Source organism: Acomys minous (assembly GCF_964271855.1).
Source record: "Acomys minous genome assembly, chromosome: 16".
Taxonomy (NCBI): Eukaryota; Metazoa; Chordata; class Mammalia; order Rodentia; family Muridae; genus Acomys; species Acomys minous.
The window spans coordinates 13075880-13136827 of NC_140498.1; the positions used below are offsets into that span (position 1 = coordinate 13075880).

General features: G+C 43.2%; 3 protein-coding genes and 1 pseudogene across 4 annotated transcripts; 2 read left to right on the forward strand and 2 right to left on the reverse strand.

Moving 5' to 3' along the window:
• Positions 1 to 7348: 7348 nt before the first annotated feature.
• Positions 7349 to 8296, reverse strand: LOC311586342 (olfactory receptor 2A12-like; the record flags this gene model as incomplete). Its single annotated transcript, XM_084762304.1, has 1 exon — positions 7349 to 8296. The coding sequence occupies one exon, from the start codon at positions 8294 to 8296 to the stop codon at positions 7349 to 7351; it is 948 nt and encodes a 315-aa protein (XP_084618430.1).
• A 16298-nt stretch (positions 8297 to 24594) lies between these two features.
• On the reverse strand, positions 24595 to 25551 carry LOC311586068 (olfactory receptor 2T29-like; the record flags this gene model as incomplete). Its single annotated transcript, XM_084761880.1, has 1 exon — positions 24595 to 25551. The coding sequence occupies one exon, from the start codon at positions 25549 to 25551 to the stop codon at positions 24595 to 24597; it is 957 nt and encodes a 318-aa protein (XP_084618006.1).
• A 16478-nt stretch (positions 25552 to 42029) lies between these two features.
• LOC311586067 (olfactory receptor 2T29-like) lies at positions 42030 to 42987 on the forward strand (annotated as a pseudogene). The gene has a single exon. The product of its transcript is annotated as an olfactory receptor 2T29-like (transcript).
• Positions 42988 to 57201: 14214 nt separating this feature from the next.
• LOC311586064 (olfactory receptor 2T29-like) lies at positions 57202 to 58164 on the forward strand (the record flags this gene model as incomplete). The annotated part of the gene is made up of 1 exon (XM_084761877.1): positions 57202 to 58164. One exon carries the CDS (start codon positions 57202 to 57204, stop codon positions 58162 to 58164), a length of 963 nt encoding a protein of 320 aa, XP_084618003.1.
• Between the last annotated feature and the right edge of the window lie 2784 nt (positions 58165 to 60948).

The window sequence follows — 60948 nt, forward strand, 5'->3', positions numbered from 1 at the left end:
ATTCCTGATCATGATTAAACCTCTGGTTCTCAAAGACTGGGCTATGCCCCACCTATAATCTTAACTACAAATGGCTATATACTGCCTGTTCCAGAAAGTGCAACCATGTCTTTGCTTCAAAAGGTCATTATGGTCACCTGTTGTTATGGTCACCTATTGTTATGACCACCTGTTGTTATGACCACCTGTTGTTATGGTCACCTATTGTTATGACTACCTGTTGTTATGGTCACCTGTTGTTATGACTACCTGTTGTTATAACTACCTTACATGCACCTTACAATCATGTTTTTGTTTTAAAAAGCTGTAATTGCCATCCTACAACCCTACCTTTGTTTCAAAATATTATTACATTCTTGTTTTGACCATCTTGCTATATTCTGTTCTTGTAACCATGTCTATTTTGCCTGACAAATCCCCATTTGGAAACCTCCTAATCCTGTGCTATAAAAACCTTGTCTTCCTCATATCCAATGCTGACCTCTTGAATCTTGCCTAGAGGGTGGGATGGAGTGGGAGTATGGACAGCCCGAGTACATGGATAAAAGATTTTGCTTTAATTAATTGCTTGCTTTAGTTAATTTGTCCATGATTATTTGAGTATGTGGTCTCTTTTCTCCCATCTTTGAGATTAACAACAGGGTCTTTCTACATAGACCTGGCTGTCCAGGAACTCACTATGTAGACCAGGCCAGGCTCAAGTTCACAGAAACCCACCTATCTGCCTCTGCCTTTGGAATGCTAGGATTAAAGGCTTACACCACCACTCCCAGCTGAAATTCAAGATTTCTAAAGACATCATTCTCTGAAAACAACTGATGTTTAATCCAGTTGTGCTATCTTTGGCATCCAATTTCTCCAAACAGTTTACTTCAGGAACCCATGAGTTCTGATAGTTTCCTGATAAAAGACTACATTTCCCAGCTTCCCCTGTGGATTAAAGAAGTCATTGCCCCCTTTTAAGACACAGCACCCACCTTTCCCTGTAGGCATTTTTGGCCAATCCTCGCCTGTGGTGACACCTTGAGTAAATTGATCCCACCTATGGTCAGACCAAGGCTCTCTTTCTGCCTCCCTTCTGTCTCTCTCTACAGCTGCATTTAATCATCTCACAAGTTCAGCCCATATTTGCTCCCGTCACTCAGCATAGTATGGATCTGTATGTAGAAATGCCAATGCTCCATTAAAGTAAGCATCCATTCACACTAAGATAGATGTTTTCAACTCTGACCTCATGTTCAAGACAAACCTCGTTATAGGCACCATCATCACTTTGAACTGTCTTGTGAGTCATATTCTGTTTTGTATGTATCAAAATTCATACTCAAGAGTGAGTTCTGGTTGCCTTCATCCACTACTTGAACAAAAACTCACACAAATGCTACTTTTTTTTTTTGAGACAGGATTTTGTTGTTGCTGTCGTTCAGTTTTTTAAGGCAGGGTTTCTCTGTGCAGCCTTGGCTGTCCTAGACTCACTTTGTAGACCAGGCTGGCCTCGAACTCACAGCAATCTGCCTGCCTCTGCCTCCTGAGTGCTGGGATTAAAGGCATGAGCCACCACACCCGGCTTAAGACAGGATTTTATTATGTCACCCTGGCTGTCCTAGAACTTACTATGCAGACTAAACTAGGTTCAAACTCACAGAAATCTGCCTGCCTCTGCCTTCTTAGTGCTGTGATAAAAGGTTCACACCACCCAGAGTGAGGACATTCTTAAAGAAATACTGTCTTTCTCACTCTGGCTATCTGGGCTTTTAAAACAAGACACCCAGGCAGTTAAAATCCCCTCCCCCACCCACCCACCCACACAACCAGGAACCTCAGATCTAGAGAAGAAAAAGGCTGAAGCCTTTCTGGCACCAGCCAGAGAGGGACCTCCCAACCTCCCCCCCCCAAAAAGGATTCCACACAGCACTGAGGGCTCCTCTGTTTGCCTTTCAGAAAAGACTAGAACAGAAACAGTGATAGGTGGGACCACGTGGTGACCAGGATTGCCTACTTATGCTTTCTATTTAAAATTTTACCCTCCATGGGTCAGAGAGATGGCTCTGTAGGTAAAGGCATTTGCTGTCAAATTTGATTATTTGAAATTGATTCTTGGTACCTTCATGATGGAAGGAAAGAACTGACTCCAATAAGTTGTGCTCTGACCTCAATGTTGTGACATAAGTGCACACACACACACACACACACACACACACACACACACACACACACACACCTTCCTATCAGGACATTGAAGACTGACTTGGAGGGGGATCTCTGGATCTTTTTCTCCCTCTTTCCAACACAGTCATGTTGAATAAATCTCCTTTTTTTCTGCTTTTTGTTATTAATGTGGCTCTTTTAATTATCTTATTAAGGCTGAGCCTGGCTTGTTAAGGCAGCCAGAATGCAGTAACAAAATTACTTCTGTTAGAATATCAATAAAGGGAAATAGAAGAGAGAATATAATCTTTTTTGGGTGGAGACCTACCATAGCAGTGAAATGGGTCAATCACCTGACCAAAGGACCAGCCCCAGGAAGGAGAGAGAACTCCCAGGAAGGCAGACCCATCCAATGCTAGGTTAAGGAGATGGGTGGAATAATTATTCCTCCAAAGAGAATCTGCTCTTTTCCTTCTCACCCACCTACTAGCATAGTCTCTGCAAGCTGCTCTGTGTTTCAGAAGATTCCTCGCCTCTATCAAGTCATAAAGGTTTAACTTTTCCTTTTTTCTGTATCTTTCTTTCAGATGCTGACCAGAACTAACATATCTCTTTTTCTGATGTTTTGGGCTTCCTTATTCTCTCTCCAAAGCCTCTCTAGAATCTCAGGCTTTCCTACCCATGCCACAGTTCCTGAAATAATGACTCTGAGATTTTATTATTTATGAATAAATGTCTAGGCCATAAGCTTTAGCTCATTCTCTGACTAGCTCATAACATATTTCACCTGTTTATTCTATTCTATGTGTGTCACATGGCTGGTTACCTCTCCTCAGTGTCATGTGTCCATCCCTCCTCTGACTATCCCAGAGTCCATCTCTCTCTGCCAGAACTCCCACCTCCTATTTCCTGCCTCAGCTAATAGGCCATCAGCTTCTTATTGACAGGTGATGCTTCCACACAGTAGACAGGGGATTCTCTCTAGGCCTGCCCTTGCATGGCCTGCTGCCATGTAGTGGACTTTCATGGTCCCTTAACTCAAGTGGCATGACTTTTTCCATCTTCTACTCCCTCCTCTGGGTGGCTGCTGAAATTTACAGCTCTCCTGCCCTGGGGTGGTTTTTTTTTTTTTTACACTCTAATAAGTTTCTCCCTTAGCTTCTATTTGAATCCATTCTTCAGTTCTCTGATTAGTGAGGCTAAGATCCCAGCAGGGGAAAACCAGTTTCTGGCAACACTTTTAGTTTGTAACACAAAGCTGAGGGATCAAAGTTTTTTTATTTCCAAGTATTTGGTAACTTATTAAACTTTATTTGACTGAATCTGCATCAAAGAGTGGATGATGACCTTATATTTTTGCATACACACACTTATGCACACACACACACACACACACACACACACACACACACACAGTCACCATTCATCTACCTTCTTTGAAGTTAGAGAGAAACAAGTTATTAGGCACTCTAATTTAGTCAATAAATTTATACCAAATAAGTTGGTTTAATTGTTCATCTGTGTCAACCAGTTAAAGTTAGACCAACTATTTAAAGAGCTGGTATCCTCTAAGAGATAGCCCCAGCCTGGGGAGATGGCTCTCCCTCCCTCCCTCCCTCCCTCCCTTCTCTCTCTCTCTCTCTCTCTCTCTCTCTCTCTCTCTCTCTCTCTTAAAAATAATTGAGATAAGTCTTTAAAAAACTTTCTTCCTTGTGTATTCCCATTAAGATTTCTGAGACAACCATACAGTCATTACTCAAGTGGAAACTTTCTCCTAATTAATCCTCTGGGGACTGAGCTTGCTCTGTGCCCCTCCCATCACCACTCCCCCCTTTCTATTCTGGGCCTTGTTTTCCATTACAGATCTATCTGTTAAACTGATGGCTCAGTGGCTAAGAGCACTGCCTGCTCTTCCAAGAGATCCTGAGTTCAATTCCAAGCACCCACATGGTACCCCACAACCATCTATATTGGGGTCTGATGCCCTCTTCTGGAATGAAGGTGTACATGCCGGCAGAGCAGTCATATACATAAATTAATAAATAAATCAAAAACTGTCATTTTAGAGCTGGATGTGCTGGCACACGCCTTTAATCCCAGCACGTGGAAGGCAGAGGCAGATGGATCGCTGTGAGTTCGAGGCCAGCCTGGTCTACAAAGGAAGTCCAGGACAGCCAAGATAATCTGTTTCAAAAAAAAAAAAGTAATTTGAATCTATGTTTCATCACTAGTTAAATCCAAATTTTTTTTTGACGTAGTACACTATTTGGTCTAAACAAAAGTGAGAATAAATTAATTTTTCAAAAGTGAGAAATAATTAATTATTTAATTAATAAATAAATTAATTAAAGAAGTACAAAATTCAGCAGCTTCTCAAGTGTCTTAACAGTCAGTATAAGAATTTGAATTGATTTAGGGGGTGGACAGACAATTCCGTGGTTAAGAGCACCGGGTGCTTTTGCAGAGGACCTGGGTTCAATTATCAGCACCCACACCATGGCTCACCATCATCTGTAACTCCAGTCCTGGGAGGCTTGCTGCCTTCTTCTTGCCTCTGCGGGCACCAGGCATACACACGTGGTACACAGACACACATGCAGGTAAAACACCTGTACACAAAACATAAAAATAAAGTTTTTCAGGAAAGGGGTTTGAATTGGGGATATGACTTGTTTCCTATGCGTGGAAAAGAATCTGTGCTCCTGGGACTTTTATTTAGTAGCAGCTAAGGGCTTAACTCGGTTGGAATGGAAGTCAAACAGGTGGGCGCTAGGAGAACTCCAGAAAAAAAGCTGCTGAACTCAAGCTGTGCCTTGCTCTAAACTGCCTCACATTGTATGAGACAGTGGCCTTTCATTGTCCTAGGTGACTCCATTTTAAGTGTAGCTTTCAGTTTCCGTTTTGAGGGAGAAAGATGGCTACCAGCCTCTGAGTGAGCCCAGAGACTTCACCACCCATCAGGCCTGCTGAACTGCCTACCAACCCACCTGTTTGCCCATGTGGTCCTGGCCCATGGCTCCCTGCTCCCGGCATGCTGTCTGCAGTCACCAGGCGTGGTGTTTGGCCTCAGGCTGAACTCTGTAGCTGCTCCCTCAAACCTGACTCCAAGTAGCTCCAGCAGCTCAGTCTGGTTCATTATCTTATCGAGACACACGCTCGGCCCACTTCTGAAGTCCCTTGAACTCTCAGCCTCATGTACCTGTGTTCCTTTTAAAACCCACAGAGATGCATGTAGATATAGATATACTTACTGTGTGCTATGGGCTGTGTGATGTGAGAGCTGATATTAGTAATTAATGTTAGAATTTTAAAAAGGATGAACATAAATATACACAGGGTGTGTGTGTGTGTGTGTGTGTGTGTGTGTGTGTGTGTGTGTGTGTGTGTTCTTTTGAGACAGGGTCTTACAACAGAGCCCTGGTTGCCTAGAATTCCCTATATAGACTAGGCTAGCCTTGAACTCACATAGGTCCACCTGCACCTGTCCCCCAGTTCTAGAAAGTGCTTCTGCCTCCCTCCACTATTGCCTTCTGTCCTCATTCTTCTGTTGTTGCACATCAGCAAGATCCTTGAATATTTTAGCCCTTGCTCTCTTCACAAAAAGCCGAAATCCGTCAGGATGGGCGGCTTTATCAGTTAACTACTGTGCAGACATACAGTAGTCTCGCTGGAGATACCAAGGTCCTTAGGCTTTATATTTAACTACCATGTGATAAGATCTATTGTAAATGCACTTTACAGCCCGTCAAAGGTAATATTTCCTAGTGTGGAAGCCTCAACTGACAACAGCAATTAAGTAACAGAGTAGAAAGGGAACATGGCTGCTTGAAAACGATGACAACATGTGTTTACCTTTAAGATGAGATGCTCACCTACGTGTGTATCAGCTTTTCCGATTTTCCAGGTAGAAGCCTTTGCCCAAAGAATGGCTGAACCCCCATTAAATGTACCCTTTGTCTCTAAAATTGCAATATTACAATAACCAGTATATGGACTTTTGAAATGTGATTTTGTTAATTTAAGTGTGTGTGTGTGTGTGTGTGTGTGTGTGTGTGTGTGTGTGTGTAAAGTAACTACTGTTATTTGTTTTGACCTATAAACTATATGAAATAAAATTAAAGAAATGAAGATGTGTACATGTGCTTGTCTGGCTGTGGGTGGGCACATGTGGGTGAAATGCCAGGAGAGGCCAGAAGAAGGCATTAGTTCCCAGGAAGCAAGAGTTACAGAACTTTCTGAGCCTCCTGGTGTGGGTGCTGGGAAGCAAACTTGTATGTTTGTAAGAGCAGTATGTCTTTCTATTTTAAATTTAAGGAAAGCACACACTTTCCTAAAATAATTAAAAACAGACAGACATTTTACTAAGTGAATATATATATATATACGTATATGTGTATATATATATATATATATATATATATATATATATATATAAAATGATATATATATATATCGTTATTTGGATGTGTGTGACACACACACACACACACACACACACACACACACACACACTATTTTCTTTTAACCCTGAGAATGGAAGACTGTGTTTCTTTAAATATACTCCTTTATGTTTGGGATGAAGCTCAGTGCTTTGTTCCTCAGACACAATATCTTGGGTTCGATTTTTCAGCACCACAGGACAATTCTCATTAATAACCTTAACAAGATTTCATCTTATAACATGGAGTCACACGCGTGTTGCATGGTTTTCATTGCCTCTAATTCTGGACGAGCCGAGCTTCATCTTGAGTTCCTTAACAAAGTAAAGCTGATTAGGAACCAGGAACCCAGCACTTGTCACAGTACGAGGTCTTATGAGTGGGTAGAAGACTGAGGCAACAGAGTGAGTCAGCGTCTCACAAAACCAAAACGAGAGAGAAAGAACAGTAAGACAGAGAATGAAGCCAGTGACAAAATTGTTGACATGAAGTTCAAGTGTTTGTTTATATTCCTAGATCTACTGTCTATATTTGAATGAGATGACAGGTGACATGTTGATTTTTAATTAGTACATATCAACATTTACCCATTAAAAAAAGATAAACATATCTGTGAGGGGAGTTTGTCAAAATAACATTATCTTCACCAGTAGCTCTGCTAAGTTGAAACTGCTACTAGTGAGGTTTTAGTCTCCCAGGATTTGGGCATTGGCCTGTTTAGAATTTGGGCAAATGAACACAATGCTCAGCTCCTGAAGGCTCTAGAATGTGGTTCCTGTGCCTTTTTTGTGTCTCTCTATCACTCTCTTCATGGCTCCTTGCACTTCCTTGTTCCGCAGGCTGTAGATGAATGGGTTCAGTGCAGGGCCGATGACCGCATAGAAGACCGAGATCAGTTTGTCTCCCTCAGCTGAGTAAAGGGACTTGGGCCTCAAGTACCTGATTAGCCCTGTTCCATAGTAGATGGTCACCACAGCCAAGTGTGAAGCACACGTTGAGAAGGCCTTTTTTCTGCCCTCGACTGAGTCTATTCTTATCACAGCCACCAGGATGCGAAGGTAGGAGAGACCAATGAGGAGGAAGGGAACTAGCACCGTGCCGGCCCCTCCGATGGCCATCACGGCCTCCAGGAGAGACGTGTCCGCACAGAACATGTGCAGAAGGACGGGCAGCTCACAGAAAAGATAATCGACAACGTAAGGGCCACAGAGTGGGAGGATTGTAAGGTACAGGGGTATAACTGAGGCACAAAAGCCTGTGACCCAGACCGCCACTGCCAGTGCTGTGCACACTGCCCAGCTCATGATGAGAAGGTACCTCAGCGGATAGCAGATGGCCACGTAGCGATCTATGGCCATCACCGCGAGCAGAAAGCACTCGGTCGACTCCAAGAATAGGGTGAGGTAGGTCTGAGCCAGGCAGAATGGGTAAGAGATGACCTTCCTGCTTGCAAGAAAATTGAAGAGCATCTTTGGAGCCACGACTGTGCTGAAGAGCCCATTGAGGAAAGCCAGGTGGCAGAGGAAGAAATACATGGGTGTCTGCAGAGAGGAGTCTAGAGCCACTAATGTGACGACAGCTGTGTTCCCAAAACAGTTGGCTAGGTAGACCAGAGAGAAGAAGAGGAAGAGGGGGATCTCAGTCTCGGGGTGATCAGAAAACCCGACAAGGACTAGCTCAGCGATGGTGCTGGAATTCTGGGGTCTCATGCCTGCTGCTGAGACATACCTATCCAAATGAAAAGAAATCAAAGAACCCCTTGTGAAAACTCTTAGGTTGGATCAATCTCCTCCACATTGCTTTAATGCTGATAGTAACACACATCCTGATTTCAAATGATGTTCTCTCCTTTCCAGACAAAGACTTAACTCATCGCACTCCTAACTATGAGTGATTATTTTTGGCAGACTATGCTAAATCTCATAGTTTCACAGAGATAATTTTACCATCGCTACATCATATCATACAGACGACAGGGCGTTCCCCTCCCCTGTGTTTTGTTAGCTGTGTGTTTTAGTTATCTGTCTCTTAGAAGCAAGCTGTAGTGCCAGTAAGATAAAATGACTTGTCTGATGTCACAACGAAAAATAGGAAAGTTGAAAGAAATTCTATTCTCTTTCAACTAGCCTGGTAATTGACATTGCAGAGTTCATTTAGCCAAACAAAGAATTTAACATTCCCAGACCCTATAGGAAATAGTCTCTGCAGTTGGAACAGAACAGGTAGTAGTTACAGTGCATAACCAAGTCAGTATTAGCAAAAACCATACGACTGTATCACTCTGACTTCTGGCTTTCAGATTTCTAGTCATGGTCTGAGAGAATATAATTGTCTCAAAGTCAAGATTTTATTATTAATTTTAGTTTTCATGGAGTGTAATGTGTTTCATCAGGCTTGTTTGGTTTGGTTTGGTTTGGTCATTTTTTTTTTTTTGAGACAGAGTTTCTCTGTGTAGCCTTGGCTGATCTGGGCTCACTTTGTAAACCAGGCTGACCTCAAACTCACAGAGACCCGCCTGCCTCAGCCTCCCTGAATGCTGAGATTACAAGCGTGCATGACCACGCCCAGTTCATCGGGAGTTTCCTCACACGCTTTACTCTTATTCATCTTCCTTGCTCCTCACTCCCTGCCTAGCTGGTCTCCCTCCTCCCCACACAGTCCTCCTTCTGCCTGTGCCGCGTGCATTCTATTACCCTCTCTTTTGCCTGAAGATCTCTTCCCCCACCCACTGTGTGGTCCATGGTCCCCTCTCCAGTTTCATAACCTCATCTATATAGTATACACACGTTGGAATCAAAGGTCTGCATGTGAAAGAAAGCATGTGGCATTTGTCTTTCAGAATATGAATACCAAGATCTTTTTTTATTTTATTGAACACAGTGTGAAATAGTCTTCACAGGCTCATGCCTCCCTAATACACGCCAGAGGCATGCACCTCTTTAAGAAATTACGAACTAAAGTTTTGAATGTGCTGAAGTGGCGTGTCTCGGCTCATGCAGACGATCACACACCACTGATGCAAATAAAATACTAGCTTTTGTTGGCATGGCAATACAACAATAAACAAACAACACGACGCTTTGAGGATATTTCCCACACAGAGGTCTGTCAGTCATAAGACACAGAGCCCAGTCTTCACCCAGTGACACCGCTCCACCCTTGCCACAGCTCCTGTCGTCACTGACTCACACTGGCAGTGTTTCTTCTTTGTCCTGTTGAGTTTCTCTGTGTTCTCACTCCCTTGTTTAATTCCACATTAAAACCCCCCAAAAAAACCCCTACCCTCTCCTCAGTGATTTTTTTTCCCTTGTGAGCAGTTTGTATCAGTATCTCATTCAGTGAGTACATGTATGCTGAGAGAGAGGAGAGAGAGAGAGAGAGAGAGAGAGAGAGAGAGAGAGAGAGAGAGAGAGAGAGCACCCTGAATGAGGGAGGAAAGTGAGTTTGGCAGACAGAGGCAATTCGACAATACCTGCCCAGCTTCCTCATACTGGGAAACCCATCAGCCTGTGATTGGTATCGGCAAGGTGCAAATGGACTTTTCTGAAAAAGACCAGTGTCTTGGCTCCACCTATAAAGGAGGCAGCATCAGAAGCCCAGCCATTTGCCGACATAAAAGCGCAGAAGCCTCCTCTCTGCACCGTGCGCTGCTCAGCTGTGAACAAAAATAACAAGAACCCCGTTCCCTGCGCTCCCATGATCTTATCACAGTAGTTATCCACATTCTCTTTATTCATTTCCATACTCATCTCGGCTTCATGTTTACCGTGATCTTCCCGAGATGAAAGTAAATAAAGCTGGTGTCGAGACGTGAATCCAGCCTGGAGACTTTATGAGTTTTGCAAAACCCATTAGCACAGCAAAGTTTTAGGTGAATCCCAAGGGACCCAGTTAACTTCATGCATGGAAAATTTTTTTAAAATATAATTATTTTCCCACTTGCTGTCAGTGCCAAACAGTTCATTAATGCAACTTATAATTTCCCATTCATGCTGACATAATGAAACTGCACTTCTTGTAGGAGAAAACCATCTCAGCTTGGTAGTTTTAGTGTAAAACAACTAAAAGCAATGTGTTCATGACACACCATTTTGCACATTTATCTTTTTATTATAACTATTCAGTGTATTGCAGTGGGTCTGTGGGTCTCACCGTGACCAGCCCAGGCATGCACGCACTATGCTGTGAACACACACATCCTCTCTTGCCCTCCTCTTCCTCCCTTCTTCCTTTTGTCCCTCTGGTCCCCTTTTATTACTCAACAGTCCGTCTTTCTATTTTCAATAATTCAACATATGAAAGGAGACATGCAATACTTTCCGTCCCCCACCCCAAGCCTAGCTTGTTTCGCTCACAGTGACAACGTCAATTATATCAAATTTTCTACATGTGGTAAGATTTGGCTCTTTATGGATGAATGCTCCATAGAACCTACACGCCACATGTCATTATCCATTCATCTGTGGATAGGCATCTAGGCTGCTTCCAAATATCTACTGTGAGTAGTCCCACAATAAACACGCTCGTGTACACCTTTACCCTGGCAGTGGTGTCCCCAGGAGAGCTACAGCTGGATTGTGTGGCAAGCCTATCTTCAGCGCCCTGAGGACCCGCTCTCTTATTGCTTCCTATAGTGGCTGCAGCTTCTTCTGCCTCATGGACTCTTGTGTTGGTCACTTCCTCATATCCTAGACTTCCTGGCAGTGGCAGCCATGCTCGTTATTATTATTTTCTTTCTTTAAAATCTTATTTATTTTGGTATGGGGTGTGTGTGTGTGTGTGTGTGTGTGTGTGTGTGTGTGTGTGTGTGTGTGTGACACGTGTGTGGGTGCCTGTGGAAGACAGAGGAAGAAAGGCATCAGATCCCCTGGAACTGGAGTTGTAAGAGATTGTGAGCTGCCTAATGTGAGAAACCAAACGTGCTGGAAACCAAACTAGGATCGTCCAGAAGAGCCTCAAGTGTCTTAGTAGCTGACCCATCTCTCCAGCCTCTGCTCTCTTTATTGATGTTTGAATGTTCTGTCTCCCGACTTTTCCCCCATCCTTGATACTCTTTCTTCTGCTTGGTCTCAGCTAGTAGGATTGTTTCTCATTCTGTTTTATTTAACTCAGTGAGCTTCCTGGCCTTTCTGTTTATTTAGTTTTCCCTATCTCTATTTTTTTTTCTGAATTTCTGGTCACAGTGTTGACTTTGTCATCCATAGTGCTCACTCCAGTCGCAATGGTGACACCTTCCCCCACAGCGCTGAACTGTTCATCCGTGGTGGTGACGTCCTCATCGATGTAAAAGGCTTTTTCATGAGTTTCTAACTTCCTTCTCTAGATCCTGAGTTGACTTCCTTACTCCATTTTTGTTGTTGTTGTTGTTGTTGTTGTTGTTGTTGTACCCTCTTTGGAATAACCTGCTAGTTTTCCATTTTCATGTAACTTTTGCGATTCTTCACCTGGCATTTTAAACACTTCAGTAATGGAGGAATCTTTTTGAGGAATCATGTTGTCTTGTTTTTGTTTGTTGTTTTTCTGTGTGATGCTTTGCATATCTCTTGAGTACTTTCTTATCAAGGAGTCTTCTGGTAAGAACTAAACTCCCAGTACCAACAAGAGAAGGGAAGCAAACTGCTCTGAAAGTAACACTACTAAAATGAGCAATATATAAAAAATACCTACAATGAATTGCATCCCAGTAACACATTGCTACTAACTGTAGAACTCAAATGGGAAACAATAAATGAAAATTGTGCTATGATGTTAAAACTTGTTCAGGGTAAACGCAGACCTAGGTACATGGCTAAGATACAGTGGGTGGAGAAAGCACAGAAGGAACAAAGAGCAGAAGGCGGGTGCCCTGAAGGAAGGAGAAAATAAACAACAAGGAATAAAAATCGACAAAATCTTCAGTAGTAAAAAAGGGCATAAACAAATAAACAACGTGAGATAAATGTAAGGAAGAGAATAAACATTTTTAAAAACATAAAAAGCTATCTCTTAAAGATTAATACATGGCCAGCAAGATTGCTGAGCAAATAAATGTACTTGCTGCCAAACCTCACGCCATGTGTTTGATTCTGGGACCCACAAGTGGAAAGAGAGAAGTGACTTCCACACATAAACTATGACACACACACACACACACACACACACACACATATATACATATATATGTATATGTATATATATGTATATATATATATGTATGTGTGTGTGTGTGTATACCATCCCTCAACACACAATACACAATTGTAAAACAATTAGAAATAACATAAAAAATAAATATACTACCAGAAGTATGAGTGGGTGGGGACATCCACAGCCAATGTGTCCCTCCGTCGTGCCAGGCTGAAACCTTTCCCACTGAGATCAGAAACAAGACGAGAACCCAGACAGAAACACATTGGGTGTCCCTCTACTATCAGCCAACGGAAACGAGGCTCTCAATTAGCTGTTCTCTTGTTGCTTTAATCTGAAGTGAGGAAAACACCTGGCCAAAGCCTCTTAAGGGCAGAAGGATTGACGTCCTTCTGTGCTGGTGCGGCCCACCGCAGTGGCCAGAGTACAGCCACAGGAACACTATGGGGCTTTTCGTATTGTATCCAAATCAGGAAGCAGCAAGCGGACAGGAAGTGGCTCAGCTGGACCATCGCACTTCAAGGCCTGTCCCCAAGGAGCCATTTTTTTCCCCACCAACGTTCCATCTCCTCAAGGTTCCGCAACAGCAACCTAGGATCCCTTAGGATGCCTGTCTTAGTTGGGGTTTCTATTGCTGCAACAAAACGCCGTGACCAAAATGCAAGCTGGGGAGGAAAGGGTTTATTTAGCACATACTCCCACGTCACTGTTCATCATCAAAGGAAAGGGGACAGGACAAGAACACCAGCAGGGCCAGAATCTGTAGGCAGGAGCTGGTGCAGAGACCATGGAGGGGTGCTGCTTCCTTCAGCTTCCTCAGCCCGCCTTTTTGTAGAAGCCAGGACCACCCACAATGATCTGGCCCCTCCCCCATCCATCACTAATTAAGCCAGATCTTGTAGAGACATTTTCCTCAATTGAAGTTTCCTCCTTCCAGACGACTCTAGTTTATGTGCCAAGCTGGCAGAAGACTAGCCAGCACAGTGTCCATGTGGGTTTTGGCATATGTTTCTCTACTTCTGATAAACTCCACTGGACTTTTTGCCAGGGATTTCATTTCATGTGTAAACATGCCGGGTGGCACTGAGATGTGAACAATATCATGTCTTGCAGGCATGCGTAGGGATGTCTGAATTTGTCTGTCCTCTTGAACTTAGGTCCACAGCGTCATGTAGTTTTTGGTGCAGAGATCTTCCATTTCATCGGAGTGAACTGATACCTAAGCATTTTATTCCTGTGTTGTAAATGGCAAATGTCATCGTTTGCTCCCCCCTCCCACTGTTCATTGATAAAGTATACAAATCCTCCTAATTACAGTGTATTGACTTTGTATCCTGCAATTTTGCTGAATTCATTAACTGTGCCAAGAATTTAATGTGAGCTCTAGTGCACTCTAGAATACATTAAAAAAAAATAATCTTATGATCTGACTGTGATGTGTCCCCCATGGACTCACTCTTGATCCTCTGATAGTGGCTCCGTTTTGACGTTGTGAAACCTTTAGGATACAGGGGATTGTCTTCCTTACTTATTAAGGTTTGCTTTGTGGCCTATAATGCCATAAATTTAATAGAAGGTTCTATGTGTCATCGATAAGAATGTTCCCTGTCTCCTGGGTAGAAAGTTCTGCAGGCTTCCGTGTGAACCCTGTTCCCTTTCCCCGATATGTAGCTGCCCTCTTATGATTAGTTTTAAAACCTATTTTATCATATACAGAAACAGCTGCCCAGCTTGATTGAGGCTCCCGTTTGCTTATCTTGATCATTTCCAACCTTTGAGTCTTGGTTTATAAATGTCATTCCTACCCACAGGTGTTTTTTTTTTTCATTCATTAATTTATGTATTTACTTTACAACCTGATTGAAGCTTTCCCTCCCTCCTCTTCTCCCCAGTCCCTCCCCACCCCCCTCCTCAGAGAAGGAGAGGCCTCATGTGAATGCCAACCTGTTTTCCTATATCAAGATGTAGTAGGACTAGGCACATCTTCTCCTATGGAGGCTAGACATGGCACCCCATTAAGGGGAAGGGATCCAAAGTCAGAGACAGCCCCTCTTCCAGCTGTTAGGGGACCCACATGAAGAACAAGCTGCACATCTGTTACCTATGTGTAGGAGACCTGGGTCCATCCAATTCCTGCTCTTCGGTTGGTGATTTGGTCTCTGTGATGCTGTATCGGTCCACGTTAGTTGATTCTGTAGGTTTTCTTGTGGTTTTCTTGGCCTCTCTGGCTCTCAATTCTTTGTCACCCTCTTCCAAAAGAGTCTCTGACTCCACCTAATTTTTGCATTGGTCTCTGCATGTGTTTTTATCAGCTTCTGGGGTGAAGCCTCTCAAAGGACAACTAGGCTCCTGTCTGCAAGGATTATGATTCATAGTGTCAGGGGTTGCCTCTCTTTTTCATTGTTTGGACATTCCCTCAATTTCTGCTCCATCTTTATCCCTGTGCATCTTGTCGACAGGACAACTTTTGGGTTGACAGTTTTGTGGGTGGGTTGGTGTCCCCATCCCTCCATTGGGACTCTTGCCTGGTTACAGGAAATGGCATTTTGGGTTCCACATCTCCTGTTAAGTCCTAGCTAGGGACACCCTCATAGATTCCTGGGAGTTTCCATTGTCCTAGGTCTCTGGCTCATCCCCGTGCTGCCCTCACTCCAACTAATTTCAGGTCTCTCTCCCAATTCTCTATCAGTCCTCCCCACACTTGATCCCTCCTGTTGCCCTACTCACTCCTTCTCACACCCAGTTCCTCCATCAACCCACCTCTTGATGTCTGTTTTGTTCCTCTTAGTGACAAACAAGCATTCTCCCTTTTACTTAGCTTCTTGGGTCTGTGGATTGTAGTATGGTTATCCTGTACTATGTGGCTAATATCCACTTATAAGTGAGCACATGCCATGGGTGTCTTTCTGGGTCTGTATTAACTTATTCAGGATGCTATTTTCTAGTTCTATATATTTGCCTACAAATTTCATGATGTCCCCATTTTTAATACTTGAATAGTATTCCATTGTGTAAATGTACCACAGTTTCTTTTTTTTTTTTTTTTTAAGATTTATTTATTTATTTATTACGTATACTGTGATGCCAGCATGTACACCTGCAGGCCAGAAGAGGGCATCAGATCTCATTATAGATGGCTGTGAGCCACCACGTGGTTGCTGAGAATTGAACTCAGGACCTCTGGAAGAACAGTCAGTGCCCTTAACCTCTGAGCCATCTCCCCAGCCCACAGTTTCTTTATCCATTCTTTGCTTGAGGGACATCTAGGTTGTTTCCAGATTCTGGCTGTTACTAATAAAGCTGCTACGAACCTAGTTGAGCAAGTATCCTTGTAGTATGGTGGAGCATCTTTTAGGTATATGCCCAGGAGTGGTATAACTTGGTCTTGAGGTAGAACTACTTTCAACATTCTGAGAAACTATCAAATTGATTTCCAAAGTGGTTTTACAAGTTTGCACTCCCATCAACAACGGAGGAGTGTTTCCCGGGCTCCACGTCTTCACTGCATGAGCTGGCATTGAGTTTTTTATCTTAGCCATTCTGAAGGGTATAGGTGGAATCTCAGAGTTGTTTGATTTGCATTTCCCTGATGACTGAAGATGTTGAACATTTATTTAAGGGCTTCTTGCCATTACAGATTCCTCTATTGAGAATTCTGTTTAGCTCTGTACTCCTTCCTTAAATTGGGTTGTCTGGTTTGTTGGTGTTTAATTTTTTGTGTTCTTTATATATTCTGTCAGATTCTGTCAGGTTGGTGAAGATCTTTTCCCATTCTGTTGGCTGCAGTTTTGTCCTATTGACAGTGTCGTTTGCCTTACAGAAGCTTTTCAGTTTTATGAAGTTCTATTTATTAATTGTTGATTTTATTGTGTATGCTAGCTATGTTCTGTTCAGGAAGTTGTCCCCTGTATCAGTGTATTCAAGGATATCTCCCACTTACTTTTCTATCTGATTTAGTGTATCTGGTTTTATGTTGAGGTCTTTGATCCACTTGGATATGAGTTTTGTGCAGGGTGATAGATATGGATCTATTTGCATTCTTCTACATGCTGACATCCAGTTAGACCAGCACCATTTGCTGAAGATGCTTTCTTTGTTCCATTGTATAGTTTTTTTCTTCTTTGTCAAAGTTCAAGCATCCATAGGTGTGTGGGTTTACTTCTGGGGCTTTGATTTTATTCCATTGATCAAGCTATCTGTTTTTATTGTAGTATCATGTACTTTTATCACTATTGCTCTGTAGCACAGCTTGAAATCAGGGATGATGATACCTCCTGAAGTTCTTTTATCGTACAGGATTGTTTTAGCTATCCTGTTTTTTGTTTTTTGTTTGTTGTTGTTGTTTTAATTTTCCATATGAAGGTGAGAATTGCCTTTGCAAAGTCTAAAAAGAATTGTGTTGAGATTTTACTGGGAAATCATTGAATGTGATTGCTTTTGGTTAGACGGCCATTTTTACTATGTTAATCCTGCTGATCCATAAGCATGGGACATCTTTCCATCTTCTGATATCTTCCTCAATTTCTTTCTTCAAAGACTTGAAGTTCTTGTCATACAAGTCTTTCACTTGCTTGGTTAGAGTTACACCAAGACATTTTATATTATCTGTGGCTGTTGTGAAGGGTGTTTCCCCCTCCCCCCTAATTTCTTTCTCACCCTGTTTATCACTTGTATAAAGGAGGGCTACTGATTTTTTTTTTTTTAGTAAATTTTGTAACCAGCCACTTTGCTGAAGGTGTTTATCAGCTGTAGGAGTTCCCCTAGTAGAATTTTGGGGGTCACTTATGTATACTATCATATCATCTGTGACTAGTGATACTTTGACTTCTTCCTTTCCAATTTATATCTCCTTGATCTCATTTAGTTGTCTTTTTGCTCTAGCTAGAACTGTATTGAAGAAATACTGAGAGTGGGAAGCCTTGTCTTGTCCCTGATTTCAATGGAATTCCTTTATGTTTCTCTCCATTTAATTTGATGTCAGCTATTGGCTTGCTGTAGGTTGCCTTTATTGTGTTTTAGGTATGCCCTTTGTATTCCAGATCCCTCCAAAACTTTTATCATGAAGGAGTGTTGGATTTTGTCAAAGGCTTTTCCAGCATCTAATGAGATGATCATGTGCTTTTTTCTTTCAACTTGTTTATATGGTGGATTACGTTGATGGATTTTCATATGTTGAACCATCCCTGCATCTCTGGGATGAAGCCAACTTGGTCATGATGGATGATGTAATTGATGTGTTCTCGAAGCCAGTTTATGAGTATTTTATTGAGTATTTTAACATCAATGTTAATAAGAGAAATTGGTCTGAAATTCTCCTTCTTTGTTGAGTCTTTGTGTGGTGTAGTTATCAGGGTGACTGTGGCCTCTTAGAATGAGTTTGGCAATGATCCTTATGTTTCTATTTTGTGAAATAGTTGGAAGAGTTTTGGTATTAGCTGTTCTTGAAGGTCTGGTAGAACTCTGTGCTAAAACCATCTGATGCTGGGCCTTTGTGTGTGTGTGGGGGGGGCTTTTAATGACTGTTTCTGTTTTCTTACAGTTTATAGGTCTATTTACATTGTTTACTTGATCTTGATTTAGCCTTGGTAAGTGGTATCTACCAAGAAAATCACCCGTTTGGTTTAGATTTTCCAATTTTGTGGTGTACAGGTTTTTAAAGTAAAATTTAACGATTCTTTTTATTTCCTCAGTAACTGTTGTTATGTCCCATCTTTTACTTCTGATTTTGTTAATTTGAATATGACTCAAGGGTTTGCCTATCTTGCCAAATTTTTAAAAGAACCATCTCTTGGTTTTGTTTTGTGTGTGTGTGTGTGTGTGTGTGTGTGTGTGTGTGTCTAATTTGTTGATTTCAGCCCTGAATTTATTTATTTCCTGCCCTCCACCCCTCTTGGTTTGTTTGCTTCTTTTTGTTCTAGATCTTTCAGGTGTGTTGTTCAATTGCTAGTGTGGGATCTCTCCAAGTTCTTTATGAAGGCACTTAGTACTTCAAACTTTCCTCTTAGCACTGTTTTCATTGTGTCCCATAAGTCTGAGTTGTGCTTTCATTTTCACTGAATTCCAGAAAGTCTTTAATTCCTTTCTTTATTTCTTTCTTGATCCAGTGGTCATTGAGAGATGTTCAGTTTCCATGAGTTTGTAGGCTTTTTGCTGTTTTTGTTGTTCTTGAAGTCCAGTTTTAATTCATGATGGTCTGAGAAGATATGAAGGGTTATTTCAAGCTTTGTATCTGTTGAGGCTTGCTTTGTGACCAAGTATATGGTCAGTTTTGGAGAAAGTTCTGTGAGATGTTGAGAAGAAGGTATATTCTTTTGTGTTTGGGTGAAATGTTCTGTAGATATCTTTTAGGTCCATTTGATTTATAACATCTGTTAGTTTCATTATTTCTCTGTTTAGTTTCTGTCTCGATGACCTGTCCATTGGTGAGAGTGACGTGTTGAAGTTTCCCACTATTAATGTGTGGAGTTTGATGTGTGAATTAAGCTTTAGTAGTGTTTCTTTTATGAATGTAGGTGCCCTTGCATGATGGTAATGAAATTTAATCTAAACAAACACAGCGTACATGAATTAAGCCTAAAGGCATTTGCTTAAAGAATTTAAAGGTTAATTCCAAGTCTGGCTCCAATGATAAGAGAGTAATGTGAATTTATTAGAATTATTATTGTTACCTATAATAACTTTGTATTCATGTGTATTTTTTCATATATTAATGTGAACAAACTGAAATATTAAAGTGAGTAATTTGAAGACCCTGGCAAAAGTCAGGCAGCTGGTATTCCAAAGATGTAATTCCAGGTATGGCCAGCAGAGGGCAGAAATCCTAGGAAGAATGTCATGCAAAGTGAAGGGGATTTCTCACTTATGGGCAACAGAAAAAGAAGGAAAGAAAAGCCAGTGGAGGTGGCGCATGCCTTTAATCCCAGCACTCAGGAGGCAGAGGCAGGCAGATAGCTGTGAGTTTGAGGCCAGCCTGGTCTACAAAGCGAGTCCAAGACGGTCAAGGCTACACAGAAAAACCCTATCTCGAAAAAACAAACAAGGAAAAAAAGAAAAAACAAAAACAAGAAAGAAAAAAAAGACCCAGTGGAGTGGTCAGCAGAGAAGTCTATCAGGACAAGCCATTGATAGAGGCCCACCCCTCGGACAGGGTAGCAGGAGGCTCAGGCTATAAGGCATGCGTTACACACAGGCACAGCAAGTAAAGCAAATTTGCTCTGCAGAGTTCAGGCACGGTGTGGAGTTAGTCTGCTACTCTGCCCTGGTGGAGTTAAGGCTGGTGAAGTGGCCAGGACTGGGGAAGCCAGATAAGGGACAGGAGTTTGGGTGTGGCCTTAATCAGAGGTTTGGTGAAGGAAACAGCCCCACCGCTAGTCAGGTTTTAAACTAGGTCTGAACAGCACATTTTTTTTTTTTATATGAACAAAGCAAGAATGTATAAAGGGTAGTGTGGAGACCCGAAGTCATCTGGTTTCACCCCTTCATCTCCACTCCGGCTTCTCCATGGGCCCCATACTTCAGTCAGCCTTGGCTTGTGACCGCCCCAGTGGTCTAACAAACTATATGCACACGCCTGCTTCACGTCCTGCTGTTTCCGGAGTTTGGTAACTTCGTACATCCTTTCTCTTTGGAGACTTAGAGAGCCTCTATTTATCTCGCCCCCATGATGCTCTCACCACCCCCCTGCCACCCAGAACAGAGGCTCAGCAAAGACAGTGCCTTACAAACAAACAAAACCACCCTAAAAGACCCCCTGAATCAGACTGCCCCATTTAAATTCAGCATCTATAAACATCCTCCCTTGTCCAAGCTGAGACACTTTTCTCCAGAGGAAGTACAGTGCCCTTCGTCCTGGAAGTGTGGCTCTTGTCTGTCTGTCTGTCTGTCTGTCTGTCTGTCTGTCTGTCTCTCTCTCTCTCTCTCTCTCTCTCTCTCTCTCTCTCTCTCTCTCTCTCTCTCTCTCTCTCTCTCCCCCTGCAGTTCCTGGGACATTAGGATGCACCTCTCACTTCTGACAAGATGGAAGCACATCTCCCTCAGAGGTCTCCCCGACTCCCTTGTCATCCTCAGGTGTTCCCACAGGCTGGGAGACTCTCAGGCCTATGACAAATTCATTTGTCTCCTTCAGCAAGGCTGAGGCAAGGGGTGGCTCTCTGGCCTCTCTGGGTTTTCAGTTATTTGATCTTATGGTCATACAGGGCTTGCTGCAGTGTTACAATGTGACTGTATTGGGGTCCTGTACTGGTGGAGAGATGTTGCCTCCACGCACAGCATGTGGAGGAGGCATGGCTGGTGCCATCCAACATAAGCAGAGAGGCCACATAGCAATTGCGGTGGAAGAGCCTCTGCTGCTGAACTGAACCTGGTCCTCTTATCCATGGAGCACCATGGACTGTGCCAAGGGCAAGATAAACAGGAAGCAGGAAGTGAAGAGAGGAGAGGCCAAGAGCTGCCTCCTCTTTGTGTAGCTGAGCCAACGAAGACCTCATAAACAGAGAAACTATTGACATCACCAAGCCCATCACCCAGTGGATGCACATCGCCACACCTCAGCACTCCTCATTGACTCTAGTACCTGGGACAATATTATCCCAAGGCCTCATACACCCTGTCTTAGTGGTTCGACAAGATGGATTCCTGAACATCTGACTGACTGTGTGAACAGGGCTTCTCTCGTGGAGCAAGAAGAGGAGCTCATATGTGTGTAATTAGAAAAGAGGGGGTACATAGACTATTTGCACAATAGGAGCTGAGTCCAACAATAGTCACGTGCACACTAGGGAGGTGTAGAACAACTTAGCTGCTTAGAGTGACAATCTGGACCCCTTACCAGCCCCAGTGCTAAAGGGACTCACACAGAGTCCCTGAGATTTGCCCTCTGTTGGAAGGCCAAGGAGCTGGAGTCTGCTGTCAGTGGAAGAGGCAGCAACAGCAACGGACACACTAGGAAGAAAGGCTTGCAGGGTTCATCACTCTGTGCTTTCTAGGACCCCCAAGGCCATGGCATGGTGCTACCCACATTCAGAGGGATGGCTCCCCTCAGTCCTTGAGCTAGCTACCATCCCACACGTCAGCCTTCTCTGGAAGCATCTCCACAGACAGACAGAGCTGCTTTCAGTATCTCTTAATCCAGTCGAGTTGGCAACCAAGGCCAGGCATCACTCTCCTGGTCAACATGTCAGCCTTCCACATTCTAGCTGTGAGCCAAGACATTGTACACGTGTGTACAAATGCCACACTGCCGTTGACACTAAATAAAAAGAAGCGCATGGCTCAAAGAAAGGGATTTCTCACAACTATCATATCTCACAACAGACATGGAGGAACATGAATTCCAAATACACTGGCCCATGGGGGTTACTGTCCATGTGCAGTACAATCCTGCCTATAAAGAGGAGAGGTGATAGCTAAAGACACTCAGACATTGATCACCCAGGTCCCCTCACACTGACACAGTCTCCATGTGGTGTGGTGGCTCCCATGACAGTGACCAGAGTCTCTACAAAGGTTTTGGGCTCCCCTTTGGCTACCAACATAGCCTTGCCATTTCTATTACCTGTTGGTTCACCCTGGGACTGCCATGAGCCTACACAGGTGCTGACAGTGGGCATGTCACATCTTGCTGGTAGACCAACAGATCTGCATCGGAACGCAGGAAGAGCAGGCTGTGGTGAAGTGTGGCGACCAGTGCCGAGCTTCGTGTGCAGCTTTTGTTGTCGTTGTTTGTTTGTTTTACTATTGTAAATGGATGCGTGGCCAACAGAGAACACACCGTGGGGGATGAGAGGAAGTAGGCAGCACGGGAGAAGCCCCATCCTCACCAGCCACAGTCCACTCCCTGGCAAAAGGTCCTACCAAGTGGAATCTTTCCCAGCCTGCTTCAGTTCTCTTGTCCTGCACCTCTTTCCTGGGAAGTGAACCACGGATTCAGAGCTAACCTCTGATTTCACGGGCCTGCCTCAAAACTATTAGGACTCTCAACCCCTTCCCAAGAGTAGACATACCGACACATCACTTAGTGGGGCTTGAAGGCATTGTACCCTGCCTCCCATCTCGCTTCTGTGTCCCCATGGCCTGCCTTCCATCCTCTGAGAACCGCGTCTCTCCCTGCAAAGCCCTGCTGAAGGCTTACGTCTGCACCTGCTTTCTTTCTCTCTCCTCCCCGCCCCCCCTGCTGTGGAACAACTCAACGGGATCCTAGTTTCTCACATTTGGTTCCAGCCTCAGACTGCAGTCTGAAAGCATTATTGAAACCACAGTTGGTTTTGAGAATGTTCATTATTTAAAATATACATTTGCTAAAAACCTATTTAGCTAACGAAGCTGCCTCTTCCTGTGCCCCTTCAACAGGAGGCTTTTAATGACTCCTTTCCCCTCCTGTTTCCTTCTCTTCTGGATGCTGTCTCAGTAGCCAACCACGTCCAGGAATTTACTACTTCCCACCGCTTGTCACTAAAGGGCTGAGTTCTCAGTTCTCACCCTGAAAGGGATGACTGAGGAAACAGGCAGGAGCTGTACTTCAGTGCTCCCCTCACAACTACAAAAGTTACCCAGAGATGGCAAATGTAAAAAGATGGAAACTATGATGTCAAAACTCAAAATGTAGTGTAAGATTTCATATTTTAAATTTTGTGGGTTTTAGCTGTTTGTTTTTGTGACCAAAATTATTCTCTTCAGAATAATTGTTTTACTATAAGATTATTCCTTAGTCTCATGATAACCATAAAATAAAATCTTGTATACAAGCTAAAAACAAAAAGGAAAGGATTTAAATAATATTACTAGAGAAAAAAAATCATCTAAACATAAGAGTAGATGGAAAGGAGAGGAAAAAAGAGGACATACAACAAAGTTAGCAAACAGGAGCTGGTGCAAGTGTGTGTCTTACTCTTGACAGTTAGCGACAGCAGCTGTTTTATCCCATTGGAACACACAGAGCCATGGATGGGTGGGAAAGAAGGCCCAATACGATCCCTGAAAGAAATCCATTTCCTCAATAGTGATGTAGTTCAGTTCCCGAACTCAGGCTGGGAAGTTCACAACCACCTGTAAGTGAAGCTTCAGAGGGAATGATAACTCATCCGGCCTCCTTGACACTGCACTCACAGACACACACACACACACACACACACACACACACACACACACACACACATATCTGCACACCACACAGTCACATGCACATGCAGACACACATTCACTCATACATAGACGCACATCACTCACACAAACATACACAAAAACATACACATAGATACATACACATACGAATATATACACACATAAATTTACAAACACAGATAAAAACTCACAAACATACACACACACATATATAAACACATAATATAAACACAAACATACACACAAAGACACACACACACACACAACCAAACACTCATATCCTTAAAAATAAGACCTTTGTTTTAAAGCCCAGGAAAATGGTTTAATTGCTGAATTCTAGCAAATGTTACAAGAGTAATAACAATTCTTCAGTGGTTCTGAAACATAAGAAAAAGGAATACTTCCCAATCCTTCAAAGAGGTGATACTGTTATGACCCATACAACAAGGGAGCACATAGCAAAAATCATGGACCAGTATCCAGGACAAACATTTATGCTAATTTCTTCACAGAATACTAGCAAATGATATTCAATATTCCATTCTTTCTCCCTATGACTAAATAGGACCTATCCCCAGAATGTCAGTATTCCTTTATGATAAAAAGTCTCAGAAAACTAGCTGGAGATAGTCTATATTCCCATACAGTAAAGGTCCTTGGTGACAGACAGAAAGCATCAGGCATGTGAGCATCCTATAAAAGACATCAGCATGATACCAGGTGTGCAGAGATGAGGAAAAGAAACTATCCCTTCCAAGTTACTTTACTGTGTCTTGAAAGAGGATTTCACACCCAACAACTTCTTCATAGCCTCTGTGACATTCTTATTCCTAAGACTATAGATTAGGGGGTTCAACAGAGGCGTGAGTATTGTGTAAAACACAGACACCACCATGTCCTTCTCAGGGGTGTGGAAGGAGGCAGGGAGCATGTAGGTATAGACAGCAGCGCCATAGAACAGGATGACCACAGTCATGTGGGAGGAGCAGGTGGCCAAGGCCTTCTTCCTGCCCTCTGCCGAGTTCATCCTGAGGACAGTGAGGAGGATGGATGAATAGGAGCTGGAGATGACCATCACAGGGATGAGAAGCATGAGCACACAGCACAGGTACATCAGGGTCTCAGAGAGCCAGGTGTCTGAGCAGGACAGCTTTGTCACAGCGGGGACCTCACAGAAGAAGTGGTGGATCTCCCGGGATCCACAGAAGGGGAAGGTCATGGTGACAGGGGTGAACATGAAGCCATCCAAGGATCCCAGGAACCAACAGGCAGATGTCAGGAGGAGACACACTCTACGGTTCAAGAGGACAGGATAACGGAGTGGGTGACAGATAGCCACATAGCGGTCATAAGACATGGCAGCCAGAAGGAAAAACTCTGAACCTGCAAGTGTCACATAGAGGAACATCTGTATCCCACAGGCAGCAGCTGAGATTGTGTGGCTCCCCAGGACCTGGTCCATGAGCATCTTGGGCACAGTGACAGAAATGTACATCATGTCCATGAGGGACAGCTGGCTGATGAAAAAGTACATGGGAGTGTGGAGGTGTGTGTCAGAGAGTATCAGAAGGATTAGGATGGCGTTCCCTGACAAGGCCATCAGGAAAACCACAAATATGACCACAGCAAGCAGGGCAGGGTGTTTGGCTTGACTGAAGAATCCCACCAGGGTGAAATCTGACAGGCCAGTGTAGTTGCTCATCCAGGGGGTGATGTCCATGGTTTCTCCTAGGCAACCAAGAGGCTTTGGGGTCAGTGTTATGTGACCGTAGAAACAAACGCTCAGTGGTATGTGCCTTAACCTAACTATGCTAACAGAAGAAGTTCCCTGGGCCTGGAGCTCGGAGTATTGCCAAGCACACATAGTTCAACCAATTTTCTGAAAATTTACATTTCACATCTTGGTCAGAAGCATTGGTGATTCGGGGCAAATTTTCCATAGTTTGTGGTTATGAACTTCTCTAATGACAGACAGTATCGTGTCCTAACTAATACAAACTTGAGAAATGCTGCCCATGCTAACACAAATGGAGATTCAGCGACAAAAGTTGTAAAACCAAAGTTATTTGGAAAGATTTGATTTTAAAATATGAAGTAAGCCTTGACGTCTATAGATTAAGGATTCCACTGGAGTCTTAAAGACTGGGGTGTGTGTCACATAGACATTCTATAAGAAATGATATCTTAAGGGGGAAATTTCAAACAAATGAACCTCCTCAGTCCCTAGGATCTGGGCGTCTGTGCGCCTCTAACCCTAAGAGGCTTGGAGCAAGGAGCCCACTCAGTGGCCAAATACTGTCACCAGGTCAGCTATCACTCAAACCCCTCCATCCGCTCTACCTAAAGTAATGCTATCAATGATGGTGGTGGTGATAATGGTGGTGTGGTTGGGGGTGGTGAGCGTAATTATGGTGATGATGATGATGATGATGATGATGATGATGATGAAGTTTATACCTTTGCCTTCTGAGTTGGCCAATGTTAAATAAAGCAAAACAATGAAAGTTCAGCCAGGCGTGGTGGTGCGTACCTTTAATCCCAGCACTCAGAGAGGCAGAGGCAGGCAGATCACTGTGAGTTTGAGGCCAGCCTGGTCTACAAAGTAAGTCTAGGATAGCCAAGGCTACACAGGGAAACCCTGTCTCAAAAAAGAAAAGAAAAGAAAAGAGAAAGAAAAGAGAAAGAAAGAAAGAAAGAAAAGAAAGAAAGAAAGAAAAAGTCCTTTCAACATCTCAAGATGAAAGTGGATGAGCACCACCCAGTGTTAGAGAGTCAAGAGCCTGCTGTCCTGGGGAGCCATCTTAGAGACAGATACTATTATTGTGTTTTTAGCTACATTATTTCTGCTCCCTAGTTTAAATACTCTTTACACATTTAAGAATTTGGTTTTTGAAATAATAAGGAAAACTCTTGAAGTGTAACTTATATAGTCTACTTAAAAAAGAATTTGGATGTGAAATTTTCTATGTGTTTACAACTATGCCTATTTTACATAAATGTATAAAAACTTAACTCATGTGTTTAGATAAACATTCACATGAACTTAGGATGTTACAAATGAATATATAACATATTCCCACATTTATCCGTGATTAGCATGGTCAGCAGAAAACTTTACCTGTGTAAGATCTGGGCTGCTCTGAGTTCGTCCCCTCACAAGTCCCACCGTCTGCTCTAAATCTCTATGATCAGAGGTGACTGTGGTCACCAGGCCAGCCTGGGGCGGTGCTTGCAGCACCATCTGCTCTTTTGGCTGTCACACTCTCCATCTCATGGAATCCGAGAGGCAGAGAAGAAACTGGGCAGCACTGAGACATCTCTGGCAAGGGCTCTGCGCTCCCTATGTTCCACGCTCACAGGTGGAGTCTGAAAACATGTCAAGGAGACCTTACACTTGATGGCGCTTAGCGAGGCTCCTGCCAGTTTGTGCAGGAAAACATAAATATGACAAAGTCAGATGTCTAAAGGGCTTCAAAAATGTAAAAGCGATGGGTACAAAGCAGCTTTCCAAAGCCGAGCTAAAGTCAGCTAAAGCTTATGCTATGTTTCTCCTTAAACTGAATTTTCTCAACTTTCTAACTATAAATTTGTTATATTAAATTTTTTGTTTGTTTTAGTGTGCATATGTGTTTTGCATGCATGTATATATGTGCACTATCTGTGTTCCTATTGCCTAGGGAGGTCAGAAGGGGATGACAGATCCTCTGTAACTAGAGTTACAGATGGCTGTGAGCTGCCACGTAGGTGCTGGGACGTGAACCTGGGTCCTCTGCAAAAGCAGCAAGTGCGGCTAAGAGCCTAGCCGTCCCCTCTAACCCCTCCCTTCAACATTTTACTTTCTGAAATATTAAATGTTCAGTTGTGGTAGCTCTCACCAAACCATTAGGAAATATCCCCTCTTCCTGAGAAGGGTTAAGCTCTGGTTACAGGGCAGGGGAAGAACAGCTGGCTTCAGGAACATTTACACCACTGTGAATGTTCCTACTCCTGACACTCAAAACCCCGTGCCTTCTGTGAGGCTCAGGAAGCTGAGAGAGCTGTAGGGCTCCTGATGCCTTCATTAAAATGCTGCAGATTCTGGAGGCATTTTGCAGAAGATAGATGGACACACACACACACACACACACACACACACACACACACACACACACACACACGATAAGTAGACATATAGAGACAGACAGACAGAGAAACCAGAAACTTCTACTTTAGATTTTTTTTTCTACCAATGTTTCTATGGCAGATGGAAAGTAATATATGTTCAATATTTCAATGTCCCCCAAACCCTGCAAACACACAAGACAGTTTGTTAAATAGCTGGCGACACATTAGATCAAAGACCAAGGTAGTAGCCACCAAATATGTAAATTGAACACTGCGGAGTGAACGGGGGTCATGGGCAACAACTGCTCAAGGGCACAAGTGCTGGTCTCTGTTAAATTCAAGTTTGTGACGTCAAGACACCCAGGGCATCAGGAGGACTAGGAGCGTGGTCTCTGAGGCACACACAGGGGGTTGCAGCCTATTCGACCCTGTCCCCAACTCCCCAGTTAGCATCTCACGTGGACAGCCAGAGGTGGCTTCACACTCAGGGTTACTAACAGCACTGGCAGAGTTACCCCAGACCACTGGAGCCACCAGCACCCAAGTCAGTCCCGAAGCCTTCCTACAGCACATCTCCCCAGGAGCATAAGTCACTTACCTTACTTTCCTCATTTAGAAAAAAAAAATCAGATTTCAGGGTGTGTGCCTAACATGAAACCAACAACTGACAAAGGGCATACATTTCACCCTTTGGGGGAACACAGAGCATGCTCCTGCCTCAGTTCTCTTGGAAACCCCACTTTCCCCTGTAGTCTACAGTTCAGTCTAGACAATGTTCTGCCCCTTCTGTCACAGAAAACATGAGATGAGAATGTAACTGTTAGTGTCATTGTGACCCTCTGTAAGCGTCTAGTCCCAAGACAGCTGGTGAATGCCACAAGGCCAGTTAAGAAGGCAGTGTACATGCCAACTGTTGCTATGTGGCTGGGAGTAAGACGTGCTAAATCTATTGCATTAAATAAATAGTAAAACTAATAAAAGATTCTAAAAGCAGATGTTCAGTCAGAAGCAGTGATGCCTGCAAAGTGTCTCCCCGTGAGCTCCAACTCACCCCAGGTACTGCTGGCCGCCTTGGCCAAGTGGGCCAAGGGACAGTGGCTGGTTAAGGGCACGAAGAATGGGAGAGAAGTGATGTCATCCCTGGCCGGACTCTGCTCATTAAGGCTGGTGTGGCGGGATTTTGTGAATAGTACTCCTCTGAGACTTTGATGATGTGATTAATAGGGACAAAAAAAGTGACAGGCATCTCAGTTACACAGCTGTGGTTTTATCTTTGTCTTTGTCTTTTTTTTTTTTCCTTAAAGATTTGTAAGAATGGATCTGTAGCCCAAATTAACAATGATCTGAAATATCAACAAAGTCAATAAAAAACACATAAATCAGTTAATGACTGGCTATAGACTTGGTCACTTGTCAAAGTTGGTTCGTATTCCCCCCCCCCCCTCTCTCTCTCTCTCTCTCTCTCTCTCTCTCTCTCTCTCTTTCTCTCTCTCTCTCTCTCTCTCTCATTCTCTCTCTAGATATAGATATAAATATAGATATAGATATAGATATAAACTTCCAGTAGTATTCACAGTATGGCCTCTGAAGCTTGGAGTTTGGCTGCTCTGTTGTGGGCACCAATTTTTACCAATGTGCAACAGACTGACCCTGAGGCCCCTTCCCTCATGTGCGATCTTACCCTCCCCCCAGCCCATCAGCCCTGAACTCTGCTGTCAGTCACAAGCTATTCTTTACAGCTGCCTTCAGTTTAAATGTTTGTTTCATTTTAAACAGTGACATGCAAATAACATGACACTCTGCAAGTCCAAATTACTTCCGTGAAAATGTGGATATTTATATTACAATCACCTGAACAAAATCCAAAGTCTTAAGACACCATACACTTTGGCCACAAGAGATGGATAAACCAAGTGGTACTCACCAGGAGTCTTGCTCCCTGCTAACTACCATTCATTGCATCATGAGGGACTGTGTTGGGTCGGCTTCGGATGCAGATAAAGCAGGAGCATCTAAAATGCAACTTCCGGTACTATGAAAGCTAGCCAGCAGGGAGAAACTAACATTAATAACTGTCATGACTAACAGGATTTCTCCATGTCTTGTGATCAATGTCTGTGGTTTCTTCGGCAATAGGGTCTTACCATCAAATTCTATAGGACAGCCAAGATCATTGGCAATAGGCCGTGTTGTCTGGGGATTCTGCAGGACACCCCTGGCAAACGTCTCAAGAAAAGATGCCCCACACATAGAACTGGGCTATTGGCAGTGCACGGCTTCTGGGAGCTATGTCCCCTGAGTAAGTGCACCCACCCATATGAATTCGTATAGAGGAATAGCAGGTACCTATACGGTTTTCCCAAGCATCCTCAGTGTTAGCTGTTTCCTTCTCTGCCTCACTCTCATCCTCTTCACACTTCAGACTCCTTCCTTACTCTTTTGTCCTTTGTGCCACTATGCTCTACGGTCGTCCACTGTCCCTTAAGAGCTTTCTCTCCCTTGTCACCAATCAGCACTTCCTGGTTTCCTATATTCGGCCAGTTCCCCAAGTTGAGCACACAAATCGTAAGATTCAACACCAAGATCCACAGATGAGTGAGGTCCTGTGATGTTTATTGAAAGCCAGATTCATAAGCGTGGGAGAGAGGTGTCCACATTGAGAGCCACAGTAACTCGTATCATAATCGAGTGACGTTAACGTGCACCCATGTGAAAGTCCGTGAGAAAAGTGTGCTCATGGGCTCCCTAATGTGTGTGTAGTCGTCGCCTAGAACCCATTAGCGATGTGAGAGTACCCATTATTTCATTTAAGTTTAGCTAAATAAAAAGTGAAGCACCACTCCTTTTAAGTAGAGCGCACAGAGGACCAGGTGCCTGAGGGGTGGGTCTGTCCAGTGAGTGGTGTCGTCTCCCCAGCTCCGTCCTGGTCACTGGGTGCTGCTTGTGAGATGAGTCTACTAAACAGTGCACAGATCTCTCAGTGGCACATGCTCCTTAGGGCGAGGGGGCTTCACGTGTCTGAGATGAGTTTTGCCACATTTTATTTGATTCACTTTCCGTGTAATCATTATAGGGAATGTAGCTCTGAGATTTTAAAAACCCAAGTTTGATCCTTAACCCACAGAGGTTCAGACTCAGTTCGTGCCTCAGGTTAAAACAAAACAAAACAAAACAAAAAAACCCTTACACTGTTTGATTTCCCTTTATGAGCAATGGTTTATGATCATCTAGGGAAGTGATCCCAGAGACTCTGGTCCTCCTGGATAAAGGACATTGTTATGTGACCCAGAAGTGTGACAGTTTCGAGAGGGGTTATGGTGGCTCTAACCATGGGGGCTGGGAGCCAGAACTGCTGGTCCTTGTGCTTTTCCAGCAAGCTCGTCACCTGGAGCCATCTTCTCAGTCCCATTTTGAGCTGTTTTCAGAAACCTCAAACTGATTTCCATGGCGGGCTACCCTAGTTTTCACTCCTTCCAGCAGTGTCTGAGGGCCCCACTTTGTCTAGACCCTAGGCAGCATTTGTCGTTACGTGCTTTCTTGATGGCTGTCATTATGACTCGGGGCAGGTGTAACATGGCCCCAGAACTTAATCCCCCAAATCAGCATAACTGACCCCATGATGGAAGTACCATTGAGGCCACGGAGCACAGCACCACCTGCCAAAATGAAAACAAATACCTAATCCATCACAGTCTACAATTCTGGGGAGGTCTCTAACCTTTCTTTTGGTTTCTATACCCTTCTGGCTAGCTGTTCTTATTAACTGAACTATGTCAACCAAGAACAGGGCTTTAGGTTTGGGTCTGATTTCAACCCCCCCTGCTTGTCACTATCCAGTTCTCAGCACGAGCTGTTGGTGGAATCGTCTTTTCTCCATCGTGTGGTGGCCAGGGCTGTGTGGGTTGATGCCTAGGTCTTCTGTTCCACATCACTGACCTCTACGTCTCCTTTTGTGCCCACACCATGTGGCTTCTGTTCCTGTGGTTCTTAATTTGAGGTCAGGAACGTTGATGTCTTTGTCACTGTTCTTTTCCTCTGGTTTCTTGTGGCTATCTTATTTTGTTTGATTGGTTGGATCATCGTTTTGTTTTGTTTTGTTTTGTTCTGTTTCTATGAGAAATGATATTGGTACAAGGAAATAATGATTTAACTCCTGTGATCTTGGAGTTTGTCTTCAGCCTTGTCCTCCACACCTGATAGACTTTCTCCTGCTGGGTCTAGTTGACTCCTGATGTCTTATGCTATTTTATTAATAGAGGTTTTGTAAACATTCCATCTGTGGATTTTTTTTTTCTAAATCATCTCAATTTTCCTATTGACTTTCTCATGTTACTGTGTTCTTCTAAGGGGAAACTGAAGCAAACAAGACTAGAAATGATTGTTCAGTAACATATAAATAAAACTAGATAATATAAGAAGGCAATAAAATATAAAAGCTTTTTCATCCCTAATATTAATTGCCATTTGTTATTATATAATTCATTCATCATCCACATTTCATTCCATTCTTTTATTCTTCTCCCACAAAATACTTATCAGAAAATACATCTCATGTATATCATATAATTTCCCCTTCCTTACCTGACTCCCAGTCTCCTCCCAACCTCCTCTCTCCCTCAAATTCATACCCCCTCCATTTTCCTTCAGAAAAGAACAGACTGGCATCCAAAGGATATCAAGCCAACACCACATAACAAGTTGCACTAAGACTAGGTACAAATCCTTGTATCAGGGCTGGGTGAGGCAATCAAGAAAGAGGAAAAGGGTTCCAAGAGCATGCAAAAGACACTCAACTCTTAACAAAGGAGCCAAAACCATATAATGGAAAAAATACAGCATCTTCAACAAATGATGCTGGTTTAACTGTATGCCTATAGGTTGAAAAATGAAATAGATCCATACTTAACACCCTGCACAAAATTCAAGTCCAATTGTATTAAAGACCTCAACACAACACCAGGTACACTAAGTCTATTAGAAGAGAGAGTGGGGCAGAGCCTTGAATTCATTAGCACAGGAGACAATTTCCTAAAGAGAACACCAACTGCTCAGGCTCTAAGATCAACAATTAATAAGTGGGGACCTCTTGAAACTGAAAAGTTTCTGTAAGGCAAAGGACATCTTCACCAAACTTACATCTGACGTAGGTCTAATATCCAAAATATATAAAGAACTCAAAAAAATTAAACACCAAAAACAAAATAACCCAACTAAAAATGGGACACAGAGCTAAACAGAGAATTCTCAACAGAATTATTTAAGTGCACTTAAAGAAATGCTCAGCATCCTTAGTCATTGGGGAAATGCAAATCAAAACGGCTCTGAGATTCCATCTTATACCCATTAGAACGGCTAAGATCAAAACTCAAGTGACAGCACATGTTGGTAAGGATGTGGGGAAAGGGGACCACTCCTCCTTTGCTGGTGGAAGTACAAACTTGTACAATCAATCTGATGCTTTCTCAGAAAATTGAGAATAGTTCTACCTCAAGACCCAGCTATACCACTTCTGGGTATGTACCCAAAAGATGCTCCACTGTACAACAAGGACACTTGCTCAACTATGCTCATAGCAGCTTTAGTTGTAATAGCCAGAATCTGGAAACAACCTTGTTGATGTACTTTTAAACAACTATTTTTATTTTAGGTTCCTTAAATCTCTTTCTCCCCACTCTACCTGAATCCCTTCCAACACCCCAACACCAGGTAGGAGAGAAAGAAGGTTACGAGGGGGGGAGGGAAGGGGTGTAGTTTTCCTTAGCTGCTTTCTGTTGTTTAGGGTCATTGGATTCTTTGAGGCAAGTCCAATGCTGGTTTCAGGATAACTCCGACTTCTTACCATCAAACTGCATCAACAGCAACCAGGAGCCGCAAGAGAAGCATCAGCAGCCTTCTCCTTCCTCTGATCCCACAGGCTCCCTTTGATCTGGCTTTTATCCCAACTGACGAAGATCACACTCCTGCACAAGGTAGTTCACAGCTGACAAACATCACATGCCCTCTCAGGAGGCAACTATCAGCTGTGGACAAACTGGAGCATTCCCCCATATCCCACACCTGGGATTAAAACAAAAATGTGTTTACGCATAAACCAAAACTTCCACAACATTTCCCCATTTCTGTTTGGGTTTTTTAAAATGCCTTTTTTAAAAACTTGTTTTTTATAACTTGCTGATAACCCAGTATTGCCAGAATACTCATCTTCCAGTACTCCCAAATGCACCTGTTCTCGCTACTGGAGCAGCTTTGCCCTTGATGTAAGGAAACAGTAACAGCTGAGTAATTCTAGGCCCTGCATCAGCTTGCATCTCCTTCTTTACATATGCCATGATTTTAATTTATTCCTTACAATCTCCATCTATAATACCTGGATGCCCAATAAAGCCTTAAGAAGTTAATCCACTTCCTCCCGAGATTATTCCTACTGTCCCTGAAGGTAAAGGACCATAAATACCAGTGGCTATTTGTAACATTCAACCTGTGGGGATACTTCAATAGCATGTATTAAATCATCAATACATAGTTTCCTGCCAACTTGTTACCTCCTGGTTGACCAAAGAAAGATGGCTTGTATTGTTTGTTGTAGGGCCCTGAGCTAACGGCCCCTCCTTTCGTTTCCCAGGGGCAAGAGATTACCTTGTATATCTCTCTCGGATTGGCAATCCCTAGAGCAATATTTTCCCTTCCCACAGTGGCCACAGCACCCTGGAAGTCTTGGCATATCAATACTATCACAGCCAGAAGCTCCTTGTACTCTTCTATGAGTTCTATTTTCTCCAGAATTAATGTACCTGTTATTTTGAGGTCTGGAGCTTTTAATCTTACAATTCCTTTGTAAATAGCCAATTTTACCACAATTTAAGGACCGGGTGTGTTGATATCTGAGACCTCTAGCTATAGATTTTCCTGTGATATTGGCTTGATGCTCCTGAGAGCTAATATTCGTGGTCTCTCTTACCCATTCATCTAATGGGCTCCTCGTGCTTTTAATGGTCTAATTGCTCTTTTATGTTCACTATTTGCATTTTCGTATGCCATGATCAGTTTCAATGCCTGTCTGGTCTCAGAATCTGATATGGCTCTATCTAGAGCTGAACCCAATCTCTGTAAGAACCCTGTGATGGCTTCTCCAGGGCCACGTATTACCTTAGTAAATGAAGTGGTTGTTTACCAGCCTCCTCGACTATGTCCCAAGCTCTTAAGGCTGCAACATGACATTGTTCAATTACCACGTCTTCAGAGCGGGTTTGTTCCTGTACATCAGCATAACGCCCTTCACCAAGCAGTTGATCTTTAACAACATTTAACTCCCTTGTTAGATTTTGTTGGTCTATTTTTGTGGCTTCATTACTCCCTCAAGATAACCACTGTTAACTGTTGAGCAGCTTCTAACACAGCCCAGTTGCTTAACATTTGTTTAACGAAAGATGAATGCATTCCATACCATACAATAGCCTCTTTAAAATGCTTTAAAGCTAGTCTATCTCCTGGATGCCGTGCCGTCTCACCATAAGCCTCACCACCATCATTAGCAGGAATATGTTGGACAAAGCCTGGGAAAGCTATGGTGCCTGTGTAGCTCTAGAGAATTCCTCTAGCGGCACACCTCCCTCCAAAACCCTTTTAGCCTGTCCAGCTTCCTGTTCATTTGGAACCCTTTTGGCCTCTCTGGCTTCCCATTCTTTCCTGCCCCCTTCCACACACAAGTGCTCTGAACACCTGGTGCATGGAGCAGGGCAGCTCAGCAAGAATAGAGAACTCCTGGTTTTTAGTTATCACTGAATCTGAACACTTTTTTTTCTCCTTTTATCAGTGACGCTATTTGCTCCCCAAGTCCTTCCGTCTCTACCCATGAACTGTCTTGTTGTACCGCCAACTCTGAAATCTTTTCCAGAACTATAGAACTTCGTGACACTTCCAGGTTTTTGTTATCTCATTAGTCTTTCTTCCAAACTTTTTGAAAATGGAATGCAGGAAGAAGACAAAGCAAACCAGAAAATTCCCTCTGGGTACAAGGGAGGAAAGCAGCGGAAGATGTCATTTTTCTGACCCCCTGAAACAGTATCTATACACCATCAGAACCTGCAGTCTCCTCTACAGCATTAGAAGTTAAGTTACCCATTATGCCTAAGACACGTATGGGTACCTGGCTTTGAACTTTTTCAAACCTACTTTATTTGTGATTCTTTAATACTTATTCTTCCATCCCACATATCCTAGACAGAGAAAAGAGGTTAATGAGAACAGGAGAAGCAGATCTTCTTAGACTCAGTTTCTTGAGCAATTCCACTCTTTGTAGTCAGGAATTCAGCAAAGCAGCAGTTCAGCAAAGGTGGCTGCAACTGCGGTGTTCTCTGGAGTGGTTCCCTCTAGGAGCATCTTGAAGCAGAGTGATGGACAGCCAAATAATAGGAAGCAATGACAAGACCAAAAAGCCCAAACCCTTGGGTATATATATATACCCAAAAGGCAGTTCCTCTTCTAGTGGACAAACATCACCTGTTCTCTCTCAAGTCTGCTTTCCATCCCATACTTGGGATCAAAACAAAAACATATTTGCATCCACTATACAACCTACATGTCCCTCAATCGAAGAATGAATAAAGAAACCGAGGGACATTTAAATAATGGAACACTACTCGGCTATCAAAAACAAATCATGAAATTTGAAGGCAAATGGATGGAACTAGAAAAGATCATCCTGAGTGAGGTAATCCAGGCCCAGAAAGACACACACAGTGTGTACCTACTTATAAGTAGATTTTAGCCATGCAGTACAGGATAAACACACTACAATGCACAGACCCAAAGAAGATAAGTAACAAGGAGGATCCAAGGAAAAGTACTTAAGCCTCACTCGGGAGGGTAAATACAATGGCTGACAGGCAGATCAAGCTTCATGTGGGTCCCTCTGGTCAGGGGAGCGTGGGCTGTCTCTGACATGGACTCTTTTGCCAGCTTTTCGATCAGTTTCTCCTGGTGGGACTGCCTTGCCAGGCCGCAGAGGAAGAGGAAAAGCCAAGTCATGATATGACTTAATGAGCTGGGGTGGATGGGAAGGAGGGCTCCCCTTTTCTGAGGAGTAGGAGAGGAGGAGTCAGGAAGGGAGGATGGGCCTGGGAGGTGAGGAGGGATGGGGCTATGGCCAGGATGTAAAATGTCTTAATTAATTAATTTTTAAAAACCATTTGCTTTTCTGGAGACAAGCACACAAATAGAAGCTGAATTCTTATTTTCAATGAGCCACATCCTGGGTACAATAATGATAAGATGGAATATTCGGAGGAAATAGGAATTAGAACCAGCCATTCTTTGGTTCCAGGAACTGCCTCTAAAGCTATATTCAGTTCACAAAACCACTGAAGATTTTTACAACGCTTTGGATATGAATGAACAAAGGCTTCCTAGGAAATTCTCTTCAGAAGGGGCGACATTCACAGACAACAACAGCACAGCTCACACAGCCCATGCATCACCAGGAACAACAGTGTCAGCTCTATGTATTTGTGGGCAGATCATAAGCTTTCATTATTTTCATTTCTGGATTTTATTGCATTTCTATGATTTATCCACATTGTAATGTGATATTATCGCATTTTTATTGCATAGAGTTTGATCATTTGATGACACTTGGTTTTGGTTTCCTTTTCCAACAGAAGTCCTCGTGAATCCGTTTCCAGGACCATGCAATGCCTTACCCTTCCAAGCTGGAGACATTCGTGCACGATATTGGTCACACAGGAGTGACTATCTGTAGGGCAGGCTGGTGACATTGGGGTGGAATGTTGTCATTTTGGCAGCTGCATGTGCTGGATACTCTGAACCCACTGGTGGCCCTCCCCTGACCCCATGACACTGGATCCTAACAGCACTGAGTCAGCTGCCATACGTTCTGGACACAGCCTGGGGTCCGACAGAGCTTTTGTCACCCACAGTTGATGATGCAGTTGCCCCAGACCAGCAGCAACAATGAAAGACCCCCATTTGTCTCCCCTCCCTACCATCGTCCATCCAGGGCTGTACCCAAACCAAGTGTGGGAGGAATCAAGACACTGGCCCCATGTGCAGGCTAAACCCTGGGAGCCTGAGAGGGCTGAGCTCAGGGGTGCAGCCTGAGGAGCAGAAGATGTGTGGGGCCAGAGGATGGGATGGGAGCACCACCATGTGGGAAAGTGATCAAACCCCTTTAGAATCCAGAAAAGGCTCAGAACGAGTCAGCTGCAAGACGAAGAGTCTGGAGTCACCTCTGTCTTCCACCCTCTTTTAGTCCAGCTTTGACTACACAGTGCACACTTCACAGATGTCTGCAGGTTAAAGCAAGGCGTGACTTCTCCACGGGTGACTTTTGCTCAGCTGTTGGTACTATCAAAAGTTTCATCCGAGCCATTCGTTCCTGCAGATTGTTCCGGAGTTTGCATGTCACTACTTAAAATGAAACAAATACTTAAACCGAAGGCAGCTCTAAAGAGCATGGCTTGTGACAGACAGCAAAACACAGGGATGATGGGGGCGGGGCAAGACGGCACAGAGGAATGAAGCTTTAGGGTTAGCTGCCACACACTATAAGAGGGAGTGTTTACAACATAGCAGCTAAACCCTAAGCTCCCCAGTACACACCTATGAAAGATACATGTCACAGAAGCTACTGGAAGGTTATATGAACACACACACACACACACACACACACACACACACACACACACACACACGTGGAGGAGAGAGAGAATTCTCTATAGTGAACACGGTCCTGGACATCCAGTAACTGACTCATGTTGGACCAGATTGTTACTTATGATGATGATGTTCAGGCTATTGTGAATACTGACTATGATTTTTCCACTCTAGCAAAGCTGAGGAGTAAATCAGGCTGTGATTGCACTTTCTGTCAGCAACCCTGGCTCCCTTGGTTATGCTCTTCTTTAAAGTCCCAGAGGGGAATTATTAACCAAATCTGTATCCAGGAATGAGCAGAGTCCAGCCAGGGATGACGTCACTTGCCTCCTGCTCCCTGTGCACTTAACCAGCTTGTCCCTTGCCCCATGTGGCCCAGGCTGCATCTGCATCTGATGGTGAGTAGGACCTGACAGGAGAGTCTGCGGGGCACAGGGTGGTCAGAAGATGGTCAGTGCTTTCTCTATGTGGCCTGTTTTATCCTTTGTTCTTTACTGTTTTATTTATTATTGGGAGGAAAGAATTTCTGCCACCGCCGCCGCCTCCTCCTCCTCTTCCTCCTCCTTGATTCAAGATAGGAATTCTTTCTGTAGCCCTAGCTGTCCTGCAATGTGCACTGTAGAGCAGGCTGGCCTCGAACTCGGAAATCTATATGCCTCTCCCTCCCTGGTGCTGGCATTAAAAGTGTCACTACTACACCCAGCATCTTCCTAAAACTTCTCTTTAATATTTCCTTCCTGAGATTTTTTTTCCCCAACTAGTAAGTGAAGTAATGGTTTACACACACACACACACACACACACACACACACACACACACACACACACACACCAGACTTGCCTTGATTTCATTGCTGATCTCTCTGCTTCTCACAAGTGCAACAACTGTGGTAGGCATCTGCCACCACACCCATGCTTCCTTCTGCATGTTTAAGTATTCATACGACAATGCATTAGTTTCCCAAAACTCTTTCTTTGTGGCTTAAGTATGAGAAATTTTTAAGGGTCATAATAATGCAAAAATAACTGTTTAATCTTATTCATGTCTTATCATAAAAACAGAGAGTAGGTGATCCAACTGTACCCAAACTGTACATTCCTGGGGAAGTGGTCCTTCCCACAGACCCCGGCACTCTGTGCCTTATTCATAGGTTAAGCACTGATACTGTCAGTTTTTGTGTGATGTGAGGCCGATGCCCCTGAGACCCTGAGCTTCTCCTCCTGTAAAAGAAGAAAACATTGTTCTCCTATGGAAGGACCAGGGAGGCTCAGGGATGCTGCTGGCTTGGGATGATGCTCTGTCCTTTCTCTACCTTCACTGTTAGTGATACAAAGTGTTAACAATGCACCAAGCTGCTCCCATGAAATCAAATAGCACAGCATGGGTAAGGGCAAGCCGGCTGCTAGTCCCATGCCTTGTGCAGACACCACGTTCCTGGCCTCACTGCTGCCCGGGGACCTTCATGCTGTTGGCCCTCATTTAACAGAGTGCATTGCCCTTTCCAGCACCTCTCCTGCCCCTCACCTGCCTCCAGGCCTCCAATCACCCCTCAAACAGTGTTCAGGGCGTCTTACAGAAGTTGGCTCCCTCCTTAGTCTTTGTTCACTGTGTCCCCCCAAAACTGGGTCAGTACATAAATATAAGGCAAACTTTGGAAAGTTTTAATTTTTAACGGGTATAAGTTTCCATTCACAAATATGCCATAGTAAAATGGAAATCTATCCTATTTCTTCCGCTTAGTCTATTTCCTGTCTTTATCTCTACCCGTTTCCTCCCATTGGTCTCAGATTTGTCAGGCATTTATATGAAGGCATCAAGAAGCTTGCTGTGTCCTCTGCTCCATCAGCAGCTCGGGCAGAACATGGTGCTATAAGGACTCCAGGATCAGGTTTGCTTTGAGTTTTTATCTTGACGTAGATATAAAATGCCCTGAGACATCTGATTGCTGTGTCTACAGCGCCTCCCTTGACACCAGAAAGAGGCGATTTCATTTCCTTCCAATTGCTTCAAGCTTTGAAAATGATCTACTAGTTAAGAAAAAAAAATATTTTTTAAAATCTCCTCTCTTTAAAAGTACATGTAGAAAGGGACTCACTGAGCCTTACCAGAAAGACTAGACACAGTCTGTCTGTTGCTATTTCTTACTATGTTGTTTCTATGTGAACCTTCACATGCAATTCACATTTATGCAGTAGTTTCCCATGATATATAGACATGACCCTTGTTTAATGCAATCAAGGCTAACGTGTCCCTGGTTTCCTGTCAGCGTCTATCGCAGAGGCAGGCTGTGAGCATGGAGTGGAGGGAGCGGTGAATTACTATCAGGAACATCTCAGGGCTGTGTTCTCTCTGCTTCTCAGACTCCATGAAGAAGTGGCTGGCAGTCCACGGAGTCGCTGCTGCCACAGCCTGGCCTGGCAGCCAGCGGTGACAGCTGCCTCCTCTGCCTCCTTCAGATCCTTATAGCAAAGGGTGGACCCTGTGAGGAGAGGAATGTGGAGAAGCAGAGACCAGAACACAGTGAGTCCTCCCCCTAACTCTGTCCAACCAGCCTTAGATAAGCAAATGTGTTACATGTATTTTTTTGCCTATCTTTTCATATGAACATAGTTATATTAATGTATATTTAAAGAGTGTTTATTTATCAAAACAAACATATGTACAAATCTCAAAGTCAATTGTCCCGCCCTGCAGGGCAAGTTGAGCAAGGTCCCTGAAAGAGGGCGTGGGGACTGAGGGGGCAGAGACATGAAGAACGGAGCCAAGACATGGCCAGATCAAGGCTCAACTTTATTCAAGCCAGCATGGCTTATATAGCAAAACACCACAAGCTCTTACACCTGTGTTTGGAACAGTGCTAGTTTTGTGAAAAACAACTTCTGCCTCAACTGTCAGCCACAGCTGTAAGCACAGGGATTTCTCCTAGCATGGCTCTCCACAGTCAATGCACTGTATGCATTGCTCAACTAAGATCTTTTACCATATTATTTTAAAAACCAGATTCTTCAATGTGCATCTCATAATGTGTTAATATTAGGAGCAGATGTGTAGTCACTAATTTTCTTGTTGGCATGTTTGTTTTATTCTTGTTTGCATTTCACTATTAGTGTTTGTTTGTTTTGGTTGGTAATTCATTATTTTTGTTAGCAAAAAAAAATCATCCTGTAAACTTCAAATACTGGTTCTTAGAGGACATAATTTGTCATCAGGAAAGGTCACTACCATAACTGTGATAGGGTTTGATCTGAGGTGTGGTGGCTCTAACCACAGATGTGAATTTTTACTTTATAAATTATTGAATTATAGGTAGATTGTCATCCTCAGATCCACAAGCCCAGGGAAATTTCTTAGCACAGTAGGTTTGCGCACATATCCCTGGGCACTCACTAACCCCAAAGCTTCTTGGTTGCCTAGGAAACACCCATGGACATCACCCCCTGGATGAGCAACTACACTGGCCTGTCAGATTTCACCCTGGTGGGATTCTTCAGTCAAGCCAAAAACCCTGCCCTGCTTGCTGTGGTCATATTTGTGATTTTCCTGATGGCCTTGTCAGGGAATGCCCTCCTGATCCTTCTGATACTCTCTGACACACACCTCCACACTCCCATGTACTTTTTCATCAGCCAGCTGTCCCTCATGGACATGATGTACATTTCTGTCACTGTGCCCAAGATGCTCATGGACCAGGTCCTGGGGAGCCACAAGATCTCAACTGCTGCCTGTGGGATGCAGATGTTCCTCTACCTGACACTTGCAGGTTCAGAATCTTTTCTTCTGGCTGCCATGTCTTATGACCGCTATGTGGCCATCTGTCACCCACTCCGTTATCCTGTCCTCATGAACCGTAGAGTGTGTCTCCTCCTGACATCTGCCTGTTGGTTCCTGGGATCCTTGGATGGCTTCATATTTGCTCCTGTCACCATGACCTTCCCCTTCTGTGGGTCCCGGGAGATCCACCACTTCTTCTGTGAGGTCCCCGCTGTGAGGAAGCTGTCCTGCTCAGACACCTGGCTCTCTGAGACCCTCATGTACCTGTGCTGTGTGCTCATGCTCCTCATCCCTGTGACGGTCATCTCCAGCTCCTACTCATCCATCCTCCTCACTGTCCTCAGGATGAACTCGGCAGAGGGCAGGAAGAAGGCCTTGGCCACCTGCTCCTCCCACATGACTGTGGTCATCCTGTTCTTTGGGGCTGCTGTCTACACCTACATGCTCCCTGCTTCCTTCCACACCCCTAAGAAGGACATGGTGGTGTCTGTGTTTTACACAATACTCACTCCTTTTTTAAACCCACTAATCTATAGTCTTAGGAGTAAGATTGTCACAGAGGTTATAAAGAAATATTTGGGTGTAAAATCCCTCTCCAAAGAAACAGTGAAATAATTTGGAAGGGAATCATGCCTTTTCCTGGTCTCTAGACATCTGTTGCTCCTGGCCACATGCTGACATCACTCCTCATCTGTCTCTCTCTCATCTCATGGTCAACATTCATGGATAATTATTTATCTATTCTGAAATTGTGATTTTTTTAATTTTCAATACAGGATCTCTCTGTGTAGCCCTAGCTATCCTGGACTCACTTGGTAGACCAGGCTGGCCTTGAGCTCACAGAGATCCACCTGCCTCTGCCTCTTGAGTGCTGAGATTAAAGACGTGCGCCTCTACACCCCGATTTGATATGCTTCTTATTCATCCAAAACATTTGTTCTGTCAATGTTACACTTTTTGAAGTTGATAGTAACCATTTAATTTTTGTGTAAAAATAGTCTTACTAAGCAAATATTGTGTCACATTGAGCAATAAACGGTCATGAATTAGTGAATTGACAGTCACATTGTTGACACCTTTAAAAGAGGTGAAATGACATAATTGGCATATTGAATCAATTCTTTTATTTTCTTGATATTTTGTGTAAATTTGAAATTATTTAAAAATAAAGAGCAAGGTACAGTTTTCTCCATTCAGCTCTTCTATTATGACATAGTTTTTTTTAAAAAAAATGGTTAAAAGATATTTAAATCTGGATAATTCAAGTGGCCCTGAGGGTTTCAAATTGTCAGTGTAGCTGTGTTTGCATATAAATATACCCTCAAAACCAAACACAGCTCTCACTTCAGAGGGAATAAGGTTTGGCCTATTCTATAAGTGAGTGACCATGGTTCAGGAACATGGACTCAGATTTTGCCCAAAGTGTAGCAGATATAAACATGTTTTTGTTTTGATCCCAAGTATGGGATGGGGAACAGACTTGTGAGAGAGCAGGTGATGTTTATCAACTTGGAGGTCCAACCACCTCACGTGGGACCTTGGTTTTTGTCGGCTGAAAAATATCCTAGTACAGTACTCTGAGAGGGCATATGTACATAAGCCCCAAAGGGGAGGCGGGAGATTTTTGGGTCTTGGTATTGTTTGGCAGTTCATAGCTCCACTTTGAGATGCTCCTAGAGAGAACCACTCCAGCGAAGGCTTTGAGGCTCTGAGTCCTGGCTGCTGTTCCAGGTTCCAGTAGCAACTTTGGTGGAATTGCTGGTCTGCTGAAATCCTGCCAACTACACCAGGGGGATTGCTCCCAGAAACTGAATTCAACATGGTCTATTTCTCCCGTTCCCATAAATTTCCTTTCTCTCCTATCTAAGGTAGGTGGGTGGGAAGGGAGGTATAAGCATTTAAATAACTCCAAATAAAGTAGGTTTGGAAAAGGTAAAGCCTACACCAAAGACATGATCCAAAGGCTCAAGGAAAGTTACAAAATATGGACAAATCATAGGTCACAGCTCAAGGCCTATTTTTCAGCTACACTTGTTAAAACATAAGGATTCAGGTTGTAGCCAAATATCAAAGTCTCAGCCACGGTTCTCAGAAGCTGTCTGGTGATATGGAATGCTTTTAGTGTGGGGGAAGCTAGCATCCGGACAAGCCAATGCATTCCAAAAGGTTTCACCTGATAGTCACAGGGATGCTGGCCCAGAAACCAAAGTGGACAGTGAATGGCTCCTAAAGACATTGTAGATAGATGAGCGTTGATGCTGAGAATAGCATATTTGAAAGGCCAGGTGTGATGCCACACCCTTTTAATCCCAGCACTCAGGAGACAGAGGCAGGTGGATCTCTGTGAGTTGAGGCCAGCCTTGTCTATATTGGGTGCTCTAGGGCTACACACACACACACACACACACACACACACACACACACACAGAGAGAGAGGGGGGGGGAGGGAGGTTCGATTTCAGAAAAACAAAAACAAAGCTAAACAGAAGAATGTCAAATTTGAGAAACTGTTTTTCTTTTTTCAATCAATGATGTTCATACACTTGTATACTGTCTGCTGTTAGTCCCTTGTATCCCATAGGCAATTACATTTCTACCTATGTCTCATCTATGTGCACGTGATTCTGTATACAATTTAGGGACCACAAATGACTGAAAACATGTGATATTTCTCTTTCAGAGACTGAATTAATTCACTTGGTGTGATTGTCTCCAGTTGTGCCCATTTTTTTTCTGTGAGTAACATTTGTTTCTATTTATGGCTGAAATAAAATCTCATTGTTTATACACATTTTCTTCATCCATCCCTCTGTTGGGGACCTAGGTTGGTCCCATAACTACTTAGCCTTTGTGAGCAGTGCTACATCAGGCACTGAAGTGCACTCACTGCCGTGATTCACCAGGAATCCTTCAGGTAACTGTGAGAAACGGCACGCAGCTGGTCACATGGCGGATCTACTTTTTGCTCTGTTCTCTCTCTCTCTCTCTCTCTCTCTCTCTCTCTCTCTCTCTCTCTCTCTCTGTGTGTGTGTGTGTGTGTGTGTGTGTGTGTGTATGTGTGTGTGTTTAAAAGTCTCGGTACTACACTGGAATCCCAAACACTCAGTGAGGTTAGAGGCTGGCCAATTAAGACTTTCTACTGGTTGAAACCCAGCCGTCTTCTCTGCTAAGTAATACTCCACAGCAATGGAATCTCACTGTTGTGCTGACTTCCTTTCTTTCTGAGAGTTAGTAAGATTGAACACTTTTTTCATGCTCATTGGCCACTTGATATCATCTTTTGAGGACCGTTTGTCTATTTAATTAGGCCATTTTCTAAACTACATTGTTCCATTTCCTATTTGTTTAATTTTTTGTGTGTTCTATGCGCTAACCTTCACTCAGATGAATAGCTACCAAGTCTTCCTCCCATTCCGCCGTCTTTTCATTCAAGCACTTCCTTTGCCATAAAGAACCTCCTGCTCCTGCAGGCTACCAAGATCCCACCTGAGGGTTGCAGGCATTTTTTTCCTGGCCAACTGGAATCTTAGTCACACGTCCCGGCCTATGCCTGTGTCTCATGGTGTTTTCTCTGCTTCTTCCTGTTTCAGAGCCTTGGGGCTCAGTCAGACTTTGGGCAAGAGATGGGTCTAATTTCATTCCTGTTTGTCGCTATCCAGTGTTCTCAGCATGAGCTGTTGGTGGAATCATCTTTTCTCCATCGTGTGGTGGCCAGGGCTCTGTGGGTTCATACCTGAGTCGTCTGTTCCACGTCACTGACCTGTATGTCTCCTTTTGTGCCCACACCATGCAGCTTCTGTTACTGTGGTTTAACATGACGTCAGGAATGCTGATACGTTTGCCATTTTCCTTTGCTTCAGTTTCATGTGGCTATCTTTTGTTTGTTTATTGGTTTGTTTGCTTGGTTCTTTGGTTGTTTCTGGGTTTTTTTGTTTGTTTGTTTGTTTTTGTTTTGTTCTATTTCTGTGAGCAATGACATTGGTGCAAGGAAATAACTATTTAATCCTGTGTTTTTGGAGTATGTCTTCAGCCTTGTCCTCCATCTCTGATAGTCTTTCTCCTGCTTGGTCCAGTTGATTATTGATATTTTCTGCTATTTTATTAATGGTGGGTTTCAGTTTTTGGAACATTCTATTCATGGATTTTTTTTCTGGAAAATCTCAATTTCCCTGTTTATTTTTCTCATGTTCCTGGGTTCTTCTAAAGGGAAACTCGAGCAAAACAAGGCTATATAAGACTGGTCACTATGGTAACTAATGTATAAACAATACTAGATAACATAAGAAGGCAATAAAGTATAACAGCTTTTTTCTCCTTAATATTAAGTACCATTTATTATTAGATAATTATTCACATTCCATTTTTATTCTCTCATACAGCTCATATAATAAAACCATATTTCAACTCAGAAAGAGGTAAAGTGTTCCAAGAGCAAAAGAGTCAGAGACATCTCACTGTTAGGAGTGCTACAAAAACAGCACGCTAACAACCATAACAACCTAGTGCCGACCCATATGGGCTCCATGAGACACTTTGAGTCCTGCTTAGTTGTTGACTCTCTGGCCCTGTACTCCTGGTGTTCTCAACCCCTCTGACTCCTACACTTCTCTCTCCCCAACTTTCACAGAGTTCCCCTAGCTCCAAGGGGAGGAACCCAGTAGAGATCTCCAATTTGGGCTCTCTTCAACTAATGTTTGGCTGTGAGTCAGGCAAAGCAACCCAGCTAGGGGAAAGGGAGCCAAAGTCAAGCAACAGAGTCAGAGATAGGCCCTACTCTCCTTGTTAGGGGCCTCACATGATGACCAACTACACATCTGTCACACATGTTCAGGGGACCTATGTCCAGCCCACCCATGCTCTTTGGTTGGGAGTTCAGTCTCTGTGAGCCCCTATAGGTCCAGGTTAGTTGACCCTATAGGTCTACTTGATGTGTCCTTGACCACTCTGGTCCCCCTCAATCCATCCTCCCACCCTTCCAAAAGATTCCCTGAGTTCGGCCTATTGTTTGGCTGTGGGTCTCTGCAACTGTATCCATTGGCTGTGGAATGAAGCCTCTCAGAAGACAATTGTGCTAGGCTCCTGTCTGCAGGCAAAGCAGAGTATCATTAATAGTCTCAGAGGTTGGCTCTCTCCCATGGGCTGGGTCTCAAGTTGGGCCTGTCGTTGGTTTGCCAGTCCCTCAAACTTTCCCCCATCTTTATCCCTACACTTCTTGTAGGCGTGACAAATTTTGAAGGTTTTATGGATGGGCTGGTATCCCCCTCTCTCCACTGAAAGTCCCATCTGGCTACAAGACTTGGTGACTTCAGGCTCCAAATCGCCCACTGCCACAAGCCTCAGCTAGAGTCACTCCCTAGACTCCTGGGAGCCTCCCTTGCCCTAGAGATGTCCCCCAACTGTCTTCTACTCTCTGTCCCAGTCCTGCCCTGACCCTCACTCTCCCCACACATGATTCCCACCCAGTTACCCTGCCCACACCCTCTCTCAATCAGTTACCTCCCTTCATCTATTTCAGATGTCTCTTATTTCCCCTTCTAAATGAGATTCAAGCATCCTCTCTTGGGCCCTCCTTGTTACTTAGCTTAAATATCTGTTTAGCTCTGTAATTGGGTTTTTAATTGGGTTATTTGGTTCATTGGTGTTTAATTTCTATATTTTGGATATTAGCCCTCCGTTGGATGTAGGGTTAGTGAAGATCTTTTCCCATTCTGTAACCTGCTGTTTTGTCCTACTGACAGTGTCCTTTGTCTTACAGAAGATTTTTGATGTCAAGAGGTCCAATTTACTGTTAACTTTAGAGCCTTAGTTGTTGGTGTTCTGTTCAGGAAGTAGCCTCCTGTACCAATCGTTCAAGGATTATTCCCACTTTCTCTTCTATCAGATTTAGTGTATCTGGTTTTATATTGAGGTCGTTGATGCATTTGGACTTGAGTTTTGTGCAGGGTGATGATAAATATGGATCTATTTGGATTCTTCTACATGCTGACATCCAGTTGGACCAGTCCTACTTGTTAAAGATGTTTTCTTTCTTCCATTGCATGGTTTTGGCTCTTTTGTAAAAAGAAATCAAGTATCTGTCAGTGTATGGGTTTATTTCTGGGTCTTTGATTAGATTCCATTGATCAACCTGTATGCTCTTATGCCAGCACCATGCGGTTTTTAATACTATTGCTCGGTAGTACAGTTTGAAATCAGGGATGGCGATACATCCAGAAGTTCTTAATTGTACAGGATTGTTTTAGCTATTCTAGGCCTTTCCATGTGAAGTTGAGGATTGCTCCTTCAAAGACTGTAAAGAATTCTGTTGAAATTTTTATGGGAATTCCATTGAATCTGTAGATTGTTTTTGGTAAGACAGCCATTTTTACTATGCTAACCCTACTGATGCATGAGCACGAGAGATCTTTCCATCTTTGGTCTTATTTCAAAAACCCATACTCCACAAAACTGGAAAATCTAAATGAAATGGACAATTTTCTTGATAGATACAACTTACCAACTTTAAATCAAGATCAAGTAAACAATTTAAATAGACCCATAAACCCTAAGGAAATCCAAGCAGTTATTAAAAGTCTCCAAACAACAGCAAAAAGGGTCTGGGCCAGATAGTTTCAGTGCAGAATTCTAATAGATTTTCAAAGAAGAGCTAATATCAATACTCCCCAAACTATTCCACAAAATAGAAACTGAAGGAACATTGCCGAACTCATTCTATGAGGTCACAATCACCCTGATATCTAAACCACACAAGACTCAAACAAAAAAGAGAATTTCGTTCCAATCTTTCTTATGAAGACCAATATAAAAATACTCACTAAAATGATCACAAACTGAATCCAAGAACACAGCAAAACCATCATCCACCATAACCAAATACGTTTTATCCCAGGAATGGGGGGGTGGTTCATTATTCAGAAACCATCAATATAACCCTCCATATAAACAAACTGAAATAAAAAAGCCACATGATCCTCTCATTAGTTATAGAAAAAAACCTTTGACAAAATCTAACATCCCTTCATGTTAAAAAGTCTTGGAGGGATAAGGCATACAAGGCACACACCTGAACACAATGAAGGCAATATACAAATATACAAATTAAATGGGGAGAAACTCTAAGCCATTCCACTAAAATCAGAAACAAGACAAGGCTGCCCACTCTCTCTGTTTCTCTTCAATATACTACTTGAAGTCCTAGCTAGAGCAACAAGACAAGTAAAGGAGAACAATTTTTAAGGAGGAAATCAAAGTATCACTATGTGCAGATGATATGATAGTGCACATAAATGACCCTTAAAATTCCACCAGAGAACTCCTACAGCTGACAAACATCTTCAGCAAAGTGGCTGGTTATAAAATTAACTTTAAAAAATCAGTAGCCCTCCTTTATACAAGCAATAAATGGGCCAAGAAATAAGGGAAACAACACCCTTCACAATAGCCATAAATAACATAAAGTATCTTGGGGAACTCTAACTGAGCAAATGAAAGACCTGTATGACAAGAGCTTCAAGTCTTTGATGAAAGAAATTGAAAAAGAGAGCACGTCTGGTTGTTTTTTCTTTCAGTTTGTTTCTATGATGAACCACATTGATGATTTTGGTATGTTGAACTATTCCTGAATCTCTGGGATAAATCCTCCTTGATCATGGTGAATGAGCTTCTTGTTGTCTTCTTGGATTCAGTTTGCAGATATTTTATTGGATAATTTTGCATCTATGTTTGTGATAGAAATTGGTTAGTAATTCTCTTTCTTTGTTGAATCGTTGTGTGGTTTGGGTATCAGGGTAATTGTGACCTCATAAAATGAATTTGCCAATGTTCCTTCTGTTTCTGTTTTGTGGAATAATTTGAGGAGTATTGGTATTTGCTCTTCTTCAAATGTCTTCTTCAAAAGCCCATGTCTCACTGGTCGAGAGACTTTCAATGATTGCTTCCCGTTTCCAATGACTAATTTCTTCAGGGCTTATAGATTTATTTATATTGATGACCCGATCTTTGATTTAACTTTGGTAAATGGTATAGATCAAGAAAAGTATGTATTTCTTTTACATTTTCCTTTTTTTTTTTTTTTGTTTTTTGTTGTTGTTGTTTTTTACTCTACAGTTTTAAAGTACAACCTAATGATTCTTTGGATTTCTTGGTTTTATGTCTCCCTTTTCATTCATGATTTTGTTAATTTGAAATTCTCTCTGTGTCTTTTGCTCAGTTTGGATAAAGGTTTGTCTATCTTGTTGACTTTCTCAAAGAGCCAACTCTTTTAGTTCCTGCCTCAAAAGTGTGTGCATCAGATACATTGGGCCTGAAGGTTGAAGATGATGTTCTACCATTATAGAGAGTTTTGGGTGACTAATCAGGCTGCAAACTGTCTCTGTAATTTCTTCATTGTGGAAGCTGCTCACCCTCACTTCCAGTTTGTTTACTCAGGTAATTAAGTCTCTTCCTTTTCAAGTCTCTGATGGGATTGAAGACCAGACAGTTTGGTCTTACAATTAAGCTTAGTTGTTTAGGGGTTAAGATGTTTTTAGGTCTAGACAGATGTTTTATGTTGATAGAGGTGAAACATTGATTTTCATTCAGGATTTTAGACTCACCAAGATAGGAAAAATGTTTTCTTCAAGGTTGCCAAATACAAATAACCAGAACATTGTGAATGTAGCATTTATATAATTCCTGATTGTTTCATGGTTCTTCCTGCTGTATGTAGTTTATTTTATATGTGTGTAATAATATAAATGTATGTAAAAATATTATAAAAATGTTTTTAAAACCCAACTCTTTGTTTCGTTGATTCTTTGCATTGTTCTCGTTGCTTTTGTTTTATTGATTCCTGGCCTCAATTTGATTATTTCCTGCTGTCTTCTTCTTCCTTTCCAATTTCTGTCCCATTACTTCTTTTTGTTCCAGAGTTTTTGGTTGTGCTATTGAGTTGCTAGTTTGAGATCTCTGGAATTATTTTATTTAAGCACTTAGTGCTATGATCTTTTTTTCTTTGCATTGCAAAGAAAAAGATTTTTAAAATTACATACACAGTATTCTACCTGCATGTGAGAAGAGAGCACCAGATCTCATTATAGATGGTTGTGAGATCCCATGTGGTTGCTGAGAATTTAACTCAGGACCTCTGGAAGAGAAGACAGGGCTCTTAACTGCTGAGCCATCTCTCCAGCCCTCCAATATGTTTCCTGTGTATTCAGTTTTATTGAATTCTAAAAAGTCCTTAGTTTTATTTTTTATTTATGTCTTGCCCCAGTTTGTATTCAGTTTCCATGAGTTTATAGGCTTTCTGTTATTTCTGTAGTTGTTGGATTCCAGCTTTAATCCATGATGGTCTGATAGGATGTAGGTTGTTGATATCTGTTGAAGCATGTTCTGTGGCTGTGAATAAGTGATCAGTTTTGAAACGAGATGCATGAGGTGCCGAGAAGATGTTATATTTATTTGAGTTTGGGTGAATTTTTCTGTAGACATTTGATTCATAATGTCCATTAGCGCCAGTATTTCTCTGTTTAGGTTTTGTCTAGATGACCTGTCCATTGGTGAGAGTCGGCTATTGAACTCTCTCACCATCAATATGTGAATGTTGGTGTGTGATTTAAGCTTTAGCAATGTTTTTTTTTCCCAAAGCTGGGTGTCCTGCCATTTGGGGCATAGATGTTAAGAACTGAAAGATCATCTTGGTAGGTCTTTCCCTTGATGAATATGAAGTGTCCTTCCTTTTTCTTTTGATTACTTTTCATTTGATGTCTATTTTGTTAGATGTTAGAGTGGTTACACCTGCTTGTTTCTTCGGTCCATTTGCTTAGAAAATCTTTTTCCAACCGTTTGCATTACTGAGGATATGTCTGCCTTTTGTGTTAAGCTGTGTTTTTTATATACAGCAACATGATGTATCCTGTTCCTGAATCCATTCTGTTAGTCTGTATCTTTTTATTGGGGAATTGAATACATTGATATAAAGAGATATCAATGACAAATGCCTATTCATTCTTTGTTTTTGTTGTGGTGGTGGTTGTTGGTGTTGGTATTGTCATTGGTGGTGCTGGTGGTGGTGGTGGTGGTGGTGGTGGTGGTGGTGGTGGTGGTATGTGTGTATGTGTGTATGTGTGCACTTCCTTTCTTTTATTATTGCTATGGAAATAATTATGTCATGTGTGTAGTTAATCTTCTTCGGTTGGCATTTTCCTTCTAGTACCTTCTGTAAGGCTGGATTTGTGTATAGATGTTGTTTAAATTTGACTTTGTTGTGTAATATTTTGTTTTCTCTATCTATGGTCAAGAACATCTTGCTGGGTATAATAACATGGGCTGGCAACTGTGGTCTCATAGTCTGCAGGACATCTGTTCAGGCCCTTCTGGCTTTTAGAGTCACCAGTGAAAAGTTGGGTATAATTGTAATAGATTTGCCTCTATATGTTCCTTGGTCTTTATCCCTTGCAGTTTTTAATATTCTTACTTTGTTCTGTATGTTTTGATTATTATGTGGTATGAGGACTTTCTTTTGAGGTCCAACCTATCTGGTGTTTTGTAAGCGTCTCATGAATGGTATATACTCACTTATAAGTGGGTATTAGCCCAACATAGATATCATCTGCAAGACTCTAACCACTGGGGGATCAAGACACATGTTGGGACTCGCTGGTGGAATCGGGGTAGAAGTGATATAGAAGAGCAGGGGACACAGAGCAAGGACACAGAGGACTCAGGAGCCCTACAAGGAGACCAGCAGATCTGAAGCCAGGGGAGCCTGCACAAACTATTGCACCAACCAAGGATAATGCATGCAGTAAACTTAGACCCCCGTTCAGATGTAGCAAATGGACAGCTCATTCTCCACAGTTGTGGGGAGAAAATGGACTGCCTCTGACATGAACTCTAGTGGCCCTGGTTTAATCACTGCCCCTTCATAGGGAGGCCTGGTGGCACACAGAGGAAGGGGAAGCAGGCTATCCAGAGAATACTTGATAGGCTGTGGTCATATGGTGGGGGAGGAAGTCCCCTTCTGTCAGAGATCAAGGGGAGGAGAAGAAGGTGGAAGAGGGAGGGAGAGTGGGAATGAGAAGACACAAGCAAAGGGATAACAATCGGGATGTTATCTGAATAAATTATAATAAAAAATTTTTAAAGAAAAACATTTTAAAGGAAAAATTGTTTTCTATGTTTTTTGAAAATATTTTCTGGGCCTTTCATCTAGAATTCGTCTCTGTGTTTTATTCCTATTATTCTTAGGTTTGGTCTTTCCTAGATATTTTGTGTCAGAAAGTTTTTAGATGTTGCATGTTCTTTCACTGATGTACCTCTTTCTTCTACCATATCCTCAATGCCTGAGATTCCGACCTCCATCTTTTATATTGTGTTGGTGATGCTTGTGTCTGTGGTCCATCCCACTGTGGCAAAGGCAAGATGGCACATGACGGACAAGGCCTCAGGGTCAGTATACTGCGTACTAGCAAGGAGCAGTGTCTATGACATAGTAGCTAAGCCACAAGCTTCCAAGTCCACACCTATAGAAAGATAATATATCCCAAACACTACAGGAAGTTTTTATGAACACAAACAGAAAGAGAGACTGTGGGGGAGAGAGAGAGTTCTCTACAGTGAAAAAGGTCCTGGACATGCAGTAACTGACTCATGCTGGACCAGATTGCTACTTATGATGGTGATATTCAGGATATTGTGAATACTGGTTATGATTTCCCACCCTAGCAAAGCTGAGCAGTAAATCAGGCTGTGGTTGTGCTTTCTGTCAGCATCCCTGGCTCCCTTGGTTACACTCTTCTTTAAAGTCCCAGAGGGAAACTATTAACCAAATCTGTATCCAGGAATGAGCAAAGTCCAGCCAGGGATGACGTCACTTGCCTCCTGCTCCTTGTGCACTTAACCAGCTTGTCCCTTGCCCCATGTGGCCCAGGCTGCATCTGCATCTGATGGTGAGTAGGACCTGACAGGAGAGTCTGCGGGGCACAGGGTGGTCAGAAGATGGTCGGTGCTTTCTCTATGGGGCCTGTTTTATCCTTTATTGTGTGATTTTCATGTGGAGAAAAGAAATTCGGCATCATCATCATTATCATCATCCTTTTCCTCTTCCTCCTCCTCCTTCTTCTTCGTTGTCTGTTCGGGTTAGATTTTGAGCCATGGTACTCTGTGTAGCCCTGGTTGCTCTGGAACTCATTCTGTAGACTCAGAGATCTACCAGATTCTACCTCTTGGCGTTAAAGGTAAGTAACAGCGTGTGCCACCCTATCTCACTTCTCCCTAAAGCTTTCTTTTAGTTTTTTCCTAACTAATGAATGAAACAATGTGTGTTCCAATTTTAATTGATATATTTTGAGACAATGTCTCTTAACTATCAGTCTTCTACACACACACACACACACACACACACACACACACACACACACACACACACAGAGGGGAGGGAGAGAGGGAGCGAGTGTGTGCACTCAGACTTGCCTTGATTAAATTGGTGAAATCAATGCCTGCCTCAGCTTCCCCAGTGCCACGATTGTGGTAGGCATCTGCCACCACATTCACTCTTCCTTTATATTTCTAAGTGTTCATAGGACAATGCATTAGTTTTCCAAAACTGTCTCTTTTGAGGCTTATTTAATTTAAACTGTGGGTGATTTTTGAGGGTGACAATAAAGCAAAAATATCTTAATCTTAATTATGTCTCAGCATATGAAGCAAAAAGTGGGTATTCAAAATTCAAACATTCAAAAATATATGTTGCAGGAGACGTGGTGTTTCTCATAGAACTCAGGCAGGTCCCCCTATGCCTACACACAAGTTAAGCACTGATACTGTCAGTTTTTGTGTGATGTGAGGCCGATGCCCCGAGACCCTGAGCTTCTCCTCTGTGAAAGAAGAACACATGGTGACGCCTATCTAAGGACCAGGGTGGTTCAGGGATGCTGCTGGCTTGGGATGATGCTCTGTCCTTTCTCTACCTTCACTGTTAGTGATACAAAGTGATAACGATGCACCAAGCTGCTCCCATGAAATCAAATAACACAGCATGGGTAAGGGCAAGCCGGCTGCTAGTCCCATGCCTTGTGCAGACACCACGTTCTTGGTCTCACTGCTGCCCGGGGACCTTCATGCTGTTGGCCCTCATTTAACAGAGTGCATCGCCCTTTCCAGCACCCCTCCTGTCCCTCACCTGCCTCCAGACCTCCACTCTCCCAGCAAACAGTGGTCAGGGCGTCTCATAAACTCTGGCTCCCTAACCGTTCTTTGTTCTAAACAGAGTCAGCAGGTAACATAAAAGGAACTTTGGAATGTTTAAATTCTGAATAGGTCTAAGTTTCCTTTCATGAATACGTCTTTTTAAAATGGAAATCTATCCATTTTTTTTTTTTTGTCTGCCTCTGCCCATCGCCCATCGCCTCCCATAGGTCTTAGAATTTTCTGACATTTTTTTGAAGGCATCAAGAAAACTGCCGTGTTCTCTACTCTGTTGCAGCTCAGACAGAACACAGTGCGGCAAGGACTTCAGGATCGGGTTTGGCTTTGTGTCTTAGTTTAAAATCTTGACATAGATATATGAAATGTGCCTGAGACTTGAGATCACTGTCTCTACAGCCTCCCATGTAACCTCGCTAGCAGATGAATGGGGAAATTTCAAATCCTTCCTATTGCTTACAGCTTTAAAAATGAAATATCCACTTGTTCAGAAATTTTTAGAGACTTAAAAATCTTCTCTCTTTAAAAGGACGTGTAGAAGAGACATTCACTGAGCCTCATCAGAAAGGCCAGATACATTCTGTCTATTGCTATTTCTTACTATGTTGTTCCTATGTAAGCCTTCACACTTAATTCACATTTATGAACTAGTTTCTCAGCATCCATAGACATGACCCTTGTTTAATGCAATCAAGGCTAACATGTCCCTGGTTTCCTGTCAGCATCTATCACAGAGGCAGGCTGTGAGCATGGAGTGGAGGGAATGGTGAGTTACTATCAGGAACATCTCAGGACTGTGTTCTCTCTGCTTCTCAGACTCCATGAAGAAGTGGCTGGCAGTCCACAGAGTCGCTGCTGCCACAGCCTGGCCTGGCAGCTGGCAGAGACTGTTGACTCCTCTGCTCCCTGCTTAGCATGAGAGCTAAGTGTGGACCCTGTGAAAAGACGAACTTGGAGAAGCAGACATGAGAAAAGGGTGAGGCATCCCACTAACTCTATCCAACCCGCGTTAGATGAGTAAACACATTATATGTATTTTTCTATCTACATTTTCATATGAACATGTTCATATGAATGTATATTTAAAGAGCATCTATCTATCAAGACAAACATGTATAGGACACTTCAAAGTCACTGGACTGTGTGCATTGCTCAACTAAGATCTTTTACCATCTTATTTCAAAAACCAGATTCTTCAGTGAATGCTAAACTGGAGCATTCAACTCATGATGTGTTAATATTAGAAGCAGCTCTACAATGGTCGTGAAGAGTAACTTGTGTGTTCATCAATTTTCTAAATAATGTGTTTGCTTGCATTTCACTTTCTTTGGTTTTTGTTGGTTCGTGTTCACTATTTCTGTTAGTAACATAATATCACCTGGCAAATCAGAAGAACTTGTTGATAGAAAACACTATTATTTGTCATCAGGAAAGATTATGACCATGAAATGTGGTGCCACTATTCTGAGTTGTGATGGTTTTACCCACAGATGTGAATTCTTACCTTTTTAAATTACTAAATTTTAGGTAGACTGTCATGCTTGGATCTACTGGACTGGGAATCTTTCCCAGCACAGTAGGCTTGTGCACATATCAGTAAGCCTTCACTGACCACCTCTTGGTTGCCTAGGAGACACTCATGGACATCAACTCCTGGATGAGCAACTACACTGGTCTGTCAGATTTCACCCTGGTGGGACTCTTCAGTCAAGCCAAACACCCTGCCCTGCTTGCTGTGGTCATATTTGTGGTTTTCCTGATGGCCTTGTCAGGGAACGCCATCCGAATCCTTCTGATACTCTCTGACACACACCTCCACACTCCCATGTACTTTTTCATCAGCCAGCTGTCCCTCATGGACATGATGTACATTTCTGTCACTGTGCCCAAGATGCTCATGGACCAGGTCCTGGGGAGCCACAAGATCTCAGCTGCTGCCTGTGGGATGCAGATGTTCCTCTACTTGACACTTGTAGGTTCAGAATTTTTCCTTCTGGCTGCCATGTCTTATGACCGCTATGTGGCCATCTGTCACCCACTCCGTTATCCTGTCCTCATGAACCATAGAGTGTGTCTCCTCCTGACATCCGCCTGTTGGTTCCTGGGATCATTGGATGGCTTCATGCTGACCCCTGTCACCATGACCTTCCCCTTCTGTGGGTCCCGGGAGATCCACCACTTCTTCTGTGAGGTCCCCGCTGTGACAAAGCTGTCCTGCTCAGACACCTGGCTCTCTGAGACCCTCATGTACCTGTGCTGTGTGCTCATGCTCCTCATCCCTGTGACGGTCATCTCCAGCTCCTATTCATCCATCCTCCTCACTGTCCTCAGGATGAACTCGGCAGAGGGCAGGAAGAAGGCCTTGGCCACCTGCTCCTCCCACATGACTGTGGTCATCCTGTTCTATGGCGCTGCTATCTACACCTACATGCTCCCTGCCTCCTTCCACACCCCTGAGAAGGACATGGTGGTGTCTGTGTTTTACACAATACTCACGCCCCTGTTGAACCCCCTAATCTATAGCCTTAGGAATAAGAATGTCACAGAGGCTATGAAGAAGTTGTTCATTGTGAGACCCCTCTTTCAGGAAACAATGAAGTAAATAAATTGAAACACATGGGTTCTTTTCCTTGAGTTTATACATCCATTTGTCGCAGGCCTCATGCTGGTGTTATTCCCCGTTCATCATGTCTCATTTCCTATTCATCCCTTTTGGAAGAATTATTTCTTTTCCAAAATTTTATTCATTGTCATACTTCTCATCCATTCAAAATCTCTATTTGTATTCTCTTACTGTTACATTTTATGAACTTAATAATGGCGATTTAATTTTATGGCAGTTTAGTCTAATCATTCAAATATGTCAATTTGAGCAATAGTCATAAGATGTTCATATGATAAAGGATAGAGTGAGTTGGAATAAAATTGGCTAAGAAGGTTAAGAAGAAATGATTTCCTGTAAATGGCATATTGAATGTATGCTGTGCTTCTTCTTGATAATTTATGCAAATTTTAAACTGGAAAAAAATAAAGAGCATGATACACTTTTCTCCCCCCACCTTGTGCATTATGATATAGAAACAATAATGACTAAAACAAATTTAAATCTAGATAGATCAAGTGCCCGCTGATGGTTTCAAATAATCAATGTAGCTGTAGTTGCATAAAAAGGTAGACCACATAACAAACACGGCTTTCCCATCAACGGAAATGGGATACAGCTTATTCTATAAGCAACTGGCCATGGCCCAGTAACATGGACTCAGGTTTCTCCCAAAGACATGTTCCAAAGCCTCAAGGGGAGTTACAAAGCACAGACAAATCATGAGTTATAACTCAAGGCATTTTTCAACTCCACTTGTGAAAACATAAATCTCTGTCATGGTTCTCAGTTGCTGTCTGGTGACATGGGACTTTTACTGTGGGGGAAGCTAGCATTCTGATAAGCCTATATACTCCAAAAGGTTTCGCCTGATAGTCACAGGACTGCTGGCTCGGAAATCACAGTGGACAGTGAACAGCTTCTAAGGACACTATAGACAGGCTGGGGTAAGTCTGCCTTAAGTCTGTAATGCTCTCTTGCTCCATGTTCACAGGGGATCTATCAGTGTTCCATGCTCACAGAGGGTCTATCAGTGCTCCATGTTTACACGGGGTCTATCGGTGCTCCATGTTCACAGAGGGTCTATCAGTGCTCCATGTTTACACGGGGTCTATCGGTGCTCCATGTTCACAGAGGGTCTATCAGTGCTCCATGTTCACAGAGGGTCTATCAGTGCTCCATGTTTACACGGGGTCTATCGGTGCTCCATGTTCACAGAGGGTCTATCAGTGCTCCATGTTCACACGGGGTCTATCAGTGCTCCATGTTCACACGGGGTCTATCAGTGCTCCGTGTTCACAGAGGGTCTATCAGTGCTCCATGTTCACAGAGGGTCTATCAGTGCTCCATGTTTACACGGGGTCTATCGGTGCTCCATATTCACAGAGGGTCTATCAGTGCTCCATGTTCACACGGGGTCTATCAGTGCTCCATGTTCACAGAGGGTCTATCAGTGCTCCATGTTCACACGGGGTCTATCAGTGCTCCATGCTCACAGGGGGTCTATCAGTGCTCCATGTTCACAGAGGGTCTATCAGTGCTCCATGATCACACGGGGTATATCAGTGCTCCATGTTCACAGAGGGTCTATCAGTGCTCCATGTTCACACGGGGTCTATCAGTGCTCCATGTTCACAGAGGGGCTATCAGTGCTCCATGTTCACACGGGGTCTATCAGTGCTCTGTGTTCACAGAGGGTCTATCAGTGCTCCATGTTCACACAGGGTCTATCAGTGCTCCATGTTCACAGAGGGTCTATCAGTGCTCCATGTTCACACGGGGTCTATCAGTGCTCCATGTTCACAGAGGGTCTATCAGTGCTCCATGTTCACAGAGGGTCTATCAGTGCTCCATGTTTACATGGGGTCTATCGGTGCTCCATATTCACAGAGGGTCTATCGGTGCTCCATATTCACACGGGGTCTATCAGTGCTCCATGTTCACAGAGGGTCTATCAGTGCTCCGTGTTCACAAAGGGTCTATCAGTGCTCCATGTTCACAGAGGATCTATCAGTGCTCCATGTTCACACGGGGTCTATCAGTGCTCCATGCTCACAGGGGGTCAATTAGTGCTCCATGTTCACAGAGGGTCTATCAGTGCTCCATGATCACACGGGGTCTATCAGTGCTCCATGTTCACAGAGGGTCTATCAGTGCTCCATGTTCACACGGGGTCTATCAGTGCTCCATGTTCACAGAGGGTCTATCAGTGCTCCATGTTCACACGGGGTCTATCAGTGCTCCGTGTTCACAGAGGGTCTATCAGTGCTCCATGGTCACACGGGGTCTATCAGTGCTCCATGTTCACAGAGGGTCTATCAGTGCTCCATGTTCACACGGGGTCTATCAGCGCTCCGTGTTCACAGGGGGTCTAATAGTGCTCCATGTTCACACGGGGTCTATCAGTGCTCCATGTTCACACGGGGTCTATCAGTGCTCGGTGTTCACAGAGGGTCTATCAGTGCTCCATGGTCACACGGGGTCTATCAGTGCTCCATGTTCACAGAGGGTCTATCAGTGCTCCATGTTCACACGGGGTCTATCAGTGCTCCATGTTCACAGAGGGTCTATCAGTGCTCCATGTTTACACGGGGTCTATCGGTGCTCCATGTTCACAGAGGGTCTATCAGTGCTCCATGTTTACACGGGGTCTATCGGTGCTCCATGTTCACAGAGGGTCTATCAGTGCTCCATGTTCACAGAGGGTCTATCAGTGCTCCATGTTTACACGGGGTCTATCGGTGCTCCATGTTCACAGAGGGTCTATCAGTGCTCCATGTTCAC